General features: G+C 51.7%; 2 protein-coding genes across 7 annotated transcripts; both read left to right on the top strand.

Moving 5' to 3' along the window:
* Nucleotides 1–10414: 10414 nt before the first annotated feature.
* On the top strand, nt 10415–26325 carry TAL1 (TAL bHLH transcription factor 1, erythroid differentiation factor). 5 transcript variants are annotated; one of them, XM_036026044.1, is made up of 5 exons: nt 10451–10549; nt 13437–13594; nt 17090–17536; nt 18847–18941; nt 22667–26325. In XM_036026044.1, exons 3-5 carry the CDS (start codon nt 17091–17093, stop codon nt 23119–23121), a joined length of 996 nt encoding a protein of 331 aa, XP_035881937.1. In that variant the 5' UTR covers nt 10451–10549; nt 13437–13594; nt 17090; the 3' UTR covers nt 23122–26325. The 5 variants fall into 5 exon arrangements, with proteins under 5 accessions (XP_028369985.1, XP_035881940.1, XP_035881937.1 ...); XM_036026046.1 differs by lacking the exon at nt 10451–10549 and adding an exon at nt 13894–15037 and having other exon boundaries at nt 12768–13594; XM_036026045.1 differs by lacking the exon at nt 10451–10549 and adding an exon at nt 12769–13230.
* A 15934-nt stretch (nt 26326–42259) lies between these two features.
* Nucleotides 42260–47948, top strand: PDZK1IP1 (PDZK1 interacting protein 1). 2 transcript variants are annotated; one of them, XM_028513431.2, is made up of 4 exons: nt 42269–42486; nt 44933–45041; nt 46879–46974; nt 47559–47948. In XM_028513431.2, the coding sequence occupies exons 1-4, from the start codon at nt 42420–42422 to the stop codon at nt 47629–47631; spliced, it is 345 nt and encodes a 114-aa protein (XP_028369232.1). In that variant the 5' UTR covers nt 42269–42419; the 3' UTR covers nt 47632–47948. The 2 variants fall into 2 exon arrangements, with proteins under 2 accessions (XP_035881936.1, XP_028369232.1); XM_036026043.1 differs by lacking the exons at nt 46879–46974; nt 47559–47948 and adding an exon at nt 46250–46816 and having other exon boundaries at nt 42260–42486.
* The last annotated feature ends 9397 nt before the right edge of the window (nt 47949–57345 follow it).

Below are 57345 nucleotides of genomic sequence, written 5' to 3'. Positions count from 1 at the left end.
GGCCAACCCCAACTGGTAATTGTCATCTTCAGAGAAGAGAAACAGCCTTAGGGAATTAACTTACCCAAATAAGTTGCTACCAGAGAGTCAAGCTCTTATAAGCCACTGGGAAAACCACTTCTCTGAGGCCTGAGGAATTCAGGAAGTCCCTGCATCTGGAGCTGAATGAATGATTTTGAATACTACAGTCCATGCTGTTTTCAAATATACACTGTCCTCAAAGCTGTCCTGCTGTATTTTTCCCCCGAGGAGTCCCCCTTGCTCTTCAGCCAAGACCAGAAATGACTAGTTTTTTACCTGAGTTCTGAGTTTTAACCCCAGCTGTCTATGTTAATGTTAAAGGGTTCACGTCAGTGATTTTCACTGTGGTACTCTCCTACTGAGTACTGTAATGGCTCCAGGAAATTAGAGGAACAAAAGATTTTTCTGTGCCCTTGTTTTTTAGACATCGCTCATAAGGGCAGAATCTTTGCTTAGCCGTCTAGATGAGAGAGGCCTTTATGCCTGCAAACTAAATGTAATGGCAATGTCTTAGGTTGAGAGACTGCTTTACACCCTTCAAAGTATGCTTTCCCACATACTTCCTCATATTAACACTTAACAAAACCCAACTAAAATATGTGTGGCAGTATCATTAACCCTTTTTTTTTTCAGGTGATGAGACAGACAAAATAAGATATAACTGGAATAGAGTCACACTTCTATTGTTAACAATCTAGTGTCCTTCCATAGCATCTAACCCAGCAGCAGCCACTCCCTCCATGCTTCTGATCCCCACCAGCACCTTGTTTACTCCTCCTCATTCAATGGGTATCTAATGTTGGTTCTGCCGGGCACTGAGTTAGGTGTTGAGCATAATATGATGAACACGTTTACCCTGTAGGAGCAAACTCTAATGGGAGACAGATGTGCAAACACTAGCAATGCAGAAGGGTCAGTGCTTATAATAAAGCTATATATTCTGCCCTGGCTGGCGTAGTTCAGTGGATTGAGCGCAGGCTGGGAACCAAAGTGTCCCAGGTTCGATTCCCAGCTAGCATACATGCCTGGGTTGCAGGCCATAACCCCCAGCAACCACACATTGAAGTTTCTCTGTCTCTCTCTCTTTATCTCCCTCCCTTCCCTCTCTAAAAAAATAAATAAATAAAGTCTTTTTAAAAAAAGAAGTGTTTTTAAAAAAAACAAAACTATATATTCTGGGAGAATATATTTAGAGAAGCTTGGCGGAGGGCTACTCTGACATTCTAGATTTTTCCAGAATCTTGCAAGAGCAATAGGGAAGATAAAGGGAAGAGGTGATAGTTCTGATAGAGGGAACAGCTTGTCAGAAAGCATGGAGATGTGAATAGGTACAGCACTGGAGGAGGGAGTTGGGGACAGGAAAGCAAAAAGAGATAAAGGGGTAAAATATACAAGTAGAAAGAACAGTGAATTAGAAGTTAGCAATAATCAGGTTCTTCTCATCTCTCTGCCCCAAATTCTGTGACATGGGGCAAGTTTCCCAACTTTTTAAAAAGATGTTATTTATTTTTAGAGCGAAGGGAAGGGAGGGAGAAAGGAGGGGAGAGAAACATTGATGAATGGGAGGAAACATCTATCAGTTGCCTTTTGCATGCCCCCAACTGGGGATTCCACCCGCACCCCAAGCATGTGCCCTGACCAGGAATCGAAACTGAATTTTTGGTTTGTGGGACCATGCCCAACCCACTGAGCCACACCAATCAGGGATAGTGTCCCGATTTTTTAGGGAAAAGGGTTAGCCACATATCTGACATATTGTAACTGTGTGAACAATGATTCAGAAACGGTGTGAAGAGTGTTTTGCAATTCCAGAGGAGGGAAAGGCTTCTGTAAAGGATCATTGGAGTTGGGCCTTGAAGGATTTCCACAGGTATAGATGAGGAAAAGATTTTCCTACTTTTTATAATGCCTAATGCATTTCACTATTTAAAAAGAAAAAGATAATTCAGTTTTCCCCACTGAAATGTTAAAATAGCTGTTTGAAGGGATACCATCATGTCTTTTTCCAGCTCTGAATTACTCATTCCCTGCTTTTAAGGAGTTCAAAGTCTGACGTGAAGAAAACATCAAACCCACAGAAAGGGGCTTTAGGGTTTGGAAGCCAGGGTGACGTTCTTTATCTCCTCTCTGCTTCTTAAACCGGAACTGTCTGGGTCACAGAGAACATCCTCAGAGGAAATCCTGCTTTCCCACTTCCTGGTCAGAGACTGACCTCCAGGAAAAGGACAGATTAGGGGAGAGCCCTGTGTCCTGTCTCTTCACGGGAGGTCTGGAACCAGGAGGGCAAGAGGGACTAATTAAAAACATAATGGAAAAAATGATGTCAGGTATCCAAGCTATAGGGCCCTTGGAAATCTCGTGGCCTTCATCATACGAATGAGAACACTGGGGCCCAAAGAAGGGGAGGGACTTGTTGACGTTCACACAGCTTAGTAAGCACAGAGCTGGGGCCGGAAATTGGGACTCTAGCCTCACAGAGCATGCTATCATATGGTGTGGTATTTGAGTCAGTAAGTTAGGTATCAAGCAATCAGACCTAGGCTGGCCTGCTCCCCTTTGCACCATAAAGAAAAGACAGTGTGCACACACACACACTTCTTCCTTTGCTCACATTGCTCCCTTTGCCTCCAAACTCTCCATAGGTTCAAAGTGTTGCATACACTTCAAAACCTAGTTTAGAGTCTACCTCCACTCCAAACCCCTCCCCATCATACAAGAAATCTCAGGGTCCTCTCGTGACAGCAATATTTTTCTCCTTTGACATTCCATAACCCTCTGTTTGGACCAAGTCTTGTCCTCTTAGAGATTTATGACAACCAGTTTGTATGTTGGTTATGTGTACCTATGGCTGGAAGCTACTCAAGGGTAGGGAGTATGTGTGCTTCCCTTGTCCAAGAAAGAGCCACAGGACAAGATCTGCTGAGTGTAGCCATTATGTCTGAGGCCTTGTGCTAGACCCTGGGGGGAATCAGGAAGAAATGGAAGGCACTGTTAGATCCAGCTGTCAGAAACATGCATTTCTGCACACTCAAGGGCGCAAGGAAGGATCTGGCAGAAGTAACACCTGTGTGGGTGTGGTAATAATATGGGTGTAATTATGTATAGTTTTAATTTGAACATTTCACCTGAAATGTCATATGGTGTGCTTAAGTGTGATATTGTTATGTTACAGAATGACATGCTTGTGTCATTAAAAGATTGTGTGCAATCTTTTAGTTTTTGCAATAAAAGATTGTGTGATAAAAATGGGGCGTTATTTGTGCCAGACACTGATTGTGCAGAATCATACTCATCTAACATTTCCCAAAGTCCTGCTAAGAATCTTGTTTAGACCTCACAGTAACCATGTGAAGTAACAGGAGCAAATATGCACTTTCACATGCAAACACCCATGGAGAAGTACTCACAACCACAGTGAATCAACACAAAAGCGGATGACAAGACCTGCAACTGATCCTGGCTGGGGACAATGGAATGAGGACCAGATGAGAGAAATGAAGATAAGCTGATGCTTTGAGATCTTTTTGAATTATTGGAAACAACCTGTTACGGATCCCATAGTTTGCCTACTGTATGGTGGATCATTAAGGTCATAGAGGAAAGCACTATTCTATCTTTTATCTAATCCTTATAACAGCTCAGTGAAGTAATAACACTAGTTAACATTTAATGAACACATTTGCTATGTTCTAAGCCCTAATATTTGTTAACTTACTTATCCCCCATTTAATGGAGTAGAAAACTGAAACAGAAAGGTTAAATAATTTTCCCCAAGGTCACACAGCCAATACAAAGAACCAAGATTCACACCCCAGCAGTCTAGCTCCAGAGCCCTGCTGTTCACTTAAGCCTTGTGTTGGAATTGTCCCTGAGAGGAAAAGGAGACTCGGTGGTAAAATGATGTGCCCTTGCTGAGGATGGGGAGCATAGGTAAAGTCGGGATTTGAACTCAGGTCTGTCTGGCTTCAGAACCCATGTTCTCTTCTTCCCCTTTCTCTCCTCTCTCTCTCTGGTGGGCAAAGGGTTGAATAAGCATGTGTTTCAGTTCCCTAAAACCCAAGGCATAACCTCAGTAAAGTGATACCAGGTCATAGACACTCGCTGGTTGGAAGGGAAGCAGGTACATGGGTCAAAGCTGAGTTACTCCTGAGGAGTGACCTGCTCCAAACCTTAGGAATCACCACAGAGGGACCTGCTCCATGACTCTCCAAGCCCCCTGACTGTGTTTCCTTCCCCACCCAGCACAGACAGTATCTGGATATAAAGAGAGTCCACCGCCCTCACCACCATAAAGGCCTGCATTTCCCTGGGTAGGGGGGCTGCCCCAGAAAGGAGCTGCCACTCACAGCCTGTATAATAATGGGACAATTTCTCTCTCAGACAGGGGCCTTACAGGATGCACTCACACCTACTCTGTGGCTGGTTTCTAGGACCAGGAGGGTTGGCCAGTTCTACTTCCTCTAAGTTCATGGCCCAAGTTCCTGCTGAGTGGTATCCCTCTCCCTCAATTTCTTTTTCCAGGTCTGTCTTTATCACTTTTATTCAACATATATGTATAGTGTTCCTGCTGTATCTGTGTGGTAAGCTGGTCCCTGTCTTTCAGGGAACTGGTGGGGAACACCGACACCCAGGCAGGTGTGGTCAGCACCATGTTGGGGGGGACGTTCAGTGGACACAGGCAGAGGAGGTGGAGGCAGGAATTTCTTTTCTGCTGCAAGTGCTCTATACACTTTTGTGTCATGCCTCTTTCACTGAGCATAATGTTTTGAGGTTATTCCATATTCTAGCATGTATCAGTAATGTGGTTCCTTTTTATTGCTGAGTAGTATTCTATTGTGTGAATGTATAACAATTTATCCATTCACCTATTGATGGGCATTTGGATTGTTCCTAGTTTTTAGCTATTATGAATGAAGCTGCTATGAATATTTGTATACAAGAGTTCTTGTGGGTATTTTTCAATTCTCCCAAGTAAGTGTGTGTTTATAAACTGCATGTTGACAAGGAACTGCCAAAGAGTTCTTCCAAGTGGTTGAGTCATTTTTGCATTCCCTTCAACAACATAGGAGAATTCTAGTTGCTCTACATCCTCACTAACATTCGTCATTGTTGGTCTTTTAAGTTTTAAACATTTCAGTGGGTGTGTCATACTTACCTCATCACAGTTTTAGTTCGCATTCCTAATGCAAGTTTGAGCATCTTTTTATGAGACTTTTGGCTATTTGTTTACCTCCTGTAGAGTCAAAAGGGACTTAAATCAGGACATACCACAGTGCCCCAGACTTTGAAGTAGTTTTCCCAACAGAGCAAGTATCTCAGTACAGCCCTGGCTGCTGTGGATCAGTGAATTCAGTGCCCAAATGCCAACGAAAGGGTCAGTGGTTTGATTCCCAGTCAGGGCACATACCTGGGTTGCAGGCCAGGTTGCCTGGTAGGGGGCGCTCAAGAGGCAACCACACATTGATGCTTCCCTCTTTCTCTTGCCCTTATCCTCTCTAAAAACAAATAAATAAAATCTAAAAATTAAAAAAAAAGTCATCTGGACATCAGATTTCTGGGTCTGGCTCACAGAGTTTCTGATTTGCAGGATTGCATGAACCTTAAGATTGGCTTTTCTAACAACTTCCAGGTGAGCTGACAGTCCCTTTGAGAAACACTGAATTGGAGGGAAATCCTTTCTGTCTCTGAGAATCATGACTGCAGCTCTGGGGTTTCGAAGCACAGCACAAACAAGACTCCCCAGATTTCAGGCTTAGAATTCTGAGCTCAGGCCTGCTTACCGATGGGGCAAGATTTCTTCCAGGACAAGGATGGGGACAAAAACAGAGACAATGGTCATATGAAAGTGGGAGGGAAAACAATGACATCTCCTCAAATCAGAGATTTAACCATTAAAAATAACCCTAAAAACACGATGACATATGGACAATTACCACCTCCTGTCTGTAGATTAGGAAAGTGGAACTCAGAATTAAGTAACTGTCCTGGAAATGTGCAGCTGGCAAGGGGGGAAGCAGGGATGGAACTGAGACTGCCTGTCTGTGTTCTCCTTCTGCTGCCCAGCATAGCCCTAAGCCAGACTGCCCTAGGAATGAATTCTGGCTCCACCACTTGGCCAGCTGGTTACTCAACCTCTCTGTGCTTCAGTGTGCTACCTACAAAAGGGAGGTAACCGTAGTCCCTACTTCACTGGGTTGTTGTTAGGATTGATGAAATTAATATTTATGAAGTGGCTAGGTCAGTACCTGGCACACAGTACTGCCCTATAAACGTGCCCACTGAAAATAAAGCTGGCTGCCCACCAGAGCACACACACACTGCCTCCCTCAAGAGGACAAGCTCAGGGAGAAAGGTCAGAGATCCACTATTTGGAGGTTAGGGAGCACCCAGCCTTGGGCAGGGGTGGGGAACAGGTCGGAGAGTGGCGACCACGTCTTAGACCCAAGTCTTGGCTTCCTGTTCTCTCCAGGCTGCTTCCCTCCAGGACCGGACTCCAGACCAAGCAGACTGGGTCCCAACCTCCCCTCCCCCTTGACACCCCTAACCGAGCAGCTCCAGGTTTCCTGCCCTCCAAGGCCCCCGTTTGGGGGCGGGTGGAGGAGGGCTGGCATTTCCTGGCGGGGCCTCTAGCAGCGTCACCCGCTCCTGGACGCTGGGACAGCGCGCTGACCGACAGGCACCAGATGCTATTTCGGGCGGCGCCCGGCTCAGCTCCCAGTTTCCGTTTTTCCACAGTCCGTCGGAAACAGGGGAGGGAGAGGGTGTAGACGTCACGGGCCCCCAACCCCAGGCAGGGGGAGGGGTGGGGAGGGAGTGGGGAAGGGGTGGCTGTGGGACAGGTTAGGACCAGCAGGCAAACACGAATAGAGGGGGATGGTGCAGCAGGGCTGACAAAAGCCGGAGTCCCTTGTTCTGCTCCACAGCTCTTGGGCAGGGTCGTGCCCTGTAGGATAGGACAACAGACAGCAGGTACCTCATAGGCAACTAAAGTCAGGGAATTCAAAGCTAAGTGTGGAGTCCTTCCCCATGTCCCTTGGCCTCCAGACAACCATCTAAGGAAAGGAAAACCAGAAACCTCCACCCCAGGGTTCCAGGAGTTCTCCTTCCCCATCACCCCCACCCCCAATTCTTTCAAAATAAGTTTTCTATCCTAAATACAGGTCGTCTTCATCTGCCTCTTGCCATGTCTTCTGCTAGCACCCCAGTCCACACGCCAATACCCCTTCCATGGGCCACTCCATTGGCCTCAGAACTGGTCTCCCCACATCCTTCCCACCCCACAAACCTCTTCTTCACCTTACAGCCAAAGACATTCTAGAAATGCAGATCTGATCCTTTTTAGGACCTTATACCTACCCAAATCAAATAAATAAAATGGTTCTTATACCAAAGAATGGACCTTATACCAAACCAAATAAATAAAATGGTTTTCTCAAAATCCTTTGGATCATCCATAGGCTGCTCAAGGCTTGCTCAAGCCTTACGGGATTCTTTTCTGTTCCTTTCATGAACCCAGAGCCCTTCTGCTTTAGCCCTTGACCCACCTGGGAGGCTCTTGATGCTCACTCTTGAACCCACCCTTCAGGTTCCACTCTCAGTTCTGAGTCCAGGCATCATTTCTCAGGGAAGCATTCCCTAGCTGGGCTCTCTGATGTGGGAATGGCCAGGGGCTCACAGACATGAGATGACTTGCCCAAAGGTGCCATAGCCATGGGTGGCAGAGCAGGGCTTTCAGATCTGTATGACTCCAACACTTCCTACTAGGTTGGCCAAAAAAGTCTGTCTGGTTTTGTCTGTAAAATAAAAAACACATTTTTCTTTTTCACCAATAACTTGATTGATTTGGATATCCTAAGTATGTCAGCTATCTGCCACATGGTATAATGTCAATTGTTCTCAATTAATGTCTCGATTTAATCTCTGTCAACTTCAACTGGTCTACCCGACCGTGGAACATCATACAGCAAGAAATCTCCAGCATGAAACTTTGCAAACCACTTTTGACACATTCAATCAGTCACTGCAGCTTCTGCATACACTGCACAAACCTTCCTTTATGTTTCAGTTGTGTGTATACCTTTCTTAAAATAATAACGCATAATATGCTGCAAATGTTGCTTATTTTCTTCCACCTTCAACATTAAAATGACTACACAAAAATTCACCAATGTTGATTTTGTTTAGGAAACACACACTGATATGACAGCTGTCATAATACAATCTAACAAAATTATTTCAAGTGAAGTTAAAGACAATTAAGCACTACTAGACACATCTTATGGAAAAAAAACAAATGAAGTTTTTGGCCAACCCAATATGAAGTGATGCAGCCAAGCAAAGGCAATGGAGACCAGAGGAGGGAGAGATAAAAGCCAACCCCCTGCAGGGAGCCTTCAGGCAGGAAGTGGCATAAATGGAGAATCTGGAAAGATGGATGTGAGAAGAGGAAGACAATAAAGCAGAAGAAGGACCAGCAGAAGCTAAGACACAATGGAAGGAGAGTTAGAGTTTGTAACAGTAAAAGAGGCAAGGCTGCAGCTATGGATGAGAGAAATGGGGCTGAACAGACCACAGAGGCCCCTCCTCAGGGTCCCCTCTCTGCAGTGGTGTAGCTGGGCCAGGGGAGGCCTTGTGGAATTGCACTCTTTTTCTCAGGCCATGGATGGCCCTTCTTCCATAGGATTCTTCTGTAAAAGTTACCTTTACCCACATGACACCCTGACTTCCACGAAGACCACAAAGGGACAGAGGGGACAGACAGCCTGCATTGAATGAACCGCATCTTCGTGGAGAGCTGTCCGGACAGCCAGGGGCGAACCAGCACTCAGACTGTAGCCGCACTCTGAGCTCAGTCCTTGACCAGGACTCAGTCTGTGACCAGGCAAAGGCCCTTTCCCTAGTTCTCAGCTCCCAAAAGAAGCTCAAAACCAGAGATTCTGGAAGGAGAAAGCAGCCGGGCATTGTGGGTTGAATTGTAGATTGGGAACTGGATACTCAAGTTTGGGTCTTGGCTTTTCTTCCTAGGCCATTTTAAGCCTGGCCAGGTCATATCTCTTTGTGCCTTAATTTCTTTCTCTGCAATAATAGCCAGAACTCCCATACAAGTGCCTATGGTGTCATCTGGGCTCTGTGTTGGGTGAGATTTCATAGATTATTGTCCTCGCCATCACCTTTTAAAGGTCATTCTATTTAATGCTTGCAACCATTCTGTGAGGTGGGTATTACCTCCTCATTTCACAGATGAAGAAACTGAGGTTCAAGGCTAAGGGACTTATAAGATTTGAACCTGTGCTATTTTCACTCCACCATAAAAGAAAGAACCCAGATACCCCTGTGGGCTGAGCCTCAGTCTCCTACACCTCCCTGAACCCAGCTTTCTGCCCCACAGTACAGGCCCTTCTCCCTCCAACAGTGAAGCCCACATCTCCCCCACACCTAGGCTCCAGCCGCCCTTCTTCATCAGCGGGGCTCTGGAGAGGGCTCTGCATAATTTGCTTCAAACCCCTGCTCCACCACTCACTTCATGCGTGACGCTGGGAAAATCACTTTTATTCTCTGTGCCTCAGTTTCCTCATCTACAAATTGAGGATAAGAATAGCACCAGCCTTTTAGGATTGCCTATGAGAACTAAATGAGTTGATGTTTTGTAGAGTGCTTAGCACCGTGCTTCGGGAGCAAGGTTAAAACGTTTAAAATGTGATGGGAGGAGGGATGTTCCTGGGCTCTGGGCTCAGCCTGAAACGCAGTAGAATGGACGTTTTCATCTCTCCACGGACGCCAGTTCTGCCTCCATAGAGCCCCGGGTGCGAGCGCAGCCGGTGCCGTTCCGGCCAGCAGACTGCGTTTTAGAGCAGAAAAGGGGAGGGGGGTGGAAGGGCCGGGGTTGGGGGTGCTGGGAAGGGAAGAAGGGAGGCTGGAGGATGTCGGATATCGGAGTGGCTGCCCCGTGAAATCGGGGTGTGTAGGACACTGGAGAGAGAATAAAATGGGGCTGCAAGGAAGGGTTAGGAGTGACGGTTTCCGTGTCCCGGGCTTCAGAGGCAGGGACGGAGCACCGGGAGGGGAGTCGCTGAGGAAAGGCGTCTGGAAGGCCGAGGGAGGGGTGAGGCGGCGGGGAGCCTGTTTTTTTGCGAGAGGCCTCGCGACCAGAAATGGGGCTGGACCCGTCGGGTCCTAGACAGAGCGCCCGACTTTCCGCGAGGCGCATTCCGGAGACGGCCCCAGCCCCACGCAGCCAGTCCCCACTCCCTCCGGTGAAATTGCCAAATTAAAATGAATCATTTGGCCCATAATGGCCGAGGCGCTTATCGAGGGCGAGCGGACCCGCGGCGGTGCCTTATCTCCGCGGCGCACACCGCCCCGGCGCGCCGCGGCCCATGCTAACGAGGCCCGGAACGTGCGCGGGATTAGAGCGAGTCCGCGGAGCGGCCGGGGGCGCGGCGCGCGCGGGCGGGGGAGGTCCCCCCCACCCCCGCACCGAGGCCCAAGCCTCAGCATGGCCACACGCGTCCCCTCGTAGCTGCAAAACGTGAGCATTCTGGCCTTTTTTCTGTGGGGCAGCCACCTGCGGCCCCCCGGGATTCCCTGTCCATCCCCTCCCGCTTGCTTCTCTGCTCTCCGGACAGCTCTTCGCTCCTTTCCCTTCGACTTCTTTCGATGGGGGGTATTTTCCACGGGCGCCGTCGCGCTCGCCGCCGCCGCCCCTCCCGTCTCAGAGACTCTCTTCCTTCCTTCCCCTTTTCCTTACGCAATATACAGAAACGCGCGAGGCGGTGGTTGGTTTTCATTCCTTCTTCGTGGTTGTGTGCGTGCGGTGGGACTGTGAGAGCGCGTGTGTCCGCAGCGGGCAGCGTGGGCTTCCCCGAGTGTGGTGCTGTTGGCGATCGGGCGTGCGTCTGAGTGGGGTGCTGTTTGCGCGGTGTGGGTGTGTGGATTTGGGTTCTTGGTGGCTCTTCTGCGTTTTCTTCGTCGCACATGATTACGTTAGTTTGGCTTCTCGACACGGGTCTTGGTCTGTGTGTGGGCTGTGCGGCCTTTGAGATTGTGTCTGGGTGGTTCCGTTGTTGTGTGGGGCGTGTGTGATCTCGACTAGGTGGAGTTGTGTGTCCCCGAGCGATTGCGTTGGGCTGATTTCGTTGTGTCATAGTGGACAATGAACGGGCCCGACCATGTCGGTTTGTGGGGCAGAATGGGGCTGTGTTTCCCTGCCATGGGGCTGGACAGTGTGTGGTCCTGTCTCACCACAGGACTGGATTGTGTGACTGTGTGCTTGTGTCCTTTAGATGTGCATTTGCACACGGCTGGCGGGTAGCAGGGAACGCGCGAGGGAGATGGAGGCGCTAGTTGAGGCGGCTGACTGGGAGCGGGGACAAGGATTTCACACTTTATTCCAAATTACGAGGTATTCGGAAGCCACTGTTGGCTTGGATGGAGAGCCAGAGCCGGATCGGTGGCTGCTCTGACCGGAGGCCAGTCTGTGCCTCGGTGTTTCGGGGACTTGCTAATGCGTGGGAGGCTCTTCCAGGCTCCAAGCTGAGCAGCGCTCGCCGAGGCCCGCGCCTCCCAGCCGGTAGCCGCCGGCTTGGGTCCCCGCCGCACTCAGGCCGTTTGTCCATTTCTGGTCAGTCTCGCGGGTACGACCGCTGGGGTCCGCGAGAGACGCCCGGAAAAGACAATGGGCGCATTCTCCAAGCCTCGAGCCTCGGGTGGGGGCCCTTGGGATCACCTCCCCGGTAAGCGATATTCCCGCGAGGGTCGGGTCCCCGTCGCATCGGGCACCGGGGCCGGGCTCCCAGGGACGAGGTCAGTGCTGCCTTAGGTCCGAAGGAAAGGGTTTTCTTTTCTTTTCCAGTTACAGTGGTTGCTAATGTCATCGTCATTGTCTTATTAATTAAAATAATCGTCCAGAAGTAAAGCGGCTTTTTCCTTTTAGCTCCTTGGGACCCATAACAAAGCCGCGAGGCTCCCTCCCAACCCCCCCCCCCCCCCCAGCAGCGCTCTCTCTCTCCCTCCCTCTCTCTCTCTCTCTCTCTCTCTCATTCCTGGATTTAGGGTTGGGGGAGAAAATGGAGAAAAGGACTGATCACACAGCAAAAACCGAGTCCCGACGTAAGACACCGGGAATGAGCGGATTCCTCTTCTTCCCGCCCCTCTGCCCTGTGGATTAGAGGAGAAAGAAAATCTCCCGCATTGGACTGAAACCTCAGGGAGTAATTGTTCCTATATTTCCACCAAAATCGGGGCAAAAAGATGGAGACTTTTGCAATCAATCCAAAATTTTCACGACTGATCCCATATAGGCTGGAAGATTTAAACAAAACAAATTAAACAAAACCTTCCGAAGAGGGGGAAAAAAAAAGCAAATTAAATCTTGCTACCCCTACACTCTGGAAAGCAACAGCGGGTTTGTTTTTGCCCTCCTCTGTGCCTCGTTTATCGCTGCGAGGAAGTATTAGAATTTTCCCCTTCCTTGCAGGTCTGAACACCGACGGATCGAAATTCGTTGTGTAGAGATGGTTGAGGGGAGGCATCGGTTATCGCCCTCCTTCCTTTCTTTTTCTAAAATTGAATTTATTGGGGTGGCATTGGTTAATAAAACCGTACAAGTTTCAGGTGTACCACTCAATAAAACATCTGCACATTGCGTCGTGCACTCATGCCCAAATTAAAGTCTTTTTCTGTCCTCGTTTCCTTTCTTTTCTTTCCTTCCTTCTTCTTGTTTTTTCCCCTTAATCAATGGGAAGAAAAAAGGGTCCTGGATAGATCAAATGCCACCACCACCACCCCCTTCTCTCGGATCCCTGAGGTTCCGAGTCCATTCCTGTGCGAGAGCAGTCTTTGAATTGGGTTCTGGTTTCGCTTTGGGCTGGAGATGGGCAGGTGGGGGGTACGGAGAGAATGGAGGGCTCAGAGGCTCTGCTCCACGGACCAGGGCCTGAAGACTGGATTCCCCTTTTCTGACACACGTTCCACACGCCCCCCCCCCCCCCCCACACACACACCCAAGCCAGTTTGCGGACAACTGTGCGCTGAGGCCTCGGGTTCGGCCTGACGGCTGCCGAGCCAGCCTGGTCCACACGCCGGTGCTGAGAGCGCACACTCGGCCGCGCCGAGCCAGACGTCCCGCTTGCAGGGTCCGCAAACGTTCCGGGAGGACCGCAGCGGGGCTGTTGTTGTGGTTGGACTGAGTCGCTATTCCTGATTGGTCAGGTGTAGGGTCTTTTTATGGGCTGGGGGGAGGCTGTGAACACCTGCAGGTTGGGGGCGGAAAGCGGCTCGCGACTCCCCTGGGCTCGCTGGCGAGGACGTGAGGTAATGCCCAGCCATTGACCCCCATTTCTCTCTCTCCCTCCCTCTCGCCCTCCCTCTTTCTCTCCACCCCCATCTTTCCTGGAAACTCGGTCTGGGCGCGGCAGACCGCCCAGGACCACGCCGCGGCCTAACTGCCGGTCTCTCGGCGAGACCCGGGGAAGCAAAGACCCGCGTCCGCGCCCTGGACCTCGGCTCCGGCCCGTGTCCAGCGGCGGCGTGGAGATCCTGTTCAGAGGGGTCGGCCTCTCTAAATATGCCCCAGGTGAGTTTGGGGGGAACGTTATCTGTGGAAACTGTGTCCAGGAAGGCCTCGGGTTCCGGCCTGGGTGGGGGAGGCTCAGGACAGAGGACAGTAGGGTCTCGGAACGAGGAGGAGGGGAGGACGAACCTGCAGCTGGGTATCCGCGATCTGACACCGCCGCTGACCGTGCCCTCTGTGGCTCCCAGCAGGGCCCTTTCCTTTTTCGACTCCCGGTTAAAAACAAAAAGTCAAAAGCTAGTCGTTTGTGGTTTTTTTTTTTTTTTTTTTTTTTTTTACAACTAATAAAACCAGAACCTCAGTCCCGCAGGGCGCTCCCATCGGTTCTGTGGACGTTGCCCAAAGCTCCCAACTCTGGGGAGGCTGCGTCCGGGTGGCGCGGGCCGCCCGCGCCGCCGAGGACCCGGCAGCAGGAAGAAGGCCGCAGCCATCCTGGCTAGAGCAGTCCTGACTCGGGTGGGCCCTGGCCGGGGCTGAAGGCCTTAGGGTGAGGCGCGGAGCTCCCCTGCACTGCCCTAGCAGCCGGGGGAAGTGGTTCTCTTCATTGGCGCTGCGGGCTCTCGAGCGAGCGTACTTGGGCTCCCCCAAGGGTGTCGTGCGAGTGTGGGTGCACTGTGGGGTCTTAGGCGGTGGCTCTAGCCCTAGGTATTCCGGGGGCTCTTTTCATATAAGAAACTCTGCATTTCGGAATTGGGAGCTGCCAGGCACCCGACGCCCCCCCCTCCCCCCCACCCCAAAGCTCCTGGGTCCCAGACTTGTGCGGGCATACAGAAACGTTCTGGCGGCTGGCAACAAAAGTGAAAATCTGGTGTCGGGTGCTGCGAGCTGGGTCTTGGCTGCACAAAGACGGATGAGTTGTAGTGGTCGAATTCAATAATGCCATTCAGATTGAAACCTTTTCTCCCTTCCCTCATCTTCCCCAAATAAAAACAAATAAATGAAAATCACTCAGGCTTTCTTTTTAGTGATCTTAAATGAAGCCAAGTGATGCGGTTAGTTCCTGAAAACTGACAACCCAAGGTGTCTGTGAGTCCTCCTGTGGCGTCGTCCCTTGGGGCACGGATCCCTGGCCTGGGTGATGCTGGTTGCAGAAGAACCCGCTTGGTTTTCCTGAGTTCCGGGGAGGGCCAGGCAGGGAGTGGTCCGCCACAGACCCTGGGGACCAATCATAGGTTTTCCACAGGGAGCCTGGGAGATATAGATATTTATAGGTCTCTGGCAGAGCATTTGGGGCCACGGACAACTCATATGGAATATGTACTCCCCTTACCCCTCCAGGATCCGCTCCTAGCTCAGCGGGGGAGCCCTGGAATTAATCAGAGGGTATAAATGTGTCATAAGGAGAGTCTGAGCTCAGTCCGATTGCAGTGCACACCGTCTGTTGCTCGGTTAGAAACTGGGGCTGAAGCACGTGTCACTGGGCACGCCACGCATTGGGACAGTAAGGTAGGGAGCCAGCACCTTGGGGCGTGTGTGTTTCGCTGCAGAATAGTATATTCTGGTGCATTTCACTGCTGCCGAGGAACCAGAAGGGCCTACACGTATTCCTTGGGCACATTTCTAGTGGCCACACTATCCTGTTGGTCCTATTCTGTGGATGCAGATCTATTGTTTCCGCCATAATCACAAACTCGCTTCCAGTGAAGTGTTGTGGACCCACTGCCTTTGCAGCTCATATGCACCAGGTCTCAGTGAATTCTGTTGTTCCTGGGCTGGGCCTCAGGGTTGGCAGACCCAGGGAAGGAGCACAGCCTGAATGATGATTCTGCATTGGCTTGTGTGTCTGGTGGCAAGTGAGCTGAGCTTAAGGAGAGGTTTCAGAAAGTCCATCCAGTGTCTCTTCTCGTGTGGGAGGATGGTGCCCAGGCTGCCTTCCTCTGGAGCACTGCAGTGGCAGCACGGGAGCTCAATGGCTGCCATGAGTGATTAGCTGGACTCTGCTTGGGGGCGAGTTGGATATTCATGTATTTAGTTTCTGCAATAAAATACCCCAATTATATAATCTTGAAAACAGGAAACTTATTTTGAACAGCTTATGAAGCCTGCCGAATTTGGTTTGTTTGTTTTTTAAATAAAACAACTTACAAGCATCCCCAACCTCTGGACCTCAAGTCTCATGGTGTTTTGTTTTGTTTTGTTTTTGTTTTAGTCCTAGGTGGGGCCTGGCTCCACTGGCATTGAAGCAGGGTGACGGGAGAAACGGCTTGTGGGGCATTGGAGCCTCTGTAGTCATCCTGGAGTGTGGCTGTGGAGAGGAGTGTCCTGGGCTCCGGGGATGTATATGGGAGTGCATATAGGGAGGACAGTGTAAGCAGAGTGAGACCAGAGTTCTGCAAATCAGTGTGACTTGGGGCAAGGCAGCGGTCCCCTGAGTGGCCCAGTCTTCCAGTCAATAATAATGTTTACTTGAGCCGTTGCACAGTGCTTTTAAATGTATAAGGAGGCATTTCCCAGAGGACGTCGCCAAGGCAGAAAGGCAGTAGCGGAGTGCTGGAAGAGTGCAAGGGCCTTTGTGACACCCCTTTCCACGTGTGAATGGGAGCCCAGGCCCCAATAGCCTCAGGGGCACCCTCAGGCTCCTTACTGCCTCAGCGGGCCTTCCCTTCCAGACCCCACCTCACTTCTGAGTGCAGGTGAGCAGAGAGGGTGGAGTGTGCAGGGAAGCAGGGCCAGGATCTTTATCTTCCCTTCCAGATGTCTCACCTACAGTCCCAGTGCGGGTAAAGGGTGGCTGGGGTTTTCGGTGACTGCACAGAATACAACGTGGATCTGCTTAGTGTAGACAGACACCCCAAGGAGGGTGAATATATGTTGAAAGGGGTGCTGGTTCCTCCGTATGATTCTCCGGCAGCTCCAGCAGAGTGGACCTCAGGTGCTGTAGCCTCCATTCCTTAAACTCCCTACTTGCAACCCACCAGGTTTCTAGGTGTGTGTATGGCAATAGGCTGGAGTCGGTATCGCTGAGAGGTTCTTAAAGACCCCCACCTCCGCGGGACAGATTCCCCGCCAAAACCAAAAGAGGGGCGGGAGGAACTCGGTCGGGGATTTGTTCCCTCCTCTTCCCTTGCGGCCTGAGAAGGGGGACTGGGTGGTGGTGGCGATATTTCTCTCTCGCCTCTTTCTACATTTCCTTCCTCCTTTTCCCTCTTCTGTTTGTCTTTCGATGCTGTATTCCTTTTCTTCCACTGTATCTGTCGTCCTCTTCTGTCTGTCCTTTCGGCCCTTGGTCTCTGTGCCTCTCAGGCACCCTCCCCTCTTCTCCCAAACCAGCGTTCCCCCACCCATCCCTCCCTCCCTCCCTCCCCAGCCCTGCTTGGCCTTTAGGCCCAGAGGGCCAGTGTGTGTCGATGTGGCTCTAAGTTTGTCGCCTTTTCTCACGTCTCGGTGTGTGAGTTTCTCTTTCCGCCCTCACCCCCTCACCCCCTTACCCCACCCACGTCGGTGGACTGGGGTTGGTTTTTAGAGCGGGCGTCCGCTTGTTTGTCTGTCTGCCGGCAGGATGACGGAGCAGCCGCCCAGCGAGGCGGCACGCAGTGACCCCCCGCTAGAGGGACGGGAGGCGGCCGAGGCCCGCATGGCCCCCCCGCACCTGGTCCTGCTGAACGGCGTCGCCAAGGAGACGAGCCGCGCTACCCCAGCTGAGCCCCCGGTGATCGAGCTGGGAGCGCGCGGTGGCCCGGGGGGCGGCCCCGCGGGTGGGGGCGGCGCCGTGCGAGACTTAAAGGGCCGCGACGCCGCAGCGGCCGAAGCGCGCCATCGGGTGCCGACCACCGAGCTGTGCAGACCTCCTGGGCCCGCCCCGGCGCCCGCGCCCGCTCCGGCACCGACGGAGCTGACCGGGGACGGCCGGATGGTGCAGTTGAGCCCGCCCGCGCTGGCGGCCCCGGCCGCCCCCGGCCGCACGCTGCTCTACAGCCTGAGCCAGCCGCTGGCGACACTCGGCAGGTAAGTGCCCCGAGGGAGGGCGCTGCGGGCGGGCGGTCAGGGCCCGAGAGGCACCTCGTCGGCTCTTTGTGGGCTGCCTGACTGGAGCTCGAGAAGAGATGGGGTGTTTTCAACTCATGGGCGTCAAAGCCTAGAAGCTGGGGTCCCCGTGTGCAAGTGAGAAAGGAGCTCGCCGTGAGCGTGTGTGGGGGAGCGCGTGCGTGAGCGGACGCCGGCAGACATGGGGTGCCTTGTGACTGCAGCGCGCCCGGGCTGGGTAAGCCAAGGGGGAGTGCAGGCCTGTGGCCGTGTGTGAGCAGAAGCAGGGTGCGTTGCGTGGTTTCGGGGTAAGGGACGCCAGGGAGGGAGTCTCGTGAATGAGTGCTGGCAAGTGTGTCTGAATGTGCTCCACTGTGAATCCTTCCGGAAGCTGCAGCCCTCTGGGGACAGGTACGAGATAAGGGTCTGAGGGCCGTTGGAAATGGGCCCCCTCCTCTGCATCTAAAATCTCTGCCCCAAGGCCTGCCTTGGGAGTAGAACCCTTCCTCTTATCTCCAGCCTCTCCGTCCCTAGCTGTGGCCTCTGGCCTCAGGCTTTTCCACCCCTTGGTGCGAGGGTGTCCATTTCCCTGCCAAGGCCACTGAGATGGTGAAGAGATGGTGGCAGGGTTGGGGTGGGGACAGGCGGATGAGACAGGGATGCACAATGCGGGTCATTCAGCGAGTCTGCAGGAGACTCCAGAAAAAAGCTATAGAGAGCCCAAAATGGGTGATGGAGGGGGCATGGCAGCAGTGAGGAGTCAGGGTTTCCTGTCTGTTGTCTGTCCACAGACCCCATGGGACCCAGGGTGAAAATGGGGTATTGCGGGGAGGGGACAGTGTGCCCTTTTGTGGTGCTGGAGTTGCACAGCACCAAGTGAGAAGGTCATATCTGCTAGTGTGAGCACCTGTTTGAGAGTGGAGGTTGTAGATTATGGGCTTGTATTGGGGGAGGGAAGTATGTCTATTTGTGGGGGGTGTGTGTTCATTTTTTGTTTTTTCCATATGTTCACTTCTGACTGTGTGTGTGTGTAGGGATGTGTGGGTATGTGACCTTACCACCCCTTGCTTGTTCCACCACAGAGAGAGGTTGAGAGCATTCTGTGTATGCTTGTGTGTGTGTGTGTGTTTCATGCTCCTATCCCCAATTCAGGTGTGAAGGGACCAGGGCTGCCCCTGTTTTTCCAGGGGTGGGAGGTTCAAGGACATGCAGAGGGATTGCTAAGGAGCCTCTGACTCTGACTCGCCTCCACCCTAGGTGTGATCTTGTGATTTGCCTGCTCCTTCCCACAGTGGGTTCTTTGGGGAACCAGATGCCTTCTCTATGTTTGCCACCAATAACCGAGTGAAGAGGAGACCCTCCCCTTATGAGATGGAGATTACTGATGGTGAGTCTGTCTGTCCCCACCTTTGTTATTTGCCTTTCATGCTGGTTAGAGCCCCTTGAAGGAGGGATCATGGGGACTACTCCTAGGTGTCTCATGTAGATGGGCAGGATACCTTGGAACCCCAAATTGCCGGAAGTAGCCTTGCAAATAGACCTTGGAAGTAGACTAGGGAAGAGGGAATGTGGGAGTGAAGATACATTGTGGCCTTTAGCCCAAACCTCTAAGGGTCCCTTGCAGTCACGACTATAGCCCTATTGCCATGCTTAGCAAAGATCCTGGGGGAGGACAAAAACACAGGTTGCCCCTACACTAAGCACTAACCCTCAAAGATTCCCTGCACTTCTTTTTAAGACCTCTTTGGAGTCTGGAGTCTGCTCCTTGCCTGGAATTGTACCATGCCTGGAATTGCACCTTCATGGTGCAATTCCCCCTAAGTCCCTACATTGTGGGGCCTTCTTATCCCTTGTTCCACACTCAGGGCAGAGACCTGAAGTTCCCTTCCTGACATCATAGATTCTACACTGCCCCTTTGCTTCCCCAGAAGGGCCCCTAGCCCTGCCATTATGTACTGCCTGAGTAGTCTTTGGCCCTGAACTTGAGGGAAGAGGTTGAATGAGTGAACAATTTGAAGACCCCTTCCCTCTTCCCAAGGGTGACCTGATGTAGGAGATAGGGCCCAGATCCAGGGGGCCAGGACAGCAAGCTCCTCAGAGCTGAGGGATGTGGAGGGAACCCCTGGAGCTCCCAGTGCTCAATATGGCTGGGCCTGGGCTCCTGAAGGAAAGACACTTGAGGCCTTGGAGCCAGGCTGGGATTCATGCAAGGGACAGGTGGGAGGGATGTGCATTGAGCTGGAGCTTCTGGAGGGGAGCTCTCTGTGGTCTTCTGGAGAGAAGGGATAGAGTCTAGAAAAGGAACAGACCTCAAAAGATCCAACCAGTCTGGGGCAACATGGGTGTAGGGCCAAGAGGGAAGGGTAATGGGGTGTCAGCGATGCTAGGTTAGAGAGGGGAGGTGGGTGTACCGAACAGGAGGTAGGCAGGACCAGCCCTGAAGTTCCCTAGGCAAGAGGTATTTTCTATGAAGGGCAGAAGCAACAGAAATAGGCACAGAGGAGAGGAAAGAGATGGGAAGGTGTAAGGGTTTGCAGGGAGTGCAGGAGGGTTAGGGAAGCCATTACTCATAATGTTACCAATAGTTACTGAACATCTATTCAGTGGCCAGCCAGAAAGAAACAGAGGTCATACAGGATGGACAGACTCAGGCAGGAAGGTGCGGAGAGGTGGGTAGTTCTCTGGGGAGGAGCTACAGAAGAATAGACAGAAATAATGGTGAAGGGGAGGGCGTGAGGGTACAGGATAACCCCACTGACTTTGAATCACAAATTTAGCCAAAAAGAGTGCATAGTAGTGGAACTAATGCAAGGTCCAAAGTCAGGACTTGATGTGGTTCCTGTTGCTGAACTTATCTGGGCCTCGGTGTGCTCATCTGTAAAATGAGGGGTATAACAGCTTCCTCACATTATTGGAAGTGTACAATGGGGTGAAGCGTTTTTAGTGCCTGGCACTGGGTAGGTGCTGCTTCTGGAGCCTGTCTAGTTCTAGCGGTGACAGCAGTCATAAAGCTTCCCTCCCCTCCCCATGTAGGAGCTCCCTCAAGATCAGCTACCATCAGTCATGGAGCAGGGGCTGGTCCTCCCTAGTCACAGCTGAGGGACTCCCCATTGTCTGGCCTGGAGGCAGAGAACAGCAAGTTATCTGAGGCACCTAGGGTAGGACTGCTAAGCAGGTGTGCTGTGTTTTTCCAAGCCTGGGTCTGGCCTTTGGCAAACAGTCAGCTGGGCTGGGGCCTGTTGGGGTTTGGAAGGACAGCTTCAGGGGCACTGTGGCAGGGGCCGAGTGATCTTTCCCAAGAATACATGTGTGTGTGAGTGCACGTGCACACATGTAGGAGAGATGATCAAGCAGGAAGTGTTGGTACGGAGGAGCTGGGTCACAGACTGACCTTGGAGGCAAGGTCTTCTCTGTCCCAGATCCCTTAGTTGTGAAATGAGCAGTGGATCTCAGGGGATGTCTTGGTTTTTCCTTTCTTTTTCTCCCCTACCCAAGTTTCCACATATTGAGGTCTTGTTCCAGAGATTATAGGAAAGAGAACAAACAAATATGCCAGTACTGGCAGTTCCTTCCATGTGTAGAGCATCCTGAAGACTGCTGGGAGCCCAGCTCTGTGATGGAGAGGGAAGTGGCCACCCCAGCCCAGAGCTCAGAACCACTAGCAGGGCTCACCTCTGTCTTCCCTGGCTTTGGGAATCCAGGTCAGGCTTGGATATAACACAGTGCTTTGCACATCATACGTGCTAGATACATGCACACTGGTGTCTGCCACTGCTCTGCAAGTCTTAGTATGTGAACACCAGTGAATATTGATTCAGTCTGTAATCAATGTATTGTAGACATGCGTGGACTGAGGCACCCCTCAAATGCTTGCCTACAGCCTCAGGCCGAGCCTGTGCATGGCTGTCTGTCCACTTCTCTCCTGGGGGAGAGAGCCCACAGTGTAAGTCCTTTTCCCTTTGGTCTCTGCTTTCTCTTCCAGTCCCCTACCTGCCAGCATGATCAGTCAGCAGACATTTACTAAATCCTTACGCTGTGCTTTTCATCACCCTTCAAATAAAATCCTCACACCTTACTGCAGGGCCCTGTGGGACTGGACTAAGCCTTCCCTGATCTCACCCACTCTGATCCAGCCAGGCTGGTTTCAGTTATTTTTCAGCTCAGGGCCTTTGCACATACCATTCTGTCTTTCTGTGCCTGGTTGGCTCTTCTTCGGCCTTAAGTTCTTTCCTTATAGATGTTACCTCCTCCAACAGGCCATCCTCAACCAACTCAGCTAAACCTAGTAGTTCCCTTCCATCTTTTATTTGCATTTAGTCTCCTGTCTGTTTTTATCTGTTTGCTGCATGTTCATCATCTGTCATTCCCATTAAAATGTAAGGTCTGGGAGGGCAGCCACTCTGTCTCTTTGGTTCACCATTATTCCTTAGTGCCTGGTTCCTAGGAAATAACTGATGCACACATAATAATAGCTAACACTGATTATACGAATGTTTAATCTGAGATGGGCATTGTCCTAAATTCTTTGCCTGTATTAGTTTTTAGATCCATGTGATAGTCTTACACTTGAGTGACTAGTATTTTCTCCATTTTACAGATAATGAAGCTAAGGCAGAGAGGGTTTAAGTAAATTTCTCAAAGTCACTATCTAGTGAGTAGTAGTCAGGAATTGAACCCAGAAAATCTGGCTCCAGAGTTTGTCTTCATAACTAGTACCATATGGCCTCTTGGTATAAGTGAGTTAGTGAATGAATGAATGAATGATAAACAGCCCCTATCCTCAAATGTCTCACTGCCCAGAGAGAGAGAGAGAAAGAAAGAGAGAGAAGCACAGAAGCATACAGCAATGATCAAGAGTAATGGAGATTCAGGGGCATTAGGGCTATGGCAGTTGGTTAGATCTCATTGGAGGGAGTGAGAGGAGTCCTCAGAGAAGAGGAAACAGATGTACTGGGTTTTGAAAGATGAGTAAGAGTTTTCTAAGTAATTGGAAAGAAGGCATTCTGGATTTCCCAAGTTTCCCAAAGGATGGTTTTTATCCCCTTCCCTTCAGCAGAAGATCCTTAGGAGATTCCCAATCCATTCTCCTAACCCTGTCCTGGTACCCTCCAGGTCCCCATACCAAAGTCGTAAGGCGCATCTTCACCAACAGCCGGGAGCGATGGCGGCAGCAGAATGTGAATGGGGCCTTCGCTGAGCTTCGCAAGCTGATTCCCACGCACCCCCCAGACAAGAAGCTCAGCAAGAATGAGATCCTCCGCCTGGCCATGAAGTACATCAACTTCTTGGCCAAGCTGCTCAATGACCAGGAGGAAGAGGGCACCCAGCGGGCCAAGCCTGGCAAGGACCCCGTGGTGGGGGCTGGTGGAGGGGGTGGGGGAGGAGGGGGTGGTGCACCTCCAGACGACCTCCTGCAGGATGTGCTGTCCCCCAACTCCAGCTGTGGCAGCTCCCTGGATGGGGCAGCTAGCCCGGACAGCTACACAGAAGAGCCTGCACCCAAGCACACAGCCCGCAGCCTCCATCCTGCCATGCTGCCCGCCACTGATGGAGCTGGCCCTCGGTGATGGGTCTGGGGCCATCCTGGGCCAGCCAGGAAGGTGCCCTCAGGCCGCTGGGACCGTGGGCTTCAGGGCAGGTGGGTGAAGATTAGGCAGCTCTGAAGTAGGGCAATGGACTTGATGAGCTTTCCTTGATGCCTGAACTTTGGGAAGCCCAAGCTGCCCTGGGGCTGGCTTTTTCATTTCCTGCCTCAGTAGGAGAACAGAAAAATGGAACAAAGTGGTAGGTACTTTTTATGAAGACGGCACAGTCTTCTCCCTTCCCCAAATCCTAAGACTTCTCAAGTAAGAGGCTTGAGCAGCACTGCTTTTGGCCTGGAGCTTGGAAGCCCTCCCTGTCTTTCCTGAGACCTGGGGTTGTCAGCTCTCACCTGAGGTATTCAGCAGCCTCTGCCTTGCCTTTAGCCCCTCCCAAGCTGGCTGGGTGGCTTTTGTGGCCACACTGTCCAAATATATAGGTACCCAATAGCTGCCCATTTCTTGAACCCCATCTTCACTCAGGCCCATGTTGGTCCATCCAGCTTGCCAACTGCTGCAGAGTCACAGCCTCGAGGTGCCTTCTTCAGGGCCTGGTTGAAGAAGACGGCCAGTGGACCACCTGCTCCTGGCTAGCTGGGCCAGAGGGTCAGAAAACGAAGTAGCCCTTACTTCTTGCCCTGGGGATTGAAGCTTTACTTTCTCCCCACTGAAACCTGCCTTCCCAATCCTTGCAGCTGTGGGAACCAAGTCTGCAGCTGTAGGCTTGCCCTTTGGGCTTTGTGTGATGGGCAGAGAGAGGAAACGTGATTAGATGAAATTGAGCAATTTCATCCAATTTCATCCAATTGCTATTTGGGGCACATGGGCTTTGAAGGCCAGTCATGTCTCAGAGCTACCTGCTTCTGTTCTCAGCTACACATCCCTGTTCCTGTGGTGAGCAAATGCCCGTGTGCTGGTGGGCATGCGCTGGTGCTGACAGTAGATGGGAGCCCCGCCTGTGCATTCTCCAAGATGCTCAGAGGAACCTCCCTGCTGCAGGATGTCTGTTAGCTAATGGTCCTGGTTGGTGTTCTGAACCAAAATGAGCACAAACTGTCCTAGAAATTCCTGGCATTTTTATTTTCCTGGCACTTGGGACTTTTTCCAACTTCAGTGATTGGTAGGATCTTTAGGTCTTGATACCACCCAGGATCTAATCTCACTTCTAGAACACGGGGAATCCAGTCCAAATCCAGGCCTTATCTGGGACTCAAACATACGCACATTCACGTAGCAGAATCTTAAACACCCCTGGACTGTGTCGCTTTCAGTCATCATGGGTGTATGTGGGAGACTGGCTTAATGCAATAGGAGTGCCCCCCTCCAAAAGCTGTACATGACATTTTTGTAAATCAAATCTTTATCCTTCATCTTTTAAAGAAATACTACCGTGAGTCTTTTTGTAAGTGAAGAATCCTTTTGTAGAGTGGACCACTGCCCCCTCCTTGACCTTCTGTGTCAATCCAAGTGATGGGACATGGTTTTCTTAAGGTGAGGCCTGCCTGTGACCTGCATTTCAAGCTCATGGAACCAGCTGCGCACAAATCCTGCATACCCGTCATTGTACCCTCAAGTCACCCCAGCCACCCCCAACCAGGCTCTGCCTTTGAGGTCAGAGGGGAATGATCCGATGGCCCTGCCCTACCCATGGTGGTGTGAAGGAACCAGCACTGCAGCTGTTGGGAAAGGTCCCACACGTTTTGGGTTTCAGCTCAGGTCTGGCCTTCAGCGTGAGGGGGCCTCAAGTGCAGCCTCGTACTGCCATGTGATCCCTGCCCCCACTCCCTCTCCTTTTAGTTGTGAGGTCCACTGCGTGGGGATGGGAGCACCATGGTTAACTCTGTAGCACTCTCACTGTCTGTCCCAGGTCAGCCCCCCAAAATCGTATTTTAGTGAATATTAGGAATGGTTCCTTTCTGGTACTTGGAAGCTCCTGTGAGGAATCCCATCTGCCTAAAGACAGAGCGCCTGTCCTAAGGCTGCACGTGCTTCCCAGTGGATTATTCTGACTTGGGGCCGCAGTGTGGACGGATGCATGGGTTTTAGGAGATGGATCACACATTCTACCAGGAGCTCAACACCTGGATCCCTCTTCTCTCAGACTCCCAGGGTGGCCTGGACAAGTTGTCTCTTTCAGTGCCAATTTCTGGTCCATACCCTGGCTTGCCTGTCTCCTAGGGCTCTGGTGGGGGCTGGTTGGAACCATGATAGTAGAATTCTGATACCATAAAGAACCCTGCTGCCTACAACAGCAATCCTGCAGTGGGGTTTCCCACCCTGAGTCCAGAAGCTAGGCAGTGGGCAAGTCTACCTGACTACTCAGCTTTGGGTGATTTGGGTTCTAAACCATTTTTGCCTAAGTTACTGTATCTAGATTGTTCTTATTTCTTCACGATTGACTTCATTTCTTTCTCATTCCAAGGCAAGGTACAAGAGCAAGAATGGATAAGAGATATGGGCACATAGACAGAGTATGCAAAATGTAATGCAACTACCTAAAATGGGCCTGGATAGGGAGACACAAAGCTTCAGGTCTTTGTAAGAACTAGAGAAGATCCATATTTTATTTTCATTTCCCACCTGCACCCCCCATACCCTTCTTTTTCCTCTGCCTCCTCCTCACGCATGAAGAAAGGGCAACATTCCAAGAATAATATCTGTACTAAAGGGAAAACATGAAAAGGTAAAAAAAAAAAACAAGACATGAGAACAAAAATGGAGGGACTCCCATCTTTTAAGAAAAATTTATATTCTTTTATTTGTAGTGGCAAATGACAAGATGGTACAACCTTTATCCTTTTTCCAAAAACAAAACCAAGGGCACAGAGTCTGTAGTCAGTCGACAACTATCTCGGCCTTTGGGGGTGGTCTGGTCGTACTTGTGATGTCAATGGTACGTGGCCCCCCGCCGAAGGCTTGCCCCTGCCCATGTACATAGCGCAGTGCTCCTGTGGGCGGGCCCAGCACTTTCCGTCAATGTTGTACTGTATGTGATGAATTGATGAATTATGTTGGTCTCCGCATTTTTCTGCAGAAGAGGAGTAACCGCTCCAGGTACCTGACCTTTGTACTGCCCAGAGGCCACCACTGTGGGCGTGTGACTCTTTAGTGACAAAACCCATATGGTGATGATGTGTGTATATATATAAGGATATATTGGGAAGATTTCTAAATAAAAGTTTTACAAAGGGGGCTGGACTTTGTGCTTGTATGTTGCACCCATAGGCCTGAGAATTGGGACATTAAAAACAAAGGTGTGGCAAGAACCTGTCTCCCCTGAAATGGGGGCCTTCAGGACTCAGCTGTCTTCTGAGGGGAAATCCCACCCCTCCCTGAGGCTTCCCCAGTAGGGTTTCCACTCTTTTCCCTCTTCTGTACCTCACAGAGGGGGCCTCTTCTCAGCACTTGTGCACCAACACTTTCCAGTCAGGGCTGCCCCAGGGGTGTGGTTCCACTTCCATGGTTGGTCAGGTGCTTTATAAAAATAATTAAGTTTTTAGAGCAAGAGGGTGGGAAGGAGAAAGAGGGAGAGAAACGTCAATGTGAGAGAGAAACATTGATGGTTGCCTCTCATATGCATCCCAACCTGGGACCAAACCCACAACCTAGGCATGTGCTCTGACCAGGAATCGAAACTGTGACCTTCACTTCGAAGGACAATGCCTGATCAACTGAGCCACACGGTCAGGGTGGCAGGTGCTTTATCATAGGTTCAAGACAGATTAAGTACTCACCAAAGGAGGTTCCCAGGTTCCCTGATGGCTCAGTTGAGGTGGCAGCTCTTATTTCTGGCTCTTGATGATTGGGGGGTGTAAGTCTCACATAGGGCTCAGGAATGGAGGCTGAGGCTTTGGGGTTAGTGAATAGAGACGTAAGAATGGGAATACCATTCAGAGGTGGGGCCTTGGGTTCTGAGGAGGCCTTTGCATGGGCACTGCTGGATCTGGGATCTTTAGGGTCCTCAAGAGGTCAGGCAGGCATTTCCATTGGAGTACCAGTCCTTTCTTGAGTTCGTTTAACAAATATTTATTGAGCACTTCCATTGATCTGGGTATTGTTCTAGGTACTGGGGATCCAGCTGTGAAAAAAACAACAATCCCTGTTCTTGTGTTGTTTAAATTCTAGTAGGGAAACAGTAAACACAGACACGCATAACCATCATAAATGTGTTGATCATATGGTAAGTTGGAAGGTGATTAGTATTAAGGAAAAAAGATTTGCCACGAAGGGAAGTCCAGGTGCTCACAGCTAATGCTGGCTCCCCTTGGGTGACTTGTCTCATCTTGCCAGGTTTGGATTGTGACTGTCCTGTCCTGGGTGTTTCCAACTGTAGCTACGGGGGTAAAAGCATGAGAGTGCTTGGGATCATGTTCTGGCCTTTAGGGAAGCTCTTTGGCTTTTGGAAGACTGTGTGTCTCTCCGTAGCCCAGTGTTAGGAGGTCTCTGTGCAGGTGGGATGGTGAGTCTTAGCTCTGGGGCAGGGAGATCAGTGGGGTCTTGTGGTGAGAGTGGTGGGTGGGTCCTGGACCTAGGACCTGATCTGTGCTTACAAGCCTGAGGAGCAACATGGTGAAAGGTTAAGAGACAGAGACAGAGAGAGGAGGCCAAGGCAGCAGTTGGAGACGCTGGAGAACACTGGGAGAGTGTGGCGTTACAGAGGCTAAAGCAAACGTGGGGTTAGCCAAGCCCAGTGTCTCTAAGAGCTCCAAAAAAAAAAAAAAAGGCTCGACTTGTGGGCCAGATATAACAATGTGGAGGTCACCAATGACTATGATGAGAGCAGTGTCAGAGAGGCATAGAGGCATCAGCCTGACTTGTGATGGATGGAGAATGGAAAGGAGGAGCATCCATTTCAGAAGGTCCTTTCCCAGGAGCAGGCGAGGCTGTCCATATGCAAAGAGGTCAGGAAGAGTCCATCAGCTCTGTGGCACCAAGGCAGAGATTCTAAGGCTATCAAATGTCCAGGCTGCCCAGGGCCTGGGGATCATCTGGGCTAGGGTCCTTATCTGCAGATGAGAAGACGGAGGCCCAGAGAGGAAAGGAATCTTCCCAGGGCCACATGTCCCATAAATAATGACAGCAGTGGCAGGTAGGGCAGAACCAGGCTTCCTGCCTCCCAGGACAACCTGTGCCCCCCACAGGGAAGGGACCACATCCTAGGGCCTTGCCTGAATGGCCTGCTGATCTTTCCAGCCTCACTCTCACCATCTGCCCTTCATTCCCTGTGCTCCTATTGCACTATTCTTTCTGGTCCAGGCTGCATTTTTTCTTTTTATAACTATCCAGTTCTTGCACTTCTTGTTTTTACCCATCCTCTGCTCCCATACTCCTTGCTGGTTAACTTGTCCTTAGCATCCAGGAGACTTCAAGGGGTCAGCGGCTTCCTTTTTGTCCCCACAGGCTTTCCTTTATTCTGTGCTGTCTACTGCTTATCCACTTGTCTGCTTCCTGATTCAAACATGAGCTCCTTGAGGACAAAACCATGACTGATTTGTCTCACCCTATGTCAGACCTGCCCCAGGTCACGTTCAACATTTGTTGAAGGAAAAGTTTCCCCTGTATAGACTATTCTAGCTTGGTTTTGAGGGCAGTATGGAATGAGAGGATGGAGGGGGGATGGATGGGTGGGAGACAGGGTCATTTCTAGAAAATGCCTGCTCTAAGCCCCCACCTAATACCACGGTCCTGGGCTGGTAAGGGGCAAGTGACAGCTCTGGTTATCATACTGGACCTGGATGGAGTAAGGTGGGGATGATGAAGATGAGGAGGCTGTGCCTCTGGTCTGTTCATAGCAGCCTTGCCTCCTCATGCTGCCCACTGTCTCCTTCCTACTTATAAAACAATCAACTGTTCCCCAGCATCCAGCACACGGCCTGTGTGAGACAGGCAAGCACCTCTGACCAGCCTTCGGGGGACAGGCCTTGGTGCTGGGCACAATGTCCAGCAGCAGAGGCTTGGTCATCATGAGTCATAATAAGGAAAAGAGTAAGTCAAGATCACATAGGGCACCCCCTCCATTGTCCAGAGGAGGAAATGAGGCCTAACGAGGGGATAGGGCTTCACCAAGGGACCCAGGATTTGAATTCTGGTCTGAGTCCAAAGACAGTGCTCACTGCCCCAGGAGAAGAAGAAGAAACAGCCAATGGGGAGTTGGTGCTCTTACAGCAGCTAGGCCTGCATTCTGCAATGGGGGAGATGGCAGTTCAGCTTGTCCAGACATATGCTCAGGGCCACGGGCAATCCTCGTGGGCTCTGGAGAGCTTGCCTACAGCAAGAGGTTCAGCTCAAAGACAGACTCCTGGCAGTGAGGATAGTCAGCGTGGTGTCAGCTCTGGGAGGGAAAGGCCAGAGCACAGGTGGGATTGAGCAGGAAAGGCAGCTGGGCCACAGAGAGACCCAAGCCTTTGGGGTCAGGCTTACCTGGGTTCAAGATACAGTGGCACACTTACTGTACCTGCTCTGTGACTTTGGGTAAGTCATTGAATCTCTTTGAGCTCCAGTTTAGTTGTCTGTTAAATGAAGATATTAACACTCATCTTACAAGGCTATCACGGGATTTCAAAATAATATATGCTAAGTTGTTGTGTTTCATAGAAAGCAGCCTTATTAAACCCCATGGCTGGCATAGGGTTGGGGTAAGACTGTACTTGGGAATGGCAGAATAAAGAAAAAGAGTAAAAGAAGTGGGAACATTAATTGTTCACAGCAGCAGGGATTCCTCTGGACTTGCCCCATGCTGAGCAAAGCTGGGGAGCCAGCAAGGACCTTTCCTTGTCCCCGTCCCTAGAGGGCTCACGAGCTGCTTGGAAGTGGGGTGTAGGGGACGGATGCAGAGCATTGCAACCCTGGAGGCAAGTGCTATGAGAGAGAGACATGCAGTGGCTATTGGAGATTGGCTCTGGCAGTGGAGGCCCAGAGTAAATGTTTCCTGGATTGAAGGAGCTTGAGGAAGATGCTGGGGAAGGTTTCCTGGGGGAGGTGCTATTTTCTTTCTTCCAGGAGCCTTTGCAGTGAGGCACAGCCTGGTCTGAGCCCCAGTATCTTCTCTCAGTGGCAGATTCAAGCTGCTCCAGGGATACTGTTCTTTCCTCCTGGGTACCCTACTCCTGTCCTAGCTACCTAGGGTCAGGCAGGACTGCGCTGCGGAGCTACCCAATGCCCACTGTGTCATTTTCTTTGCCTCCTCCTTGCTCTCTCCCTCATTTGGTCTGAGCCCTGCCTTCCTCCCCAGCTCCTGGCCTTCTCTGTCCACACAATAACAGGATGTGATCCGTTCGAAGAGAGGAAGTGGGGAGGACGGGCAGTGCTGATAGTGCATTTCTGACTCTCCACGACTCTCCTCCCCTTTGGACCAGCCCCTGAGTCTGCTTCCTCCCCCAGGCCATGCCCAGACCTCTCTCTGAGTTTGGGAGCGATGAGTTTAAGATCTTCAGGCTGCCCTCAGGCCTGTGTAAGCCCACAGAAAGAAACACACTAGCCCTAAGCAGGACCTGCCCTCGTGCCTCTGGTTTTGCTGCCTGGAGACAATTGTCTGAGACATGGAGACTCAGAGCAGCTTGCCTGACAAGCTCTGGGCTCTAAAGTATTTTCTTGAGCTGCTGGACCCTGAGGATGGCAAGTGGGTCCCTGAGCCTCCACATCAGCAGGGCTCCACCTACCCACCTCTTTCCCCAAGTCCAAATAGGCCTGCCCCAAGGCAGTAGGGAGAGAATCAATCAAGAGATCTGTGCCAAGCATTAGCTGTGCTCTGCCTTGCACAGGGTGAGGGATGGGCTGCACAGATGGGAAAACTGAGACTCCAAGAAGCAAAGGGACTCATCTACACTCAGTGTGAACTAAGAGCTAAGCTGGAGGTCGAATTTAGGCCTCTTGATTCCCAAACTGGCATTCTTTAGACAGCGCTGTCCTATAGAACTTTCTGTGGTGAAGGGCATGGGCTATATTTGCCCTGCCCAGTGTGGTAGGCAGTAACCGCAAGCAGCTATTGAGCATCTGAAAAGTGGCTACTGCCACTGAAGAACTGAACTTTTCATTTTGTTTAATTTGAATTAATGGAAATGTAAACCTATTCAAGTGTCACTTTCCCCCGGAAGAGTGAAGTGGATGGAGACTCTGATCTGTTGGAGTGAAGAGATGTTATGTGGATTCTCAGTGAAGAGCGGGGTATGGCAGAACCAGGCCGAAGGCTCCAGATCCCAGACCCAAGAAGCTGGGGAAGCGGATGTGGGCCACCACAGGTCAGCCTCACTGCACTCCGTGTCTGCAGCTTATCCCCAAGGACTGTGCTTTCAGTCTGCTGTCTCACCTTCTGCATCTCCCAAGAACCCAGTGCAAGGGGACAGCCACTCCCACTCTACAGATGAGGAAACACTGAGGTCAGAGACCATGAGTGGTTTGCCCAAGATCAAGAGGGAGCCAGTTCTCTCCCCCCATAGTGGGTGGAGCCCTGAACACTGCCAGGATCACTGCAGAGAAGGACCCCACAGTACCAGCCCTTAGAACAGGACCATTCTGAGGGGAAATCAGAGGAGGGCCCCCACACACATTGTGGGAGGGAGGTTTGGCTATTTGTTATTTTGTGTTCCCTGATTCTTGGGGGAAGACAATCCCTCCTGGCTCAGTCTATCATGCAGATGGGAATCTGAAGATAACATCCCTTCCTCCTGCCAGGTCTCTAACCCTTTGTCATCCTATAATCAAGCCCCCTCCCCTTCCAGACCCCTGTCTTTCTGAGACCCAGTGGAGCGACGGGACCAGGGTGGAAAACCTTTTCCCATCCCATGCCTTGTGACAGCTCAGCCAGCTGAGACCCCTCGAGCTCAGGGTCCTCATCCCTTCCCAGCTCACCCTCTGCAGCCTGGGACCTGTGGTGCTCCTGGGTCCCAGGCTCTGAGGATCTCTGGGGGCCAGGCCTTCTGCCCTTTGGCTGTTCCCACACAGGCTGGCCAGGGCTCCTGCTTGGAGCGCTCCGCCCCTCTCTCCAGCTGTCCCCTGGGAGCTGCGTATTCAATAGGCTATCAGGCTTCCTCATCACTCCCACGCCCCCTCTCCATTACCCCTGAATAGGTGGGATCCAGACAGACAGAGGCATTTCCAACCCCAAGTCCCCAGGCAATCCCTCCCAGGATGGCCTGGGACCTCAGCTCTGACACGCTACCTGCCTCACCCCGCTCCAGATGAAGTCCTGGGAGGCTGCGATTCTGTTGTTTGGCAAAGGCATGTTCTAAAGCAGCAGTCTAAACGAGGTCCCGATATGCTGTGATTGCCCTGGTGGATGGTGTCTATGGTACTAAGATTTGACCCTGTGGGTCTGATAACAGGTGAAAGTTGAGGTCTCTAAGGCCTGTGGGCTGTGTCACCCTAGGAGCCTTGATGTCATTCAGGGATTGGAGTTTTTCCATCTCCCTTTGGCTTTGCTGCCTCCAGCAGACGGTGCAGCAATGTAAGGAAGGCTTATGGGGCAGGCAGGACAGGGTGGTGGTTGCCTTGCTTGGTTATTTTTGGGGGGAGGAGGGCAGGGTTGGCCACAGGACCCTTCAGAGCCCACATCTGCTCAGTTGGGGCTCTGCCAAAGCTGGGCTGGCCTGTCCAGTTGCCGGGCTGCAGTGAGGCTGGAAGCCTGGTTGGCAGTTTTTCTGTGTGATGCTAATGAGGGCAGTGGCAGGCAAGGAGGGGGAGGCAATGCTTTTGTCCTGCACTTGTCCTTGCTGGAGGGTCCTCAGAGAGACAAGGGGCCCTCCTCAGATCCAAGTGGCCAAGATTAGCCTGCCATCACTCACTTTGTTGGCTCCCAGTGCTCTGGGGGTGTGGACAGAGATTGGGGAGGGAAGGAGGATCAAGAGTAGTCCTGTGCCTCCGCCCGTGTTTTCCAGGAAGCATCCTAAAAAAAATCAAACCAGTTTAAAGTTGGAGTGAAAAATGCTGCCCTAATCTCCCTCCAACACCCTCTCTTAAGGGGCTGCTGAGCTCCCCAAAATGTTCCACATCCATCATCCCTTACTTTCTCACCTCTACGGGGCTTTGCATACCCGAGGAGCCTTCCCTGCTGACCCCCACCACAGTAACCATTCTCTGTGTTAAACTCTATCTCAGCTGCTGTATTACCTGGTTTCCCCCATGGGCAGCGGTCTCTCCTATTTCTGAACTCACAGAGCCCCTTCGACCATATCTGGCTGTTGCTCACCATCTGCCCATAATTGAGTCCCGACCTCACCTCCTATTTTTCTGTGAGCTGGTTGACGCTGGTTGGGACAGTGTGTCACTCACTGGCCACTCACTGGTGGCTATTGGTTAACCGAGAGGGTCTTGATTAACTTTTGATCTTTTAAGAGAACTCGTAAATATCTGGAAACATGACCTGATTTTGCCTTTTTATGCACATGTATTATTTTTTAAAGATTTTATTTATTTTGTTTTAGAGAAAAGGGAAAGGAGAGAGAAAGAGAGACAGCGAAACACTGATGTGAGAGAGATACATCAAGCATTTGCCTCTCACATGCCCAAAGCTGGCAACCTGGCCCACAACCCAGGCATGTGCCCAGATTGGGAATCGAACCAGCGACCTTCCAGTTTGCAGGCCAGTGCTCAATCCACTGAGCCACACCAGCCAGGGCTGCACATTTATTTTGTTCAGTTCTAAATTATGAGTTTTAGCCTCTTCCCAACAAACACTCCTTGTTATATGAATTCTGGAAAGAACAGAAGAAAAAGAAACAAACAAAAATCACAAACTCAGTCCAAACTCAGAACATTTTTGTTGTTCATTTAGAAAAAATCTGCATGTTTTGCTCCATTGTGAAATTATTTGCATTTTGTTTAACTTTTGCCTGCAGCTCTAGCCTTTTAAAGTCATTTTCACTTTGAAGGTCAAAGCCTGACCTTTCCAACAAAAGCTTCAAGGGTGAAATGGTTGCATCGTTTGGGTGTGGCTCCGTGACCGAGTTTGGGGCAGTGGGGAACATGTTGGCCAGCATGTGGCCTGTAATGCCTCTCACCATCCTGCTGGGGCTTCTGCTCTGGAAAAGGGTGGGTCTGGGACAGGGCAGTGCTGCTCAAACCTGTGATGCCCTGTTTAGACCGGGGTGATCCTAACACTTACCAGGTATCCTTGGCTACAAGGCATTCAGATGCATTGTTCTCCCGCCAATTCAGTGCAGCATTCCTGGGAACAGAGGCTCAGAGAAGTGAGGAGACTTGCTCAGCTCACACAGCTAGTGGTGAATGAGGATCCTGACCCCAGACCACCCCTTCTGGGCCCCAGGAACTGCAGCATTGAGACCATGCACCCCTTCCCTGCCCTTGTTGTGCTCTACCTGTCCCCCCACCCCAGCAAGCTCACAGGTCCTCCTTGCACATCTGTGGTGGTGGGGAGCTCACTACTTTTCAGGGCATCTCTGCCATCACTAGACAGGCATTTTTCTCACTGAACCTAATCCAGCCTCTCTGTGACTCCTCTTATCTTGCCCAGCTCCGTGTTCAGAGGGCACAGAGCACAGTTTTTCTCTCTGATCTGGGACTACCCTAGTGGATATTTGGGGACAGAGACCATCCTAAGGTGGTTCCTTTTCAGGCTGCAAATATCAGCTTCTCCAAATATTTAAGAGACTAATGGCAAAATTAGTAACAAGGGAAGGAAACAGTTTTAGTTAGGGTAAAATAAAATCAGTTACATGACTCCAAAGGCCCTGAAATGTGAGGCATGCTTGCTGCTTGTAGTTTGATCATACGTGGTTTGAAGGCAATTTGTGTCGCTGCTTTATTTTCCCTTCAGTTCGGATGGAGATGCACTCCCAGCCCTTCTAAATCAGCATTTCTGAGGGCTGAGTCCTGGCCCAACTTTGCATCCTTCCCTGTCCTGGGCCTTATCGTCTCTGTCTTCAGTCACCATCCACAACCTGCTGAACCCTAAGACTCTCTTTCCAGCTCAGATGTCTACCATGATCGCTGGACGGACACGCCGAGCTGTGTCTGTGAACTGCCCTAGAAGCCATCGCTGGGCTCATTGCGAGTCTCCTCCACTAACACGTGAGTGCCCAGGGGCGAGGCTGTGGAGCTATAGTGCTTTGAATGGTGCTGGGCCCAGAACAGACACTTCAGAAAGTTTTGTTAAGTGAATAATACATGTTCTCACCTCCCCACACCCTCCCCAACCTGCTGCTCTTCTAGCACTCTCCAGTTTAAAAAACAGCACCAACATCCAGATGGTGTCCAAGGCAGGGAACCAGGTACCACCTTGACCCTACTCTCCTGGATACCTTGCTCTCCACATCCTTAGCCTACCAGTTGTGCCCCTTAAATTGCTCTTTGACCCTCCCACTTCTCTCTATGTACCATTTCAGTTAGTCCCAGCCATACCATCTCTCTCCTGGGCCCCCTCCACACCTTCTCACCCCTTGCCCCCCCAAAACAGCCCATTCAGTGCTCATTGCCTTGTCTAATCCATTCTTCAAGCTATGGTTGGGCAGAGCCTGCTGAAATGCTAGATTGCCCATGTTACATCTCAGCCTAAAAGCCTCTGATGGTGCCACGTTATCTGTAACGTGAAGTCCAAATTTCCTCACAGGTCCTGCAAGGCGCTCAGGACCCCTTTCCAACCACCCTTTGCTTCCCAGCCAGGCAGATCTCCCTGCCTGTATTCCTTCCCTTCTGCCTTTCTCCAAACCCAGCACTTCAGACCTCTCGGTGTCCTGGGGGAGCTCCCCCACCCCTGCCCCACATTTCCCAAATGTACCTCTCCAGCCTGGACCTCACCTCTTAATTCCAGACCCACACTTACATCTCCAAACCAAACTCGTGACTCCTGCCCCTCCTGAAGCTTCCCTATCTCAGTCTATTCTAGCTGAGCAGACTCAGAGCCTTGAAGCCACCCTTGGCTTCTCTCTTTCTCTCACATTGCAAATTATATTGGCTTTACCCTCAAAATCCATCTCCTCTCCTGCCCTCTTCCCTCAGCCTCACTGCCTCAGGGCCTTTGCACTTGCCGTTTGTTCTCCTTGACTGCAAGATCCTGAGATCCTCTCCTCTGGCACAGCTGAACTTCCTCGCTTTCAGCTTTCTGCTCAAATGTCACCTCTTAAAGGAGTCTTTGCTAATAAATGTGTATAAAACAGCACTCCCTGCCCTGCCAGCGCCCCATTCATCTGATCCTGTTTTGTCTTTTCCAGATTGCCCTATGACCTGTTTCATCTATTTGTTTATTTTCTGGTTGACCCCTCTAGGGTGTTAACTCTATGCAGGTAGGGACTTTGCTTTGTTTACTGCTGTATTCATATATTTATTATATGAATGAATAAACTTTATTTTTAATTTACTTTTAGAAGAGGAGAAGGGAGGGAGAAACACAGAGAGGGAAACGTCAATCGGTTGCCTCTCACACGCCCCCAACTCTGGACCTAGCTCACAACCCAGATATGTGCCCTGCCTGGAAATTGAACCTGGGACCTCTCAGTTTGTAGGCCAGTGCTCAATCCATTGAGCCACACCAGCTAGGGCATGAATGAATAAATCTGAGACTTACTACTACCTTTTTTAAATTTCTTAGACTAAATGGCATCTTCATTTATGTAATTTTAGCTTCCTTCAATCTCCTTTGAAACATTTGGTGCAACGGAAATTAGAAAATTATACAATGTAAGCTCTATCTTGGTCACTACTGTACTTCAAGTCCTGTGTCACACACTAAATATGTGTTGAGTGAAGGAATGAATGCAAACCAGAAAGCTGTCTGGGAAACAGACTGAAAGTAGGTGCTTAACAGAGGGACTGAGCCCTGGGCTAGACATAGGGATGCCTGGGGTTTAGCCCTACCTCTCCTACTAACTTACTGTTTGACCTTCAGTCAGTGACTGTCTCTTCCTGGGTCACAGTTTCCCCAGCTGAAAAACGAGGAGCAAGATGGCACTACTCAGGATGAGCCATTAGGCCAGGAGAGACTGTGATTCTAGAAACCAGTATCCCAGCTTGGTGCCACTGCAGGCCCGAGGCCTTGGGCAGGACAGCAGGGCTGTACTGAACCACCAGGTAAAGATTTGGCCTTGGGACCTCTGATGGCAGGCCATGCTCTGGGCACAGGGCCAGCCCTTGAGTTTCTTGGCTGAGTGAGTGGGCAGCAGGAAGAGGTGATTGATCTCCCTTGCTGGGCGGTCCTGGCCATAAATCTCACTGGTCCAGCGGAGTTGCCTAGGACCCAGGAGTCGCAGCTAGTACATTCCTTGGCTTGGCTGGCTCTGAGGGGTGCTTTCTGCCCCTTCCAGGTCCCAGGCACTGGGCTTTCTAGGGTGGTGAGTACCCATTTGATTTGGCCATAGCTCCCAGCCTCCGTCCTAGAAAACCTCAGTCTAGAGAGTGTCAGTCTTTCTCCAGGTCTGACCTGGAGATCACATGGCATTGTTTTGAGCCAAAGGGCCCCAGGCTCCCAGGTGAGTCAGGACTTCTTAACCCTTTGAGCAGTGCCTTGAGCAGTCTGGGGAAGCCTAGGGACCCCTTCACAGACTGGAGGTTTTTAAATGCATTCAATAAAATGTGTAGCATTGCAAAGGAAATCAATTATATTGAAATTCAGTTATCAAAATATTAAAAGTATAAGTTTGTAATATAGTGAGTTACATGAATCTTTATACTGTATGAGATAACACGATCCAGTGGAAGGTCCAGTGACTGTTATATACCCACAGTGACAAGCACCAGTGGCGTCTCCAGATACCTGCCACAACTGTATGGCGATATGAAAATATCACAGAGGCACTGTGGTTTGTTGCCTTCATTCCCAGTGGAAGAAGATGGTAACTTTCAGTTAGAGGTTAGTGAATAACAAATGTGATGTATTCCCTGAGCAAGTTCATGAAGCCCTGAGTTCTGTCCATGGACCCTTGTGAAGAGATTGCTGAGTGAAGGGGAACTAGGCAAATGAAATGCTGAGTCTGAGAGGAGACACAGTCCTTACGAGCCCACTTCCTCAGAACCTGATTACAATATAAAAATCTATCATAATCTGTTAACAGAGTCACAGAATCACAGGCTTCCAGAGCTGCAAGGGCCAGACCCCTTACACAGATGCCCCTGTTGGATGAGTTGTCTCTTTGCTTCTGCTTGCACACCTCTAAGGATGGGGAGCTCACTCTCATTCTAGGACTGGACAGCTTCAACTTCTCTGAGCTATGATGATATACAGAGATGAATTAGATGTAGGCTCTGACCCCCTGCCTAGAGGACAGAGAAAAAGAAGGAACCAACACAAACTAAAATGCTTCTGCTATCTGTCAGGCCAGAGGTAGGCACTGGATATACTGAGACTTGGTGCCATACAGTACTTTCTGGGTGTGTGCTCAGTACCTGGTGCTGGGGTGACAGGACATGATGCCTTCCCTCTGGGGAGACAGACATTGAGGGAATGAACAAAGAAACCAATATATATATAATTGCAACTTGTGATAATGGCTGTAAAGAGACAGGCAGGGAGGACTCATAGAAGGAGTAACTTCAGATGGGGAAGAGGGGAGGTCAAAGCAAGCCCCTTGGAGAAAGTAGCATTTCAGGCAAGACTTAGAGGATCTGTTATCATCTGCCAAGCAAATGGGATGGGAATTCTAGTGCAGGCAGAGGGGAGAGCAAGTGTGGGGAGGCCCTGATGCAGGTAAGAGCTGGGCTACTGTTAGGGCTGACAAGAGGCTCTGGGGCCACATGAGGCTGGAGAGGACGGTAAGGGCAGGGTATGGAGTCTTCAAGCCCATTCGAAGGAGTTTGCATATTGTCTGAAGAACTACTGGAAGCTCTTGCGGGGTTTAAGCAGGATCTGTTGGAAAGAATCAGTCTCCAGGTGCTCTTGGGCTTGCAACAAAGATGTTAACGAGATAAAATACTGTAAGAATGAGTAAAAAAAAAGATTTTATTTCTGTGCTCATAACATCCTGCTTTCCCTCTGGCTGAGCTCTCTGCCTGGATGCCCTCTGGGGGCTGTTTTTCTGCTCATCCAACAATTCAGCCAACTTTTGTCCTAGCACCACCTCTTCCAGGATGCAGTCCTGAACAATTTAGCCCTCTGCAATTCCCTACAGCACAGCCCTGAGCATGCCATGCTCACTGTTCTCAGCATCACTGACTGTTTGCATGATAGTGTCCACTCTCCCTCCCTCCAAACCACCCCAGAAGGGGTGAAAGTGAGGGGCTGGAGGGAGGGGAGATGCAGAATCTTTAGCTGTAAATTGGCCACCTCTGCCCTCTAGGACCAGTCTGGGATTGGAGCTGAGCTCTGCCACCTGCTGGCAATAACTGGGATGGCAAGCAGGTTGCAGTGGGGAGAGAGGCTACTCGGGGCAATGGTCTAGATCCTCTTGGGCTTTTCTGAAGGGTAAGCCCACGAGGTTTAGCGAGACAGAGGGCCTGTCCAAGGGAGCCTGATGATTCCAGATGGCAGAGCTGGGCTGGGAGCAGGAAGAAGGAACTGAGCATTGGTGGAAGAGCAGCTCAGAGATGAGGACACAAGGTCTAGCCCCACGGGGCTCCTGAGGCCTGAGTCCAGATCTTGGATCCAAGCCAGACCTGCAGGGGGCCCCAACTTGTTGCCATGGGGACCCAGGGCTGTGTCCATACAGCTGGGGAGCTGACCCCCCCAATCAGCTGAATGAAGACACCGAAAGAGCAGGGACCAGCCTCAAAGCCAGTGTCCACCCACACCCCCTTTTCCGGAACAGCTTGTTTTGCTCTAAAGCTTGGGACTTTGACCTGGGAGGTGTGTTTTCCTCATGTTGGTCACCTGATGTCCTTCCTGCTTATCTCCCTCCCCCACCATCCCCAAAGTGTGGCTCAGGGAATCCTTGCCCTTCCCCAGGAGTTTTAGGGATGCTCTGGTGAGGGAGGCCAGACCTGGGACTTGGGCACTGATGGGAGAGGCTGGCTGCTCTTGTGAGTCACCAGCTGGTGGGGCCTCACAGGAGTTACTTCCCTGCCCATGCCTTCTTGGATCTCTCTTTTCTGGGTTTCTGGAACACCCCCTCTCCCGGGGTTTCTTCCTCCTGCTCTATCCTGACTCCTCTTTGATGAAAGACCCTCATGTGTTGGGACTGTGTCCTGGCCCCTCACTGCTTCCCTCCTTTCCTCTGTTCTCCTCTCATCACATGTGCATGCACACACACATGCACTCTGGGAGACCGTGCACTCTCATGCCTCAGTGACTCACTGTGCCACAGATGGCTCCTAGGTCTAGCTCTCTGCTAGGGATCGTACTGCCTTCTGGACGTTCCCTCTGGGGGGCTGGCAGCCACCACAGGCATGATGCTTCTAAGCCTGTAGCTCCTTGTTCCTCCCACATTCTGAAACTTGCTCTGCCTTGTCCTAGGCACCACTATTCACCAGCTACCCAAGTCAGTACCCAGGACTCGCCCTCAGCTCCTCCCTGTTTCTCACCACCCACACCAAGCTAGTCACTGTCTTCTAGCAACCACATGCCATGTATTGTACCTCCTAAAAAGGCTTCAGATCTATTCCTACTGCCACTGCCCTGGTGCAGGCCACTGCCCTGGTTGTGTGCCTGCTGTAGCAGTCTCCCCATGGTCTCCCTCTCTCCAGGCTTTGTATTTCCCTTTCATTCTCCCCTCACTGTCTAGAGGTGTTTTCTCAATGGAAACCTGACCACATAACTCCCCTTAAAACCCTTGAAGAAGACACTATGGATGTTTGTTAAATTCAACTCTGATCCTTGCATTCCAGGAAGTGATTCTGTGGCTGTTCATTAACATGCATGGTGCCTACTCTAGACAAACTTTGTGCCAGAAGATTCTGAGGACATCAGGTTGGGGTAGAGAAGCAGAACAGGTCATACATATATGGGAGGTGCCACTTGATGCCAAGCCAATTCTCCCTGGATCACTTTGAGACACCCCATCTTTGGGTGGAAGTGGGCCCACTGCACTGCCCTGTGCACACTTCACCCACACTCATGCCCAGACACATACGGGAAGCAGGGACAAGCCATGATGCCTGAGTGTTGCCCCTAGAAGACCTGTTCTGCATAAAAAGCTGCCTGGGAGGCCTTGTGAACAGCAGCTTGGTGGCTTCTGGCCGGGGGAGCTGCAGAGGGGTTTCTAGCTCATGCCCTGACTTCTGGCAACCCTCCATCTCTAAATTTCACTCTAGTCTGTTCGCTCCTTCTTTTCACGGTGTCTGTGGAGCTGGGCTCTCAACATCTCTGGCTTCCCATACTCCTGGAGGGTGGTGGGGCAAGGAGACCCAGCACAACCCTTGACCTCAGACCTTGACAGGTACTTGGGTCATTCTTAGTTCCTGAGCTGGAGGGTCTGATGGACTCCATGTGATCATGAGGGTTGAGGGCCTAGGAATTCGGGCCCTGCATAGGGCATTGCCACCTGAGGGTGTCCCTCCTTTGCCCTCCACAGCAAGGCTGGGTTTTGCCACTTGTATTCCTGTGGTGGGTGGAGGTGAATCAGAGGTATGTGTAAAGACTTCTGACCAAGCCCAGATCCTGTCCCAGGGAGGTTCCACCCAGATTCCAGGAATCACATCTGGGGCCAAGAGGAAAAGCTGAACTGAGCTGGGTCAGCTGGGCTGCGCAGGGAAGGCTGGGAACTGGGAAACTTAGGCCCTCTGTGGTGACCCCCATGGGAGAGGGTGGATTGAGAGAGCTGCTGAGCTGGGCCAGGGGCCAGGGCTGTGTCCCAGGACTGTGTCCCAGGACTGGGTCTTGGCTGAGTAGGGACAGGTGAGGGGAGAACAGTAAATAGGTCAGGCTCTGTGGGAGGGGACAGCTTTGGCCTTTCTCTAGCCTCTGGGTTTCCCCCACTCTGTCCCAGCCAGCCAGCAAATGTCTTAATCCTACTGTCTGCCTTCTAGGAGGCCCCACCCACTGCATTCATTGTATGTGTCACTTCTTTTCTCAGAGCCTAGCCCCTTGGCCAGGAAGGGGGAGATGATGTAAAAACTCCAGGAAGGTCTGGGGCTTGGAGGGGAGGCCCCAACTCTCCCCACACTCCCCTGGTCCTGGTCCACAGACCCACTTCCTTAGCCAGCCTCTCAAAGGTGACCTCAAATGCCAGCTCCTGTGGGCTGGGCCCTGGCCAGGGAGGCCAGGCCTGGCAGCTCATTACCATGGGAGGGAGGGCAGTTTCTCTCCACTTTCCCTCCTCCTTCCCCTCACCTTCTTCCTTACCAGCTCCTCTCGTCCGGTGCCAGACTGAGCTCGGGCTGATCTCAGCTCACACCAGCAGACCCCACAGCTGCCCTTAGGAGCCCAAACACCAGCAGCCAGAGGGAAGGCCCAGGAGCTGCCTGCAGCCATGTCAGCCCTCAGCCTGGTCATCCTGGGCCTGCTCACGGCAGTGCCATCTGCCAGCTGTCAACAAGGTTAGCACAGGACTGGGCCTGCCAGGTGGCTGTGTGGTGTGGACTACCGGGCTGGGTGCTGGCAACCTGGGTGGGGGGGGGGGAAGGGGGGTGTCTTCTGACCTTCATCACCACCTTTACACTTGTAGCTTGGAGGAGGGAACAGCGACTGGGCTTGTGGAGGAACCTCCAAAGGCAGAGACCTCAGACCCAGGCTTCTGCCTGTAACATGTTTTCCGCAAGTGAGAAATGCAGGCAACAGGGAAAAATTAGGTCTCGGATTGGGGAGAGGCGTTGAGAGCCAAGCTCTAGGGGCAGAAATTTCCCTAGAGATAGCTGGGTCCTGAGAACAGGGGTCAGGGCTGCAAAGAGGGTGACGATGGAGCCCGACCCCTTGTGCCAGGGAGGAGCAGAGCTGTTCACTGGTTTGCCCATGGCTTTGGCCTAAGTTCTTGCTTTGGTTTCCTGGGCTTTGGTAGGGGACAGTGCCCCGGTGTGGCCCCCACATATACCTGAGCTCTTTGCCTGGCTCTGCCTCTGTCTTGTGTGGCCTTGAGCAAATCACTGCCCTTCTCTGAGACTCAGCTTCCTCATCCACCTAACGAGGACAATAAACCTGCCCTGCCTACCTCCCAGGATGGCTGCCATGTCAGGGGTTGTGGGCGGGCTTGGCACCAGAGAAGCACCACACCCCAGGATCTGTCTGCCCTGCATTGTGAGGGCACAGCTGTAGCGAAAGTCTGGGGACTCTGCAGGTGGAATTTGGGCCAGAGGGGGCTGGCAAAGATTCTTGCAGGGCACCCTTGTTGGCAGGTGGCCTGAGCTCTCCTGCATGTCTGCTTCAGCTCTGTTTTGGGAAAGGCTTCTTGGAAACTGAAGACCAGAGGGGTTGAGTAACTTGTGTGGATCACAGAGCAGAGCAATAGGGACAGGAGTCAGATCACCTGTCTCCTACCCCAGGCTCTGCCCCTTGCTCTGTATCTCACCCCAGAGCCAAATGGAAGAAGGGGCTGGGGCTGGAGCCCCTTGTGTACCTGGAGGGAGGTGGCTGCAGAGTTTGGAGTTTGGAAAAGCAAGGAGGGGCCTCCCAGGGCCTGAGCACTAACTCCCAATCCTGAGCAACCACTAACCTGAGGAAAGATTGAATGTCAACTGTTGTGTTTTGGGGGGTAAACAATGAGCCCAAAACATTGTTTTTTAGCAAGTATGGAACTCAGGGTAAACACACCGTGAATCTTTTGTTACCCAAGGAAAGAAGCCAGATCTGACCTGGCCACAGAGCTCTGAGACCCCTCCCTCCCTCCTTCTCAATACCTGTCAGGCTCAGAGAGGGTTCAGAGAAGAGGCAGAGCCCTCACTACAGCAGGAGGGCTTTAGGGTAGACTCAAGGAAGGACTTTTGAGTGAGAGGAAGGCAGAATAAGATTTTTGATGCCCAGGTTGGTCCCTCAAAATACAGGATCACACTAGGATGCAGGAGTTTTGACCTGGAGGCAGGACCCCTCTGAAGCTTCCTGTTAGCTTTGGTCCCCTCTGAGACCTCTCTACCTGCTGCTGTGTGCATGTCCTCAGTAGGGCCCAGCTCCATCAGGCTCAGGGAGCACAGTGATGTCCAGGGAGATAAGAGCCCTTTGAGGCTGCCAGTGGCTGAGGGCAGAGACTTCTGGGAAATTTTGAGGGTTAGAGGTGGTGGCAAGGGTTAAACTTAACTATTAAGGGCCAAAAGGCAAAAAGAGGGCCCTGAACTGCTCTCTGGTCTACTCCTGGGCACCTAGTGGGAGGAGCTGATGGTGGCCAGGTTTTGAAGCTTCTTTCCTGGCCCCCAAGACCCAGAGGAGAGCCTCGCTGTCTTGCCTTTCAAAGACGTTCTGTCCCACCCCTCTCTCTGGGCACCCCAGCACCCCTAGCCTGCCCTGTCTGTCATTCCCATGCCCTACCCAGCACCAGAGAACCCTCTTGTCACAGAACAGGATCTTCCAGATGCCAGCCCAGTGGTATCAACCCTGGCCTGCCCCAGCCTCTGTGAGTTAGGGAGGAGGGAAGCCACTCCTGGTTGGCAGGACCTAGGCCAGCTGTCCAGGGGCCTGCCCTTTGGTCCCTGGGGCCCAGGCACTCCCTGGGGGGCCTTGCATGTGATCCATGATGGCGGGGGTGGGGGTTGTTCTGGGCTGTCTGGATCTCAGACACAGTATTCTGATGATTGTTCCCTCTTCAGCTACCCGTTCCTTTTGTGAACTTGTGTCTTCCTCCAAACCTCCACCCTTTTCTTAGGCTCAGTGGAGGGTCAGATGGGTCCTCCTTCCTACCCCTGCTGCCCCAGTATGTCTCCTCTGGTCCTGGCAGGTCGCTGATGGCCTCTAACTCAGGCCCCAGCCCTTGGCATGGACTGCCCTCCCTCCCCTGCTCCGCACTTACAGTCCCACTGTGGCTCAGACTACCATAGCAGCCCCTCACTCCCCTCTTTCCAGGCCTGGGGAACCTGCAGCCCTGGATGCAGGGCCTTATCGCCGTGGTCGTGTTCCTGGTCCTTGTTGCAATTGCCTTTGCTGTCAACCACTTCTGGTGCCAAGAAGAGCCGTGAGTGCTTCCTGGGGCCCTTGGGTTTGGGCCACCATGGGCAGGGTGGCCCCAGGACCATGGCTACTGCTCCAGCAGCAGTGAGAAGGGCCTCAGAAACCCTGAGTCCAGTCCTCTCACTGTGTGGAAGGGACACTGAGGCCTGATGTCTTGGAGACTAAAACACCAGCTGGCCGGCTCTCAGACCTGCCTCTGATGGCCCCACAGCTCTGGTGCTCACTCACCATGAGGTCAGGGAAGTGTCTTCTCCTCCTGGAGTCTCAATGTTTCAATCTGTATAGTTGGGACAGCCACCTGGCCTGTGATGGGGGCCATGAAAACCTCTGGAAAGGATAGTTCTGTCCTTCCTCAGTGTCAGCTGCTGTGCCACATGCTGGGGTACAGAGGGGCAGTTGACAGAGAACCCCTGTGCTCCCAGGCTCCCAGACCGAAAGGGAAGGCAGACATGGAAGCAGCCATCACAAGTGCAAATCCTGGTGCTGAGGGGAGTGCAGAGCGCAGTGCAGGCCTGGCCTGGTGTGGGGACTAGGGGGCAGTCCAAGAAGGCCTTTGTCTTATTGCACCTTTATCCCAAAGCCTGAAGAATGAGGAGGAGCCAGCCTCAGGACAGGGTGGCACAGGAGGGGGCTGCAGTCAGGGAAGAATGCCCTGGGGCCCTGAGTTGGGGCAGGGCACTGAGGGAGAGGGTTGTGGGCTGAAATCTGGCCCACTCTGCACTTGCCAACTCTGGGGCAGGGCTGCAGCTGCCCCAGCTCTCACACAGGCCGCCTGGGCTACAGTCCATTGAGGGAATACAAGCACCTTGAGGGTGAAGACAGGGGTGGAGAGGTCCCAGGTGAGCTGGTGAGGAAAGCAGGGCCAGGGCAAGGTAGATCCTTCTACTCCAATGCCCCGAAATGTGGGCTTCTCCTCAGTGCTGTAGGAATCAAGCGAAAGTTACAAGCGGGTCTATGCCTGAGCTGAATCACTCTGCGCCTCATGGTGGACATGGGGGGTAGGGGCCAGTCTGCAGGTGAGGAGAGCCATGTGGCGACAGGGCATGAGGTCAGGGGAGGGTCTGGACAGTGGCAGTGACAAGGGGATGAAGAGCGGGGACAACTCTAAGCTGTCTGCTGTCCTGGTGTCAGACCCCCTAGGAGTTGGGGAAGGGGGATAGCAATTGGCCAGAGGGAGGGAGGACAGGGAAACAGCCAGGCTTTTGACCACAGCCTGAGACAGAATACCAAAGCGGACCTGGGGCAACTGCTGAGTTTCATCTGGGACCCACTAAAGTCTGAGGAGCCAGTGGGATTTCCAAGGAAAAATGAGCAGCAGTAAGGCTCCCTGTGACCCTCATAAAAGCAGTTTCCAGTAAGGTGTGGGCAGAGGCCACACACAGTGGGTTTAAACTTACATAAGAGGCCAGGAGCTTTTCCCTGCAAGGGTTACCTTTCTCCACTGACTCAGCTCTGTCTTCAGTGGCTGCTGACCATGCCACTTCTGCTGCCCAGGAAAGGCCTGTGGAGATCTGGGCAGACCCTGAGTTCTGCTGGGTCTGTTCTGGGCTGAGCTGAGGCCAGAAGAACAGTGAGGGAGACTGGGAAGGGCCTCGGATCAATTTCTTGCTACTCGTGGGCTGGGGCCTGAGGCTGCCACTGTGGAGCAGGGACAAAGGTGTAAGAGTCCAGGGAGGGGGCCAGAATTGGGTGTGGACAGGGGCTTCTGCCAAGGGGCAGCAACCTCTGCCCTTGGACTTGTGAAAACCAGAGCCCAGAACAGGGCCTTGTTGGATGTGGGGAGGAGGGGGAACAGGAGGGGAAGGGGTCCAGAGAGCCCTACTGATGAACCCTGTGCACAGGGAGCCCCAGAACTCTGTCATGCCCATCGGAAACAAGGCAGATGGGATCCTGATAGGGACGGAAGGAAAGTACTCCTCAATGGCGGCCAGCTTCAGGTGAGGCGCTCCAGGGGCCCATGGGGACCTCAGAACCAGGTGCTTCTGACAAGGGAGTGGGGTGGGGGAGAATGGGGACTCATGTGGGGAAGAGCTCAGTGAGGGGAGAGGGTTCAGTGAGGGGAACTGGTGAGCAATGGGGGCTTTATGGGGGCTGCAGGGCTCCAAGGGGACAAGAAGCCTTAGTTTGGGGAGAGGGCCCAGGAAGGGGATGGGGACTTGGTGGGCTCAGTGGGTGGATTGGGACTCAGGGAGGGGTGCAGTGGGGAAAAGAGGGTCGATGAGGGAAAGGGACACTGAAGGGATGAGTGAGGGGACTCAATGTGGGGAACGAGCTCAGTAGGGAGATGGCCTCAATGGGGGGGCAGCAGGGCAGCAGGGCTCAGTGGAGGAGGAATGTGGGGTTCAGGGAGGTGGTGCTGAGAAGCCTCCAGTCTCAAGTGAGCAAGACTAGATGTGGTCAGGGGAACCCCCTTCCAGGACTCAAATGCTTTATTGAAAGATAGTGTTCTCACAAGCGCAGGCTGGGGCAGGGAGAAGGGGTTGGAATGGAAGGTGTAATGACCACTGTCATCCTCTTTCAGATCCGAAGAGCATGAGAATGCCTATGAGAACGTCCCTGCAGAGGAGGGCAGGATGCGGAGCACCCCCATGTGATCCCACTTGCCTGTGGCCACCAGCACCAACCCTGGGCACCTGGAATCAATGCCCCTCCTCTGAGCCGGAATCTACTGTAACAGGCCGACTCCTTCAACCCGACCTTGCCTTAAATTGTCCAACTTCAGAACTCAGACTGTGTCTAGTTTAGGGCTTAGCTCTGGCTCTGGGGTCTCCTGGTCGCTACTCAATTCCATTCAGTAGGCCCTTCTGAAGGATATAGTCAGCTCAGCACCTCCCATCCTGCCTCACATTTCCTTCCCTCACTGTGGAAATAGCCCTTATTTCTGTGAAATAAAGACTTTTTGTACTTCCAAGGCTGAGGCTCCCAGAGCTCAGAAAGAGCCCCTCATGCTTCTAGACAGCCCTTATCTTGCTTTCTGCATCAATGATAATCACCTTCTAAAGTCACTGTCATGGTGGCTTGGAGGAATACCCAGGAAGTCCTCTCTGGGAAGTCCTATGGGGCCAGGGAGCTCACCCACTCTACCCTTATTACAGGCAGCACCAACCCCCTCCTCCATGCTGCCTGGCATTGCGGCATTGGGCATTGCGGTGGGTTCGCTTATCTCTCATGCATTCAGCCCTAAGCCCCTCCCCATAGCCTCTCTCCATGGGCTTGGGTGTAGGAAGCACCAGGAAAGTCCTGGGCTAGGACTTAAGAAGCCCAGATCTGAGTCCCCACTCCTCCACTGACTTGCTGTGTGACTTCGGGAAAAATCTTTGTCCTCTTTGAACTCAGCTTCCCCTCTGTGGCAGGTTTGGCCAGTCTTACCACGGACTCCCAGTCCTGGGTGGGGATGGAGTCAGGGTCCCCAGGGGAATGAAGCTGGAAGGAGAGGAGAGAGAAGGCATGACTAAGCAGCTGGCTGACCCTGGAGGTCCCTCACCTCCAAGACTGTCATTCTAATGGGAACAGCCTCTGTCTCTCTGTCTGGGGTGACAACCTGAGTCAGACTCACCAGGGACCACTCCCAGATGCAGAGGAGTGGGGCTGGAAGGTAGGAGGCAGTCCACTTTGTCCCCAAGATTTCCCTCTGCCACTTGTCCCAACCTGTCACAGCCCCCTCACTTCACCATTACAGCCATTTCTCTGCTATTCAAAGGCTTCACTCAAATACCTCCAGGGAGACCCATCTCTCAAGTCTGAATTATCCCTTCTCTCCTCCCTGGGGTCCAGTTTGCAGCCTACAGCAGTGGGAAGAGCCCTGAGCAGAGGCTTTGTTCCAGGCCCACACGTGCTCTGCTGTGTGAACTTGGGGCAAGTCTCCTCTCCTCTCTCTGAGCTTCAGCTCAGTGAATTGTGGCCATAGGTCCTGTGATTTCCACTCTAGGCTTTTGCTCACATGCTGACTGAGATAATTTTCAAGGTTCCTTCATTCAGAGTATCACAAGCAGAAATACCACTTGCTGATTGTGCTTCAAGGAGCCATCATGTGGGTTGATGCCTTTTCGCCCACCTCTGCCAGTTTAAACTCTGCATATTCCATTTTTCTTGGCCCAGCCAAGGTTCCTCTTCCTCTAGGAAGTCTTCCTTGATTAAACCAGAGAGCAAAGCTAGGGGACCAGCCAGCCCAGCCTCTCACCTACTGAAGGGGAGAGATGGAGGTTCCTAGAGGTCCTCCGCTAAGGTACAAAAGCCCCCTTCTTCCTCTCCAGCCTCCTGGTCTGGACCTTTTGGCTATCTGGATCGGTTTCTTCCTGCATGAAGCTACATTGCCTCTCACTGCTGCACCCAAGTTGTCCCTGGGGGATGTGATGGGCTTCAGTCTGGCCCCCAACTGGCCCACTAGGGTCCAAAGGCAGAGCCACCTCCCCTCTGTCTCCCTGCTGCAAGTGAAGCCAGCCCCTCTCACCTGTGAAATTTTACCAGGTAGTTTGGGAGTGCAGGGGCCTGCTTTGGTTGCTGGGGCAGGTCCCCACCCCTCTGCCCCGGCCTCCTCAGCCCCCTCTTCATGCTGGCAGGACCAGGAGGTTGGGGACTCTGCGGGTCCTTGCAGGTGCTGGGATGGCACTGACCTTCTTTTCCCCAACCCCCTTGTTCCTGCCCTGACAGGGGCAAGGGGCATGGAGCTGCGGGCCCCAGAACCAACGGAGCCCCTAATCCTTATCGCTGGTTCCCACCTGCCGGCCTGGCCAGATGAGAGAGGGGAAGGAGGCTGGGTCCGGGCCAGGGCGGCGCTTAATGACCCTCCGGGGGCCTAATCTCAGACTGGCAGCCGCTGAGTGGCTCAGGCTTGCTCCTGGAGGAGGCTGATAACACACCATCTGGGCCCCCGAACATCTATCGGGGCAGCACAGCCAGTCCCGAGGGGGCGGTGCTCACAGGGCCTGGGGAGCGGAGCCTCTGGGCTGGGGGCGGGGCGGGAGGTGCGCTCTCCGCCCGGCCCCCGGGGGAGGGGATTCTTAGCTCCTGGATTGACAGCTGACGGAGGGCCCCCGGCCGATGGACTGGTCGGACTGAAGCGGAAGAAACTCCAAAGGGCTAGGACTCCTTCACTCCTTCCCGTTCTCTCCCCACCATTTTCTCCTCATTTAGGACCTCTCCCACCCAGACCCGGTCTCTTCTCCCCTATCCCAGCCTTTTTCGATCTCCGATCTCCATCGGCCTGTTTTTGTCTCTTTCTGAGTGCGTCTCTTCGCCTCCATCTCCTTGTGTCCGTCTCGTCTGCCCCCTTTCCCTCCACCTGAGCTCACTGCTCACTGTCCCCTTGTATCCTGTCTCTTTTTTGTAGCTGGTTCTCCCCGCTGGCTTTTCTCCCCCGATGTCCCCGCCGTCCCCGCCTTCCACACCTTGTCCAAGCTGTCCTGATGTGGCCGTTGGTGGGGAAAATCCCCTGATCTAACTGGAGTCTCACTTCTTTGTGCGGCATCATTTTCCCCAGATCCCTCCACCTGCTCTCTGGGCAGAACGCTGAGGTTGCCCAGGCCCTGGTTCTAGGACCAGCAGGTTCTCTTACTGCTATAGGACATTCTTGCTTCTTCTACTTCCTGGAACAGGACTTGAACCTTTCTTTTTCCTCCCCTACCTAAAACATTTGACTTTCACAGGGTTACAAAGTAGATTACACCCAAATTCAGGTATTGAAGCCTCTACCCAGGAACTGCAGATTTGTAGATTGCATCACATCTTACTTCAGTTAGACCTGAAGAAGAACTTCCAGCCTGGAGTTCTATCTTGAGTGTCACCTGTTATACATAGGCCTGAGTGCCAGGTGATAGAGATGATTTCCAAGATTACTTCACTCATGCTCAGGGTATCATGAGCAGAAATACTCCTGGCTTTTTGTGCTGCAAGGAGCCACCAGACTGGGACTATTGCTGGGCAGTCTCCTCCAGCACAGGGTAGAGCTGGGGTGTGGGGTGCCGAGTGTCACTAGGAGGGGGTGTGACCCAAGTCACACACACTTTCCCTGTTCACCTGGACCAACCTCACAAGTGAATCAGATGGCTGGAGCTGCCAGACTTGCTCTGGGACCAGGGCAGGAGGCACCTGCCTCCCCTCCAGATCTGACCTAGGGCCTGGACCCCCCTCCCAGTTTTCAGTCCCTGGAAGTACACATAGTGACCAAGAGTTTGAACTTGACAATCTTCCAGTCTTGGGTTCGAATTCCAGCTGTGTTCCTCACTGTTCATGGGACCACTTATTTAGATGCTCCATTCACTTGTCAGTAAATTGGTTCCGTCATGTATTCCCTGTAGGGCTGCTGGGAGGAAGAGATCACGTATGTTGTTATCACACCTGAGACTTGCCAGAAGACCCTCTAGGCTCAACTTAGATGTCACTTCATCTGGGAAACACCTTCCCTAGCCATGGGTTAGGTGCTTCCTCTGGGCTACTCCAACCTTCTCTGCACTCACCCCAACTTGTCTGTTTCCTTGTCTGTGTCCAGCTGCAGCCTAAGCCTGATTGCTCCTCAAGGGCAAGAATGGGTTAACTTCCCTATCTGTGTCTCCAGCACCCAAGACAGGGCTGGACTCAGAAGAAGGGAAGCCCTAGGCTTGGTGAAGAGACCCAAAGGAAGGACTAAACCTCAGTCCTCTGTCCAGCTGTAAGTCTGTTCATACCCCTCAATCATGGCATACCCACACACATTCTCTCTCTCTCTTCCCCCTACCCCCTGCCCTCTCTCTGGTTGAAGGTGCTGAGATCAATGACAAGCTCTTCTGAGCATCACTGCTCCATCTGACCTTCCATTTTTAAATTTGTTTGGGTAGGGTTTTGTTTTTTTTTTTTAGGGTTAGGGTGCTCTGTCTGTCTGTAACCTGGGCTGCCATCTGGTGGCTGCACTCTCAACAGGAAAAGCAGATTCAGCAGAGCTTTTGAACTTGAACTTCAGATGGGACTCTTCCCTCTTCCCCACTGGGACAGGGATCCCTAGGAACTCCCACAGATTGTTCCACCTTCTTGCTCAGTCTTCTCAAGGGATTCAAGGGCAGCCAGGCCTCCAGTGGCCCCTCCTTGTCACCCAAGAGGCCAAGTCCATGAATATCTCACTTCCTAAGCACTCCTGGTGGGGGCCAGGCTCTTGGGGGCTTAGTCATCTTGGTCCCGATGACACATCTCCCTTGCTCTCAGAAATGGTCTGGAGGCCCAGTGACTTCTACCCTGGGACATTATTTCAGAAGATAATGGACTGACCACATTTCTGGGACCATCTTTGGTGTAGACCTTGGCCCCTGGAGAAGCAGAAGAGAGAGAGAGAGAGGAGAGAGGAGAGAGAGAGACAGAGAGACAGAGAGAGAGAGAGAGAGAGAGGGAGAGAGGAAGAGAGTTAAGTCAAGGATGGTTAGTCCCAGTACCATTCTGAGCGAAGTGGAAGATGGTGGAGCCAGGGAGACTGTACTGGGTTGTGTGGATTGTGCCCACACTGACCAGGCCCTGAAAGCTGGCTTGGGCCTCTGTCAGCCTGCAGGGAGGGGTGCCTATTTCTGACTCTCACAAAAGCCCCATATAAGCTAGTGAATAGCACTGAGAATGGCAAGTGCCAGAGGACAAGCAGGAGTGTGTATGTGGGGTGACAGTGTGACACTCAGGATCCTGTGGGACATATGCAGAAGATGGAGGGGGACAACTGGGGATATAGTTCAGGTCTGAAGTTCAGTTGAGCAGTTAGCAGTTGAGCCAGAGGTTTTGTCTTCAACTGAGAGGTTAAGAGCCCAGGTCTGGGTCAAGCAGCCTGGATACACCATTGCCTTGACACTTAGGATCTGTGACCTTGGGTAAACTCCACTTGCAGACCGCCTGTTTACTCACCTGTAAATTGGGGGCATTAAACAGTGGCTCTCTAATAAGAGGTGTTGTGACAATTAAAAGCAACAATGCATGTAAAATACACACACTAGTGCCTAGCACAGTTAGTTCATGATAAATATTAGCAATTGCTTTTTAAAAAAATCCTCACCAAAGGACTTTTTTCATTGCATTTAGAGACAGAGGAAGGGAGAGAGATACAGAGGTAGAAAGAAGAAGGAGGAGGAGGAAGGAGGAGGAGGAGGAAGAGGAGGAGGGAAGGAGAAGAAGAGGAAGAAGAAGAGGAAGAGGAAGAAGAGGAAGAGGAAGAAGAAGGAGAAGTGTGGGGAGGAGAAAAGAGAAACACTGATGTGAGAGACAAACGTGGATTGGTTGCCTCATGTACATATCCTGACTGGGGATTGAACCCGCAACCTTTCAGCATATAGGATGATGCTCCAATCAACTGAGTCACCAGACCAGGGCTGTTTTTTTATTAACATTTCTTTTTAATATAACATGTTTTTAAAGATTTTAGTTATTTACTAAATATCTTATTTTTGTTTGTTTGTTTTAGAGAGAGGAGAAGGGAGGGAGAAAGAGAGGGAGAGAAACATCAATGTGTGGCTGCCTCTCCCATGCCCCCCACTGGGGACCTGGCCTGCAACCCAGGCATGTGTCCTGACTGGGAATCGAACTGGCCACCACTTTGTTTCACAGCCCACACTCAATCCACTGAGTTACACCATCCAGGGCTATTTATTTTTAAAGGGGGGAAGGGAGGAAGGAAGAGAGGGAGAGAAACATCAATGTATGGTTGTCTCTCACATGCCCCCTGTTGGGCACCTGGCCCACAACCTAGGCATGTACCTTAGACTGAGAATTGAACTGGTGACCCTTTGCTTTACAAGTTGGCACTGAATCCACTGAGCCACACCAGCCAGGGATAATATTCCTATTATTATTACAGGATGAACTGAATTGGATGCAAGACCACAGTGTGTCAGAGCTAGCAAAATCCTTAAGCCCATCCTGTTGTGCACTGTGAAATCTGAAGCCAAGGAGGGAATGGCACCTGCCCAAGTCATGTAACAAGTCCAGGTGAGAGGCAGGCTAGAGGCTCTGCATGGCTGGTGGGTACAGCTGCTCTCCTGGGCCTCTGGAGGCACCACCACAATGGGGCTGTCTGCACAGGTCGTTCTGCTTTGCTGAGGCCAGTACAGTTCTGCACATGGACTTTGCAAATGAATAACTGGGCTGTTAACCAGTTCTAGCTGTAAGCTTAGGGGTATGAGATGGAGATGGTGAGGACAGGTGGTGGCAGTGAGGAAAGGAGTCAGAGAGGAGAGGGAGCTTCCATGGGTAGAGAAATAAGAAGAGAGATGGGTGAGGAGAAGCTGATGGAAGAATCTTCCACTCCTCAAGAGCTCATGAGCTGAAATAAGAGACTGGGAAGGGATTTCCACCGCCCACACCCAAGCACAGTGTTGGTGGTGGTGCTGGTTTTTACATGAAAGCTGAAGCCTACCATATGGCCTGTAAGATGCTTTCTGATTGAAGTCCTGTTCTGATCTCATCAGGTTGTGTAATTGGGCCCATTGTCTTGAGGAGAAAATGTAGACTCAGAGAGGGAGGTGACTTGCTCAAAGTCACACAGCCAGTTAGTGGCATTGAACCCTTGTTTTTTTACTTTAAATCCATGGCTAATTCTACCCCAGCATGGAATTCTCTGTAGGGTATGTGTGCGCATGCGTGTGAGTGAAATGGGAGCTGAAGAAGAAAATAAAAGTGCTTGCCATTGCAGCCCTTATAGTCCATTTGGAAAGCTGCATCTGGGAAAGGGGAGAGAGGTCCCTTCGAGTGTCTAAGAGCCATTTCTGCCTCCGCCCTTCCCACTCACTCCTCCACACCTTTCACATCCAACACTCTGCAGAGACTGCTCTCACCAAGGGCACTATAGTCCCTTCTTCTTGTTAGTAGATACAATGGCGTATTTCATCCTTTACTCTCGACATAATAGGATGGTAGCCAGTTTTTCCTGAGGGGCTGTTCCAGACCACCTGCCCTCTGCTCAGCAGGCTCCCACGTTGGTCATGGTGCTGCTCTCTGAACAACACGGTGGACTCTGAGTTCTGTGAGACACAGACCCCATCTGCCTGTTTATCGTAGTGTCTCTATGTTCAGCACAAGCTGGACATATGGGAGGTCCCTAGGGAATACTTGTTCAAGGAATGACACGGGGACCTTAGCCACTTGTTATTTATATTATTTCCTTTGACGTATCCAACTTCTTTTTTTTTATAGTAATCCTAGCTTTTTTGTTTTAAGATTTTATTTATTTATTTTTTAGAGAGGGAAGGGAGGGAGATAGAGAGAGAGAGAGAGAAACATCAATGTGCGGTTGCTGGGGGTCATGGCCTGCAACCCAGGCATGTACCCTGACTGGGAATTGAACCCGCGACACTTTGGTTCACAGCCCGCGCTCAATCCACTGAGCTATGCCAGCCAGGGCCTGGCGTATCCGACTTCTAAATCAGCACCTTCAGCCCCATTCCCTTCAGTACCCAGCTGCCTCCTGCTCAACTCCACAGGTACCTCAGGTCCAAAATGGAAGGCCTGGTCTTTCACCAGCCTAAGTCCCTTGTTTCTGTTGGTGGCCCACTATCCATGCTGAATGCCCCTCCCTTAACCCTACCCACAACTCCCCTGCTTTGAGTCTCCATCTTGCCTGAGGAGGTTTTGTTTTCACTCTTGCTGAATGCTCAAATCATCCCCCACACTGCCACTAGAGAATCTTCCTCCAAACACAGAGCAAACCAGGGTGCAATCCTTCACCCCTACAAGGCAAACCACACTCTTTCAGGCAAGTGCAGCTTAGTGGCTGTGTACAAGGGCTTGAAGCCAGACTTTCTTAGGGAAATCCCACCCTGCCAATTTTTCAGCACCTGATTATGAAAACAAAGGGTGAAATGCTGGCTATCATCTAGGCTTGTGGTTAAGAGTAAATGAGTTAATATATGTGCAGAAAGTATGTAGTGAATATTCAGTGTTGGCAACAAGCCACCATAATTTTCCTTTCTGCTTTGTCTGCAATATTTTTGAGTAACCACTAGATGGCCACACTGGAGGCTTTCCTGTGACTAGTCCTCCAACCTCTCCTCCCTCCCCTTCCAGGCTGTTTTACATCCCAGTGTTGTCCATGTTCAGGGTTCCCAATTTTTACTATTGCCAGCCTCACCTCCTTCAGGATGGCTCTATTTCCCTCCCATACTTACTAGGTGGCCAATACTGTATGTCTGTGAACTCCTGGATAGCAGGACATCTCCAGGGCATCTGGCATAGGGTACTTGTATAGAACAAGTGGCTGGTGTCTTTGAATAAATTAATATGTGTGTCAGCCAGCTCCTGCTCAGCCACTGAAATCAGCTGTGTGAGCTTGGGCAAATCACTTAAACTCTCTGGGTCTCAGGGTTTTTTTTCCTTAAGTGAACACATAAAAGAGGATCTACTTCATAGTTTTGGTGAGAGTCCAGTGTAAAGGCCTAGCATCCTGTAGACCCAGGGCTACCATGCACAGCCACCTGCCCGACAACCATGGCTCATTCCTATTGCCCACCAGCTATTGCCCACCCTAGGCTCTCTCCTGTCACCTGGCCCAGGTGAGAGTAAAAAAATGTTTTACCTCTTCCCAAAGTCCTTCTTTACCAAAGTAGGGTCAGAAATCAGTCTGCAAGCCAGCTGGGCTGGGTGGTTGACAGATCAGTTGAGCCCGATGTGCTCCCATTTTCTTGGAAAGCACAGCTTTAGCCTCTCATTTCCAACACCCCACCATTCCCTTGTATGACTGTACTCCTTATCCTCCATTTCTCTATCCAACCCAGTTCCTGATATCCCAGCTCTGTGTGGGGTCAGGCTGAAGGTCTGGGTCATGGCCACTCCTGATGGATCTCTGTACTCTGACATTGCCTCTATCCAGAATGACCTAGTTAATGTGCCTTTTCCATTATAGTTCTGACATAAGGACCTTTCCTTAGGACAAACTCCCCAGAGTGGAATAACTCCATCAAAGAATATGAGCATTTCTATGGCTCTTATAATGCACATACTCACTATTGGTTTCCCTAAGTGTTGGATACTTTTACATTTACTCCATTACACCACAGTGTAAACATAGAGGTAGGCAGTGGATTCCCATTCACTTTGAGGCCAAACATTTTCTAAGTTTGTTTACGAAGCATAAGTGCTATCTTCTTGCCAAAGATCTGTTCCTTTATTTTTTCCTTCCTATTTCTTGCAATATCTTGAAGAGCCACTAGATGGCAGAGCTCACACAGTCCCTGGGAAAGATATTCAGTCGATGCTGGATCAGCATCCCACTTTTTTGGATGCAGAGAGGGAAGTCTCTTCAGGCTGGGGGTCTGAGTGCAGTGGCAATTGATGTGATTCCTGGGGAGATGTGAGGGTGGCCCTAGTAGAGAGAG

Source organism: Phyllostomus discolor, chromosome 5, assembly GCF_004126475.2.
Source record: "Phyllostomus discolor isolate MPI-MPIP mPhyDis1 chromosome 5, mPhyDis1.pri.v3, whole genome shotgun sequence".
Taxonomy (NCBI): domain Eukaryota; kingdom Metazoa; phylum Chordata; class Mammalia; order Chiroptera; family Phyllostomidae; genus Phyllostomus; species Phyllostomus discolor.
Note: the sequence above shows the minus strand (reverse complement) of the source record. Positions and strands in the feature narration are given on the sequence as shown.

Excerpts from the sequence above, each read along its gene's own strand:
- PDZK1IP1 (XM_028513431.2), top strand. The coding sequence starts at position 42,420 with ATGTCAGCCCTCAGCCTGGTCATCCTGGGCCTGCTCACGGCAGTGCCA. Across the intron at positions 42,487-44,932 it reads ATCTGCCAGCTGTCAACAAG|GCCTGGGGAACCTGCAGCCC; the intron begins GTTAGCACAGGA and ends CCCTCTTTCCAG. Across the intron at positions 45,042-46,878 it reads TTCTGGTGCCAAGAAGAGCC|GGAGCCCCAGAACTCTGTCA; the intron begins GTGAGTGCTTCC and ends CCCTGTGCACAG.
- TAL1 (XM_028514184.2), top strand. The coding sequence starts at position 17,091 with ATGACGGAGCAGCCGCCCAGCGAGGCGGCACGCAGTGACCCCCCGCTA. Across the intron at positions 17,537-18,846 it reads CCGCTGGCGACACTCGGCAG|TGGGTTCTTTGGGGAACCAG; the intron begins GTAAGTGCCCCG and ends TCCTTCCCACAG. Across the intron at positions 18,942-22,666 it reads TGAGATGGAGATTACTGATG|GTCCCCATACCAAAGTCGTA; the intron begins GTGAGTCTGTCT and ends GGTACCCTCCAG.